Here is a 72,089-nt window from a genome sequence, read left to right on the forward strand (position 1 = left end):
GAGTGGCTCACAAGTCTTAGAGGCATTATAATAATTCTTCTATGGATCCTCCTCCTACCAATGAAATGTCTTTCTGAGCCACTGAAAGTGAATTCTCGCAAAATGGTTCTTGCAAATACCATGGGGATTGTATGAATTAAAGTCTCAATTACCGAATACAAACTTCTCCATCACCTTTCCTTCAATATCCGTGACTTTCAGGTTCTTTATCTCATACAATCCAATTTGCATAGGAAGAGTTGGCCAATGTGCTTTCTTCTTCCTGTGCAAAGCTACTGACAAACTTGTGGCAATATGATATGACGCTTCTCACACGAAGAGCTTTTCTATGACATACCTTGGCAAAAAATGTGGCAGCTTCTCTCCACTAAACACTCTAAGGAATGTGCCATCTCGTGAGTAAGACTAGTCTACAATCTCTGGTATTGCCTCCATTGCTGCAGGCGATGTGTAAGGTGGTTCTTACTAAAATATAATCCTATATAGTGGAATGATGAAGTGGTCAATTAGCTTCTGCATAAACCCTTGATGGCTTCAATGCGAGAGTAGCTTGCAATGGATATGCATGGCAAGGTCTCGAGGTGATCAAGCCCAATTCATGCCAGGGAATGCATTATGTGCATAGATTTCATCCTGTAAATATGTAGACAAATAAAATCTTGCTTGCCCACCTTTGGGAGGATTTAGGGCATTACCTACATGGATCTTTAACTATCAAGCCAACAAATCAGACCAGTTGAGTGGATTCCCATTTTTCACAACCTAGTTCAGAAAGATTTGCCACCATTTTAAAAAGGTGTATGTGCTCTACTGAGCGTGGATTTTGTAAGCTAAGATGACTAGTAGTTCATATGCCCTCCTAAGAGACCTTGTATTATACATGTTGGTGGGTGTTTTTCAAAATTTTGATGTCTCCTTCACTCAACTCTTAACAACATCCTTTGTACCCACATAGTTGTTGGTGGCATAGAAGAGTGAATCCAAGAGTGTTTCTGGCTCAAGAAAATGGTACATACGTTGGTAATCTACTGCCAGAAAATTAACAAGCCACTGTCTGCTGACACTGCTCAAAGATATGGTCTTCACATCAATATGTAAGACAATCCAGTTGATGACATATACACATGGGAAGCATGAATATCTACATGCAACCTTGTGTAGCCCAAAACTCTAGACATTAATGTATACCTTTCGGTCCTCTAGATTTACTATGAATTCCTTTGCTGAAAAAGCTTCATTTACTTTCTTCCATGTAAAATCCGAGTCCTTTTCTACATATAGTTGAGTGTCTGAGTATACTAGCAAGTTTACTAGAATTTTCTAAACTACTTCCCTGGTATTTCTTTCAGTGATATCTTTTGAAGCAATTCTCTTGGGTTCCATGGTAACAGTGACTGCAGGAGAGAAGTGCTCAACAATTGTGGTACCTTTGGTACAAAAAAGGAACTCATGGAAAAAAAACATTAGCTTTTGCAAATCTACCTTCAAAGAAATATCGGGCAACAAAATGGTGCACTAGTGAGAAATATTGCACAATTTTTATGAGAAGGTGAGGGAGACTGGCTATGGGAATTGTGCATTACATAGTTCCAAAAACTAGGGTGTAGCCTAAGGCTTGAGACTACATAATGTGTAGTCCATCTTGGGTAGTGATTGGGGGAGATTGCTCATTGCGTAGTCTCAGTGGCCAAGGTGGTAGACTGAGCTCAATAACTATGCAATGCGCAGTTGGGAAAGATTGTACTATGCATTACGCAGTATTAGAGGAAAAGTCTAAACTTGAGCTTCTAAATTATGTAATGCCCAACTGGGCAATGTGAAAACAGGAAAGTGCATATATTTTCTCGATGGAAGTTTGTAAACAAGCAGATATGAAAGATAAAAGTTAAAACCATAGATCTGACTAAGTGTGGATGGATCACTATGAATCAAGTGAAAAAACTTAACAAATGAAGGAAAAACAAATATGTGAGGAGAGAAGTCGAAACGACGATGGAAAGTGTGAAAAAACAAGAAAATAAATGCGACACTTATGAAAGGCAAATGAAAAACTGAAACAACACTTCTACAAGATAATAAAATTTAAAACAATAGAAACCATGAAGAGAAACAATTAAAACAAAACTCATAGAAATGAAATGACAAAAAGCGATAGAAAAAGTGAAAAAATATGACAAAATAAAAACTCCTTGGAAGAGTGATGACAACTCCACCGAAGGTTCCTTGATCTCCTCAAGAATGCTAGAGCTCCAAGATTGAATGTAAAAATGAGCTCTAGAGGCATCTATCAAATAGATTTGGGCAGATTGGGGTATGTGACACGCATGCCTGAAAGTGACACTTGATGGAAGTTTCTAAAAATAGGGATTGTGCCACCTTCGGGAAACTAATGATGAATCCATATCTTCTAGGGATTTCCTTTTTGTTTTTTTATTTTTTACTTTTTACTTTTCAGGAAACTTGCCATGCACGCTGTCGAGAAAGATTGTACAATTATAGGGAATTGGGAAACTTTTTGACTCATTTCATTTCGTAATTTGTGAGCTCAAGGAGTGGATTGCGCAATTTATGACCTTAATGTTAGGATGCCATCCATGACTCTGTAGTTCTCAAGCTCAAGCCTAAGCTTCCTATCAAGATTGCACAATTTCCATCATCAAGGCCAACAATTCCCACTTGGAGACTGATTGTAGCAACTCCACCGTTGCTCCATTTGCTGGACAATGGTATCAGAGCCAAAGGTCTATTTAGCTGATAAACTCGCAGGAAAGAAGGGTTCCTAGTTCGAGTGGGAGCAATGGCGGAATATGGTAAGTTTAGGGTCGAGAAATTTTATGGCCAAAACTTCTCGTTGTGGAAGATGCAGATGGAAGATTATATGTATCAGAAAGATCTATACCTACCATTGGGTGAAAATCAAAGATGCCGACGGGTATGACAGACGAATAATGGAACCTTCTCGATAGAAAGGCACTTGGAACAATACGGTTGTGCCTTGCTGCGTCAGTCACCTTCAACATTTCGAAGGAAACCATGACAGAGGGTTTGATTGAGACGTTGTCGAAACTATATGAAAAACCCTCAGCCTCAAACAAGGTATTTCTTATGAAACAATTATTTAATATGAAGATATCGGAAGGTGGATCTGTTGCAAACCATTTAAATGATTTTAATACAGTTACAAGTCAGTTATCACACACAACAATCTCCCAAGTCAGTTACCACACCTTTCTATTATCCAGCAAAATAAAGAGACACAACCTACAGCAGATCTGCTGTAATATCCTCTGTTTTCTCTCACAGTCTCACCTCTCTATTTCCCGCTCACCGAATACACATCTATCACACAGCCTCAAATACAATGCCCTCATACAAAGAGAGGGGTTGCCTTCTAGGGCAAAAAACCCTAAACTAAACATAAGTTCTACCGTCAGATCATCCGCCTAATGAACGACCTAGATTGACTAGAAATTACTATACTTTTACAAGGCAATTTTACAGCTGTTTTTAGCTTCAGGGGCGCTGCCTCTGAAACCCCCCGCCAGGGGGGGGCTCCCAAAGGTCGCAGCCACCCCCGTCGGACCCCCCCTGCAGTGAATATTTTATGGGCAGCGTTGCCACCCCCATTTCGAACTAGGGTCCAGTGTGGTGATACCTTTGAATATAGAAGATAATCAGGCTCCACACCCAACACTCTCCCACTTGGAGACTGATTGTAGCAACTCCATCGCTGCTCCATTTGTTGGACAATGACTCCTCTTTGGACCTGGCTGTTTCTCATCTTCATCGTCATCCTTGAAGACCAATTGAAACTGAGCATATTCTCAGTTTCTCCCTGGTTACAACTTTTGTTAGCATATCTGCAGGATTCTAGCTAGTGTGTATCTTTTCCAGCTTCAACTCTCCATCTTCCAACACTGATCGTATGAAATGGTACTTGAGATGTATGTGTTTAGTCCTGGAATGAAATGCTGAGTTCTTTGCAAGATGAATGGCACTTTGGCTATCACTGTATAACGTGCTCATATCATGCTCCTTATCCAATTCACCCATAAACCTTTGTAACCAAATCATTTCTTTACTAGCCTCTGTAGCAGCAACATACTCTGCTTCTGTTGTTGAAAGTGCAACAACACTTTGGATTTTTGAAACCCAACTGACAGCTGTTCCTCCAACAGTAAATACATATCCTGTAGTGCTCCTCCTGTTATCTTCGTCACCTGCCATATCTGCATCAACATATCCTTGTAGGGAGATGTTTGAACCACCAAAGCATAATGCTTGATTTGTGGTACCTTTCAAATATCTGAGAATCCATTTCATTGCCATCCAATGTTCCTTTCCTGGATTGTTCATGTACTTGCTTACAACTCCCACTGCATGTGCAATATCGGGCCTTGTGCAGACCATTTCATACATTAAGCTTCCAACTGCTGATGCATATGGAACTTTAGACATATAATCCATGTCTTCTTGGGTCTTTGGGCACATTTCCTTGCTAAGTTTGAAATGGCTAGCAAAAGGTGTACTAATTGGTTTTGCATTGTGCATGTTAAATCTTTTCAACACATTTTGTATGTACTCATTCTGAGACAATGTTAATTTACGATTTTTCCTGTCTCTAGTTATTCTCATACCAAGGATTTGTTTTGCAGCTCCCAAATCCTTCATTGCAAATGAATTTGCCAATTTTCTTTTGAGCACATTTATTTCCTGCATGTTAGATCCTGCAACAAGCATGTCATCTACATACAATAACAATATAATATAGCTGCCATCATTTTGCTTTTTCAAATAAACACAATGATCAGAGTGACATCTAGTATAACCTTGTTCAGACATAAACTTGTCAAATTTTAGATACCACTGCCTTGGAGCCTATTTTATGCCATACAAGCTCTTCTTCAACCTGCACACTAGTTTCTCCTTCCCTTTCACCTCATATCCTTGTGGCTGCTGCATATATATCTCTTCCTCCAAATCCCCATGGAGAAAGGTTGTCTTTACATCTAACTGCTCAAGATGTAAATCTTCAGCTGCTACAAGACTTAAAATAGTTCTGATTGAAGTCATTTTAACAACAGGAGAAAATATTTCATCAAAATCAATACCTTTCTTCTGTGCAAACCCCTTCACCACAAGTCTAGCTTTATACCTCTGTTTTCCTCCATCTTTTTCCTTCAGCATGTAAACCCATTTATTCTTCAATGTAGTTTTTTCCTACATGCAACCTGACTAAATCCCAAGTCTGGTTATGCATTAAGGAGTCCATATCTTCTTCCATGGATACCTCCCACTTCTTCTTGCTTTCAACCTACATTGCTTCTTCATAACATTCGGGTTCACCGGAATCAGTCAACAATAAATAATATAATGAAGGAGAGTATCGTTCAGGGGGTCTACTTAACCTGGTAGATCTTCTAACACCACTTTCAGGTGTTTGGGGTGCCTATTGTTGTTGTGGTGGTTGCTGTTGTTGTGGTTGTTGATTATTATTATTTTCAGGCACCTTTACTTTTTCAGTGATTTCATCAAGAACTGCATATTCCTTGTTTTCCTTTTCCTGTTTCTTTTCCTACAACTGATTCTTATACAAGACCTTTTCATTGAATATTACATCTCTGCTCCTAATGATTTTGTGATTTTCGTAATCATATAAGCGATAACCAAAATCATTAACACCATATCCAATAAAGGTACATTTATTTGACTTTGCCTCAAGCTTTGTTCTATTTTCTTTATCAATATGGACAAAGGCCTCACAACCAAAAGGCTTTAAAATATAGTAGTTTACCTTTTTACCTGTCCATGCTTCCTTTGGAACACCACCATCCAAGGAACTTGAAGGCCCTCTGTTTATTAGATAAACATCAGTATCTACAGCATCTGCCCAAAACTGTAAAGGCAATCCTGCATGCAATCTCATGCACCTTGCATGCTCCATGATTGTTATGTTCATCCTTTCTGACACACCATTTTCTTGTGGTGTTCTTGGAACTGTCTTCTCTCTGCGAATTCCATGCTCTGAACAGTACCTATCAAACTCTTTGCTGCAATATTCACCTCCATTGTCTGATCTAAGACACTTTAATTTCTTTCCTGTCTCAATCTCAACCAAAGCTTTCCATTTCTTGAAAGTATCAAATACATCAGATTTATTCTTAATACAATAAATCCAATTTTTTCTAGTTGCATCATCAATAAAAGTAACATAATAACGAGAGCCACCGAGAGATGATACCTAAGCAGGTCCCCATACATCTGTATGCACAAGCTCTAATTTTTCATTCTTCTTTTCTTTTCCAACTCTGAGAAATCTGACTCTCTTCTATTTTCCATAAATGCAATTCTCACAGAAGTCCAAATCAACATTCTTCAAACCTGGCAACAAATTCCTTGAGTGAAGAATCTTCATCCCCACTCATGTGTCCGAGCCTATGATGCCATAATGCTGCATCTGCTCCTTTGGAAGTTAAAGCATTAACAGAGTTAGAAATACCATTGCATAAATACAATGTACCAACCTTTTCGCCTTTTGCTATTACCAAGGCTCCTTTGGTGACCTTCCAAGCTTTATTGTGAAAGTTGTCACACAACCTTCACCGCCTAACTGCCCTGTTGAAATCAGATTTTTCTTTAGATCTGGAACATGCCTTACCTCCTTTAATAGCCATTGATTTCCATTCTGCTGTTTTACAAGAACCTTACCCATTCCAACGATTTTACAGGGTTTATCATCACCCAGATGAACTTGTCCAAAATCTCCTTGAACATAGTCATGAAAGTATTTCTTATCAGGTGTGGCATGGAATGAAGCCCCTGAATCTACCACCTAGGAATCAGTAATATTTTCGAAAGAAAGAATCAGAGCATCTTGTAACACCTCACCTGTCACATTTGCTTCATGATTGTTTTCTTGCTGTGCATCTCCTTCTTTTCCCTTCCGAGATCTACAGTCTTTCTTTAGGTGTCCTTTCTTTCCACATTTCCAACACACTATCCCTGATCTGGACTTGGATCTGCCTTTCCTTGATTTACTGCGATATCCTGAGCTCTTTCCTCTTTCCATTTTTCTTCCTCTAGACTCTGCACTCAAAGCATTTCCCGATGTCTCACCGGAGCTTTTCCGTCGCATTTCCTCGCTAAGGATAGCACTGACAACATCATCAAACTTTAAAGTACTAGATCCAGAAACAGAGTTACTAATGGCCATTACCAAACCATTCCAACTTTCTGGTAATGAGCACAAGAATAACAGAGCTCTAACTTCATCATCAAAGTTTACCCCTACAGAACTTAACTGACTTGTAACTGTATTAAAATCATTTAAATGGTCTGCAACAGATCCACCTTCCGACATCTTCATATTAAATAACCGTTTCATAAGAAATACCTTGTTTGAGGCCAAGGGTTTTTCATATAGTTTCGACAATGTCTGAATCAAACCCTCTGTCGTGGTTTCCTTCGAAATGTTGAAGGTGACTGACGCAGCAAGGCACAACCGTATTGTTCCGAGTGCCTTTCTATCGAGAAGGTTCCATTCTTCATCTGTCATACCCATCGACATCTTTGATTTTCCGCCCAATGGTAGGTATAGATCTTTCTGATACAGATAATCTTCCATCTGCATCTTCCACAGCGAGAAGTTTTGGCCGTTAAATTTCTCGACCCTAAACTTACCATCTTCCGCCATTTCTCCCACTCGAACCAGGAACCCTTCTTTCCTGCGAGTTTATCAGCCAAATAGGCCTTCGGCTCTGATACCAGTTGTTAGAAAATTATATATTATGGAGCAATGGAACACATAAAATATTGCAGAAATATAAACACAGAAAGCGCATAAAACAAGGGAGACACAGATATACGTGGTTCACCCAGTTTGGGCTATGTCCACCCGGAACAGCCAGTCCTTCCTTTCTATTATCCAGCAAAATGAAGAGACACAACCCACAACAGATCCGCTGTAATATCCTCTGTTTTTTCTCACAGTCTCACCTCTCTATTTCCCGCTCTCCGAATACACATCTATCACACAGCCTCAAATACAATGCCCTCATACAAAGAGAGGGGTTGCCTTCTAGGGAAAAAAACCCTAAACTAAACATAAGTTCTACCGTCAGATCATCCGCCTAATGAACGGCCCAGATTGACTAGAAATTACTATACTTTTACAAGGCAATTTTACAGCTGTTTTTAGCTTCGGGGGCGTAGCCGCCCCCCCCCCCATGTAGCGAATATTTTACGGGCGGCAACTTCGAACTGGGGTCCAATGTGACAATACCTTTGAATATAGAAGATAATTAGGCTCCACACCCAACATCCCTCATGGATTGCGTAGTTTCAAGAGGCAAGCCCATAACTGATTTAAGATCAAGTCAGAAGGCTAGCTTATGACTCAAAAAATCAGTTAGGTTTGAAGACAACAAAAAAAAGCATAGATAAAAAGAATAAGTCTTGATAAGATCATGAATACTTGACGAAAGTTAAAGGTAATCTCATGTCAATAGAAAAGAAGGCTCCAAAATCAAAGCATAGGAAAATTTATGGATGGTGGTTGTAGCCTCTACAATAGGTAGCTTTGTGAAGTAGAGAGATATACATGTAGATAAGTATTGAATGAAGATTTCATAATTATTTTAGATACATGTTTACATTATGAGGTTGAGTAAGATAATTGATATATGAAGTGGTTATAACATGCACGTTTTCTTGATGGTTTTTATAGGAACAACTAAGGAATGGATGCATGAATTGTGAATTTAGAAAGAAGAACACCAAGGAATGCACATGTTTATTTTTTTAGTAACCGAAAAGAGTATTTGTATCATATAGGTCCATGCCTATCTTGTAGTAAGTACATCAAGAAATTACATAGATGGTTTTTTTAAATTTTAGTTTCCTTCTCCTGATCAAGAAGATTTCATATCTTACCCAAGGAGAGTGATTCTAAGCTACAAAATTAGTGAATTTGTATGTATAGACTTTACAGAATTTCCCTCACAATATACAAATTTCTTAATGCATATGACTACTAATTTATGATGAGATCCTCGACAATAGTGTACCTACTACATTCTTAAGGGGACTTGTTCATATCCATCCTTTAACAAAAGATGAGATGTTGGTATTGGTTGTGTCAATGTAGTTGAGAGATAGGTTGCTAAGTTGGTCAGTGAGGGCATCTATTTCTCTCCTCAAGCTGTCCATATCATTCTCTTGATGGCCTGATCTAATTTTCAAGTTGTTAACATCATATATCTAAGTTGAAATTGTTTCACCAGATCATTAATTTTTATATTGAGATTCAAAAGATTAACATGGAGGGCATCCACTATCTTGGCCAACTAGGATATTATGACTTTGAATCTACATCCCTTCTTCATGTTAAGGGGTTTCACCTGTTTTTGTTTTCCCATATTCAACTCATTGTTTGTCATGATGTTGTTACTATTAGACTTTGCAAACAAGTTCTTATGTCTATGCACAGGGGGCTAAGACGTGCAACAAGGGTGCCTGGTTAACTCTCTTCCTAATTGCACTTATAATTAAAACATGAACTTAATGACCTATCATAAGTGGTGTTAGTGCTTGCTAGGAGATTTTGTGATCGTGTTGATTTCCTTTTACTCCACCAAAATGGATTGCAAAGTCCCCTACTAATGACATACTCTGATTTGGAGGACATCGCAATTCACTGTCTGGAATCGATCCTAGATAAAGAGGAGACACCCTCAATTTAAACTAGAGAACTCCGTAACTAATTACATTATTCTATTTTAGAATTTGGACTCGTTGCACAGATTGTTGTTTACAATTATGGCACAAATAACTGGGATATTTTTTTTTCTCGTTAGAGGATTATTGGGGGTCTTCTTTGATCATTGATCCTAAGAATCCCTAGTTTCAATTTGCATTTTTCATTAACATATTTATTTGCTTCATTGTTGATATCATGCAAAACATGGAAGTAATTTATGGAAGGAATATGTTAATCCTCTTAATATTTTCATTATGTTTTCTAAGGATTTCTCTTTTGGGTAGGATCCTTTAACCAAGTGATGTAATATCAAAAGGGAATCTCCCAAAATTGTAAGGGATTTCACTTGGGTTTTGTAGAAAATCCATGAAATCCTAATATGCTAATACAAAAAATTTGAAAAATATTTTCTTTTCATATTGACAAAAATTTCTTTACTAAATTTTGCAGTGGAATAACAACAAAAATAAATCACAGTCACTTAGTAAAAACAAACAATATTTTTCTAGGGAATCCAATTGGGAAAACCCTCTTCTTGACTGATAATTTTATTAATAGAAACTAAGCAATTGTTCTCTTACAAATACAACCGTTTCAATCTCAAAAACAAACTTGTCTTTCGTGCTTGATCTAAGCTTGAAACACCTACAAGACTATTGATCTATGCTGCCCTCTACCAATATGTGCACAAGCTTGTCATACACACTCTGCCTCTCAGAAGCTCCACACACAACCTTGTGAAACATTTTGAAAAACTCATGAGCTCTATTGTCTTCTCTCACCAACTCGTGCTCATAGGGCAATGATTAAACTTATGCCTTTGTTCCTCCTTTTAAAGGCAATTCGAATGGTTAAAATTAGTGAGTTTTCTAATTAAGGAATGATTTTGTGATTGGTTGAGTTAGCATGATTTAATTTCTCATGCAACTCATCCTATTTCAAGTCAACCACTTGAAACTCAATCACTTGTGTTTTTCCTCTATCAACTCACACTAGAAAATTAATAACTCAACTTTCAATTTCAACACATCAGTTAATTGCATCTTAACTCGTCCTAATTTTTAGGGACTGATTCCTGAATTATAGGAACTCATCCTAATTTGTATGGTGTCTCCTAAATTTTAGGAACTTGAGTCATGCACAAGAAGCAACTAATTCTGGATCCTATGATTAAGGCACAAATCAAGGAACCCTTTTCTTGCTAATATTTTCAACACTCTCTCTTAGGAGGAAGGTGTTCCTGGAAAAACCGCGTCCACTTGGATCTATCTTCAACTCTACCAAGTTCTTCGCTCCTACAACTGCTCCCTATGAACTAGAACACTTCCCTTATTTCTTCTACGAAACCTGATATGAAGACATGTTCTTTCCCACCCTGCTTTACGAGTCCACAATCTGCCACTATCAATGATAACAACTCCTCTTGTGTTACTTAACTTTTGATCACTGACCTACCCTCTATTGGGTCTTTAGATCCATTAAGAATTCCTCTCATTGGGTCTTTTGGATATGCCCTTTTATATGTGGTTTGGCTATCTACAATCCACTAAACCAAGTCTCCATAACTTTGCCTCCTAACAACTCATTAGTCCTTCAATGGTCACTGTACATGAGGACATCAAGGACTCCCACTTGTCAAGTTTGTGGTTGCTCCAGAATGCTACTCCTAGGGCACACAAATCTGTCCTATCACTATGACACATCAACCCTATTGTCACTCTCCTCATGGCCTCCAAAAATGCCCCCACAACCAATTCCTTGGTTGATCTAGGGCACAATATTCTTCCCACTATATGGCTCCTTAATGCTCAGAACTTAGGGTTGACATGCAAAACCATCATATTAGTGATAAGTTTGCTACTTATCCACTGAACTAGGGCTTTGGTCATTGTTGTTCAAACCTCCATGAATAGACCTACATACAAATTCAATGTTTCCTTGATTCTGCCTACTTCTCCTCACCTTATGACATCCCTACGGCCATACAAATTACATCCTACTTATCTCTCCTTTCACACACTACTTCAACGAACTTAAGGGTTGATATATGGTGACTGTACATAGATTGAGAAAATAGCTAACTAGGGCATTAAGGACTTGCTGTCCTAAACCATTTAGGAACAACTGCTCCATCTCCTAGCTTTTGTCACCTTAGAAGACAAGTCAACATCCTTCTTTAAGACACCTATAGCATCCTTGAAAATTTGTTATTATGAGCATCATCTAATTGAGTGTTTTTGGCCTTCTTTAAGGCTCTTGTGATAGCTACAGGATAACCCTAACTTTGGCCTCCAAACTACTCTCCAAAAACATTGTTAAGCTCTCTTTTAGTACTCTAACTTTTTCGCATACTTCTTGAGGAATTGCAGCCTACATTCTAGACACATTCATAACCCTCACAAACCTTATGTGCACTGGAAATCATGGTTTAAGACCTCCTTTTCTGTGCAAATTTTTTCACCCTATTCACAGAGATCAACCTTCAAAGCATATGCATAGGAATTTGCAAGGAAACTCTGCCAACATCCAGTTAAATTTAGCTAGATCAGACTTGGAGGAAGAATAATTAACTACATCCTCCCTCACTTTCCACCTTAGCTCCTTGACCTGCAACACCTCAGACTTCTCTCTTCTTTTGGACGAAAAGAACTTGGATGGATTACTCAACTTGATGCGGTATTTATTATAATTCAAACTTTGATCCATGTAGAAAATCCATGAAATTCTGATATACTAATATGAACAATTTGAAAAACATTTTCTTTTCACATTGACACATAATTTTTCTACTAAACAATGTAAAATTTGAAATGGAAACTATAAACTCAAAACGGGAACTTTAGCAAAAAAAACACCCTAAAAACATGAAAAATCAACTTGAAAAGGAAAAGTGTTAACGCTCGAATACCACTATTTTTTTTCTAGGGTAAATTTTCAACATGTTTTAAAAATGACAGTGAAAACAAATTTTTTGTGCAAAAAATGTGCAAAAAACACCCTGAAAATGAAAAGAGTTAGATGTTGAAATAACGTTTGTTATTTATTTATTTATTTTAATTAATTGGTTATTTAATTATTTGTATTTTTTAAGGATATATTTTCAACATTTTGAAATAATGGCCTAACAGATTTTATCAGGTTTTCAAAAAACATTAAAATTTCGAAAGAATGATGAAAATAAATTAAAAAAAAAACAATGAAAAAAAATAAAAACAATTATAAAAAAGTAAATAAAAATATATATTAAAAAAACATAAAATTTAAAAAATGACAAAAAAAATCAAATATTTAGAAAAGACAAAAAAAAAAAAATCAAACATAAAAATAAAAACAAAAACAAAAACAAAATTAACCTAAAAAAGACAAAAACAAAAATGGTTATTTATTTATTTATAATGTATTGTTAATAAAATTTTTTGAAGTAATTATGTTTTCTTTTAAATATGAATTTGTTTTGTTTTGTTTTTGTTTGCTTTTTGTTTTTTGTTTGTTTTTGTTTTTGTTTGTTTTTTGTTATTGTTTGTTTATTTTTTGTTTTTTTTTTTTTTTTTTTTTTTTTGTTTTGTTTTGTTTTGTTTTGTTTGTTTGTTTGTTTTTTCTTTTTTTAATTTATTTTTAATAGTTTTTTAATTTTGTTTATTTGTTTGTTTGTGATTTTGTTTTTAAATGATTTTAAATGCTCTTTAGATTTTTCGGTTTTTTTTTTTTAATTAATTAATTTTATATATAATGGTTTGTTTTTAATTTTATTTTCTTTTTATATTTTTAGGTTTTTTTAATAGTTTATAAAATCTTTGTATTCTTATTTATTTATTTTTATAGTTTTTATTTTTTTGTTTAATTTTTTTATCGTTTACAAGATAATTTTTTTTTAACATTTTTTTATTTATTAATGTTTGTGTTTGTGTTTGTGTCTCTTTTTTTTTTTTTTAAGTAATTAACATTTAAAAAAAGAGCAATAAGGCAATTAGAATTTTTTTTAAGTAATCAACATTTAAAAAACAATTGGTGATGCAAGAGCATCTAGACTTGGGCCAGCAATGTGACGGGGTGGTCACATGTTGTGGCTAATGCAAGACTTGAGGAAGACTTCGTTGTTAAATTTGTGTTAATTTCAATAAGGGTAGGTAGTTAAGAGTGGTCTAGTTTAGTTAAATGATGATAAAGACTGAGTTATAACTGAATAACTAATTCTTTCATGCGCGGGAAGTAGTTAGCTATGACTTAGGTATAACTTTTCGGGCTAAAAAAAAGGGAGAGAGAGGAGAGGTGAGGCTTGGACAGCCAAAGTTATAAGCCTCCAGGCAATTGGAAGGCCATGAAAGTTGAATATCTAGTCTGGCAAAGACAAAGTTTGTAAGTAGTTTTCATTGTTAATATGAAGACTGTGTTTTAGAACTGCATTGATTAATTCAAAAATTGTGTATTTAATTCCTGTAACTGGGGCTTGAATGGTAAATCCATGTGAACCGAATGAGAGATCAAGGAGTGATGGATATTTGTTAATTTAAACCTCTGTTTGCATTAAAAGGGTGCATATTTGTTTTAAGCTCTGTCTATTTTGAATAGGATCGATTCATGTTTCATATTACTGAGCAGAAATATAATTCTGGTTTGAAAAGCGTAAAGTAGGAACAGGGGTTTGAAATTCGATGTTAGAACAATTATTGATTTACAGGCGTAGAGAAGTTTACATTTTGAATGGAAGAACATATAACGATTGCCGAGAGTTTAATTGGCAAATGGAAATCTCCTGTTATGAATCGGAGGCATTGAGTACTGGAATGTGTTAACTTTGTTAAAAATTAAACAGCGTTTTATATCCGGTTTGATAAGTTAAGTTCTGGCTTGAGATTGAACCATTGACACGTAGAACAGGGTAATGGAGCAGCGCTGGCTTAATCGAAGGTGTCGCTGGATGTGCCATCGAATGAGGCGTTCGATCAAACAGTTGACAAGTCGTAGTGAGATAACGAAATGTTTAAATCCATGTGGGAACTGCAGTTGATGTCGATTGTATTTATTGCCAGACGTGATAATGCAGAGGTCAAATTATATAATTGCCGAAATAATGTTTTGCAGAAGTGGCAGATTCGACGGATGAAGACAGATCGATTTACATAAATCGATGCTCATTTGTGTTAGAATTCCTACACCAGGAGTCAAGGGCGCAGAGAAGGAGCTGTCAATTCGAGGATGATGGATGAATGGTAAGTCACAGTTCAGCGTTGGGGAAAACTGGTACAGAACGAGTACCATAATGAAGATTGTTGAGTTTATGACTTGAAATTGAGGAGCTTCCGCAATTGAGGTGTGTACAAATTTCCAGAAGGAGTCTTATCTGGGCAAATGTTTAGAGATGCATTTTTATATGCATGAGAAGAGTAAAGATTCTGGGTTTGCAGGGTAGACCTGCATCAAGTGGTATCAGAGCAGGAATAGCTCTGTGTGGAGATTTAAGTTTTCAGTTAGATTAATTGCATGTGTTAAGATCAGATTTTGGAACTGATGAAGATTGCAGCGCAGATATGCAAGTGCAGTTGAGGAAGTGAAGCAAGATCAACAGGATCTTGAAGGTGAGTTGTCAGATGATATTTGACTCTGGTTTGAAAGTTGTTTGCAGAATTCAGGTTGCAAGCAGATTGAAGGAAGTCTCAGCGGGAAGAAGCAGATCACAGCTGAAGTGCAGTGATGAAGGGGTCCAACAAGGGATTCTAGGTGAATGTGGCAGAACCTAAAGATTCAACAGAGGTTGAATGAAAAGGACAAGTGTGTTCTTGAAAGTTGCAGATGAGAGAAGCCTGAAGGAGCAGTGGAGAAATGCTCAAAGGTTCTAGTAGAGGACCGGGTGATTACCAAAAGACCAGATCCGGAGGAAGGGATTGGTGAGGTAAGTGGCAGCAGAAGAGTTTGTTGTTGCAGAGGCTTGGTGCAACTCATGGGTGAGAAACTCATGGTGAAGAAGATGACTATTGAAATTCATAAAGGAGAGAGCAGAGGTTCAGAAAGAGGCCACAGTAGAAAGAGGGAGAAAGAAAATTCCAAGGTAAGTGGCATAAGACAGCAGTTGACTGATGAAGAGTATGAGAAAGAGAAAGCTGAGATAGCAGTGCATCTTAAGTTATTGATGGAGTTGTTATAGGAGAATATGAAAGACCAGAGACATGGTTGGACCATGAGTAAGAGAGTGAAATGGCAGAGGCTCAACAGAAAAGAGATCAATAGATAAACATGCAGTTAAGAGAAGAGCTGAGGAAGCTCGAGCAGATGATGAGTATACAATTGAGACATGAAAAAATCAGAGAAGCTGAGCTGAAGGTGGAGTTTTCCATTGGTGAAACAGAAGAGGAGATCATTGATGATTTCTTGAACTATTGGGTAAATCCAGAATGACTGGATAATGTAAAACCTTGTATTTTTTGTAGCTGACAATTGTGATGTGACTATAGGATTTACTGAGGAGGATGCGCAATCTTGTGAAGTTGTCACAAATATGGGGAAGAATCTTTCAGGAGATAAATACTCGGAAGAAGAAAGCAGCGATGTGTTTGTACTTGAAGCTATTGCAGTAGAGAGAGGAGCTCAAAAAGAAGAGGAGGAGAGAATAAAAGAGCAGAAGGCAAAAGCTCTTGCAAAATTGGAAGAGTTGAACAAAAGGGCTGCAACATTTCAGGAGGGAGGAAATCCTAGAGGTGAAACCATATCTAGTGGTCCAGTAGCATCTGAAGCTATGCATCAAGAGCAGGTCATTGTTAGTCAAAATAAAAATTCAGAATTATTACATGTTGCTCTTGGCAAGATAGAAAATATTCTTGGCGGTAGCTTTGCCGATGGTAACTGTATTACCAACGAATATGAAAGAAGTCAACCAAATCTCAGGGAGAAAAATGGTCTTCTTAAAGAGCGGGACACCCATTCTGATAGTGATGCCATTCAAGTTTCAGATGTGGCTGCAGCTGAAAGGAACTTTGGAAAGAATGATGTTTGTGATATCCCTATCAATGTTGCGAAATATGAACAAGGAAAACAAGAAAGTTTTCTAAGGACGAACAATGTGAGCAAAGAAGACCTAAATCATCATATGAAGGTGAATGAACAAAAGGGCCATGTGAAAGGGAGAGGAATTTCTGACACTATTGCTTTGAATGAAGCTCCTGTGATTATAATGCAAGATATGAAAGTTTCACCCAGTACTTTGACTCAGAGAACCGAAACTTTGCTAACAGCTGTACCTGTACCAGAGTCAGATTTCTCTAGGAATGTGGATCAACGCCATCAGTCCAGATTTCCAAAGCAAACTCGCATTCTTCCAAAGACAAAGCAACAATATGTTGCAGATGAAAAATCTTTGAGCTTTTAGCCGTCAACATTGGAGAAGATTGGGCAGCCTGTAGCGCTAAGTAGTGGAAATTTTGTGGAATTGGTTACTGAAAATTATGGGCTCCACATGTCAGGTAGTTTTATGTTTGAAACGAGTATGCCATTAAGCATTCCAATTGCTGGCAGTGGTAATGATGGTGCTTCTGTAGTCCGCAAGAAGAAAAATAACAAAAATGTAAAAAACAAACATAAGACTAATAATCAGGGCATAAATGTCAATTTTGTAGGGTCATCAGAACATGATATCAGTATGTCTACACAGACAAATAGTATTGGTGGGGATTCAAAACATGGAGTAGAAAATGTAATTAGTAATTCCATCAAAGAAGTAAATAATGATGTTGATATGCAGAATGGAAAATCTGAATTTACTTCTGTAGGAGCTGGTGGGAATGATGTCAATATAGTCCATGATACTTCGGGAGGCCAAGGAAGCATTATTAGAATAGATGATGCAGAGGGAAAACTTGGAAACTCTTTGGAGTTAAATCAACACACTGAAGTGTTGATGAAAGAAAAAAGTCCAAAACAGCAAGTTGAAACTCTGTTGAAAGGAGACACACAGTGTAGATGTGTGAGACAAAGGAAGAAGCAGTTGGACAGTAGCAACCAGCTAGAGCAGGAAGGGAGAATTAATGAAGACGACCAGCAAGAAGATCGACTGGAAACAGAGACTGAGAACATAAAGAAATTGAGGTTGCAGCAGATCAGGAGGCAAAGGCTGGCAGCATCAGGAGAGGTGAACAATCAAATATTAAAAGATTTTCAGCAAGTTAAAAGAATTTGTCCAAATGGTCCTGATGCTACCCAAAAGTTTGAAGAGACCGAAACAACGGTCAAAAAAATTAGATTTATTGAGGCCATCTTAGTGAATGATCTGGTGAATCATTCGGTTGTTGAACCCATTGATTTTCATTCAATAAAGGTGGAGCAACAACATGGAGTAGAAGGAGAAAATGTAACATTGGAATTTATAAAGATGAATGACTTCAAGAATCAGGAAAGTATACGCAGAAGGTGTGCATTTCAAATAGTATTGCAAGTAAAGGATTTGCTAGAGGCGATTTCTCCGAATGGAAAGCAATTCACTGTTTGTGATGACATCCATGGTTAGTATTATGACCTTTTTAACATCTTTGAGGTTAGTAGGCTTCTTTCGGAGGACAATCCTTATCTTTTTAATGAAGATTTTGTTGACCGAGGCTTATTTTCAGTTGAAGTCGTACTTGTGCCATTTGTATTTAAGTATATGTGTCCAAGAGGAAATCATGGAAGCAGGAGTAAGAACCAGATTTATAGTTTTGAGGGCGAAGTCAAGTCCAAGTATAGCGGAAGTATGGTTGAGCTTTTCACTGAAGCGTTTTGTTGTTTGCTTTTGGCTCATGTCCTCAATGCCAAGATTTTTGTTGTTCGTAATAGTCTTTTTAGCGTTGATGGTATAATACTGGAAGATATCAAAGAAATTGTTCAATTCCGCGAGCCACCTGAAGAGGGTTTGATGTGTGGAATACTTTGTAGCGATCCACAGCTCCATAAAGGGTGTGGACCCAGCACACGGAATGTTGGTTTGTCTTTTGGAGAAGATGTGACCAAAAGGTTTTTCCAAGAAAACAATCTTGCGCAGGTGGTCAGGTCTCATGAAGTTAAAGAGGAAGATGAACTTGAACACAACGACAAACTTATTACGGTGTTTTCAGCTCCAAACTATTGTGACCGGAGAAGGAAGATGAAGCAGGAAGCAGCTAACAAGCAGCCTAAACAGAGGAGCAGAGCATATGGACAACTCCAGGACCAAGTCTGGGATCCAGGAGGAATTTTTATTTTTCTTCATTCCTTCTTGAAAGCACATGATCAGGAGATCATGAATGTTTTCAAGCATGAGATTCTGATGCAGGAGCATCTAGACTTGGGCCAGCAATGTGACGGGGTGGTCACATGTTGTGGCTAATGCAAGACTTGAGGAAGACTTCGTTGTTAAATTTGTGTTAATTTCAATAAGGGTAGGTAGTTAAGAGTGGTCTAGTTTAGTTAAATGATGATAAAGACTGAGTTATAACTGAATAACTAATTCTTTCATGTGCGGGAAGAAGTAGTTAGCTATGACTTAGGTATAACTTTTCAGGCTAAAAAAAAAGGGAGAGAGAGGAGAGGTGAGGCTTGGACAACCAAAGTTATAAGCCTCCAGGCAATTGGAAGGCCATGAAAGTTGAATATCTGGTCTGGCAAAGACAAAGTTTGTAAGTAGTTTTCACTGTTAATATGAAGACTGTGTTTTAGAACTGCATTGATTAATTCAGAAATTGTGTATTTAATTCCTGCAACTGGGGCTTGAATGGTAAATCCATGTGAACCGAATGAGAGATCAAGCTCTGTCTATTTTGAATAGGATCGATTCATGTTTCATATTACTGAGCATAAATATAATTATGGTTTGAAAAGCGTAAAGTAGGAACAGGGGTTTGAAATTCGATGTTAGAAAAATTATTGATTTACAGGTGTAGAGACGTTTACATTTTGAATGGAAGAACATATAACGATCGCCGAGAGTTTAATTGTCAAATGGAAATCTCCTGTTATGAATCGGAGGCATTGAGTACTAGAATGTGTTAACTTTGTTAAAAATTAAACAACGTTTTATATCCGGTTTGATAAGTTAAGTTCTAGCTTGAGATTGAACCATTGACACGTAGAACAGGGTAATGGAGTAGCATTGGCTTAATCGAAGGTGTCACTGGATGTGCCATCGAATGAGGCGTTCGATAAAATAGTTGACATGTCGTAGTGAGATAACGAAATGTTTAAATCCGTGTGGGAACTGCAGTTGATGTCGATTGTATTTATTGCCAGATGTGATAATGCAGAGGTCAAATTATATAATTGCTGAAATAATGTTTTGCAGAAGTGGCAGATTCGACGGATGAAGAGAGATCTATTTACATAAATCGATGCTCATTTGTGTTAGAATTCCTACACCAGGAGTCAAGGGCGTATAGAAGGAGCTATCAATTTGAGGATGATGGATGAATGGTAAGTCATAGTTCAGCGTTGGGGAAAACTGGTACAGAACGAGTACCATAATGAAGATTGTTGAGTTTATGACTTGAAATTGAGGAGCTTCCACAATTGATGTGTGTACAAATTGCCAGAAGGAGTCTTATTTGGGCAAATGTTTAGAGATGCATTTTTATATGCATGAGAAGAGTAAAGATTCTGGGTTTGCAGGGTAGACCTACATCAATTGGACATAAAAATTTTGTGTCAAAAAATGTAACATTTATAAAAAATCCACGCTTAATACATTAGAAAATTTAAAATGTAAAAAACAAGCCCTCTAAAAAAAGGGGTTGATGCTGCATCAACTTGTTTCAATATCAACATGAAAATCACTAACATTTAAAAACAAATATTTATATTTGATACATAAGAAAATCTAAAGTGTCAAAAATTTGCTTCGAAAAAAAAAGAAAAGAAAGTGTATTCTGAATCAACGTTTTTCAAAATCGAATGATTTTTTTGCTACCTCAAAAAAATGGGTAATCATATCAGTTCTTATTTCAAAGTTTACAATGTTATTAAAGTTTGTAGTGGAATAGGAACATAAATAAATCACAGTCACATAGTAGAAAAACACAATTTTTTTCTAGGGGACCCAACTAGGAAAACCACTACTTGATTGAGAATTTTATTGATAGAAACTGAGCAATTAATCTCTTACAAATGCAACTGTTTCAATCTAAAAAACATACTTGTCTTTCGTGTAGGATCTAATCTTGAGACACTTGCAATAATTTTGATCTCTGCTTCCCTCTACCAATCTGTGCATAATATTTTCTTGCACACCCAGGCTCTCACAAGGTCCATACACAACTCTGTGCAACCTTCTCATAAAATCATGAGCTCTATTATCTTGTCTCACCAACTTGTGCTCATAAGACAATGATTAAAATTGTGCCTTCATTCCTCCTTTTAAGGGAAATGCGAATGGTTAAAATTAGTGAGTTTTCTAATTAAGGAGTGATTTTGTGATTGATTGAGTTAGCATGAGTTAAATACTCATGCAACTTGTCGTATTTCAAGTCAACCACTTGAAATTCAATCACTTGTGTTTTTCCTCTATCAACTCACACTAAAAAAATCAAGAACTCGACTTTCAATTTTAACACATCAGTTAACTGCATCCTAACTCGTCCAAATATTTAGGGACTGATTCATAAGGTATATGAACTCATCCTAATTTATAGGGAATCTCCAAATTTTTAGGAACTTGAGTCATGCACAAGAAGGAACTCGTTCTGGATCCTATGATTAAGGCACAAATCAAGGAACCATTTTCTCGCTAATATTTTCAACAATTTTCTTTGGATATCAAGGGTCCGTGATAGAGGCCATATACTTCTACTTAATTATTTGTCATTTGGCCAAGTCCCCATGAGTAATTGAACACTTTATTTTTGTAGGGTCATAAAGAACTCTTTCCCTCCTACCACCCTGAGGTTTCTCTTAGATGCACTGTCAAAATAGAGAGTCCATCCTTTCTTCTTACATTTTTAGGATTTGAACTTTGTATCAGTCAGTCTAAGCTTCCACTTTTCTTTCCTTCTTTTGATGTTTCCCACCCATTATATTATGGGGGTATTTTCCAAGGTTGTGAATTTACCAAGCCATGCCCTTTCCATCAAATTTAAATATTTATGAGAAGAAGTGTGATCCTATTTTTGGGATCCATAATTAAAGCATAATGAAATTTATTTCGTTTTTGTGCTATGAGGAATGACTCTCTTATTATTAAAGATTTAATTGTTCTTGGCTAGCCACACTTTTCAGCAAATGAATTTAGGAAGATCTTCCCAATAATTTTTAAAGGTTGGTTCATTCTTAATATTTCCAGCATAATTTTTTGTCCATGAGGAGAAAAGCTCTTAGGGATCCGTATGCCATTTTACCCTGCTGTAAAGAGATACCATTGCCTTAATCCACACTATTTTTGTGTATTCACATTCCAAGAATATATGAGAGATTTCTTCCTCTTGTTATTTGCATAACAAACACCTTGGGGGAGCTTGTATTCCTCTCTTTCAGAGGTTTTCTGTTGTTAATATTTTCTTGTTCATGAGTAACTAACAAAATGAATTTACTTTTGGATTTTAATTTTTCCTCCAAATGTTTTTCAAAGTATTAAGCTCGGGAGACACAAGTGACTAAAAAAGTAGAGCCACATATCCTTCCTTCACCGTATAATCTGAAGAATTCCATATTGTTTACTCCTCGTTTTTTACTCTCCATGGTGCACGACTGACCAAATTTTCTTTGAGCTTGGAAATAAAATGTTGGAAGTTGTGTGTGTTAGTGTCAGTATATGCATACTTCCATCAGGGATCAAATGTGCTCTTTGCATTTTCATTTTAGGTGTCTCATACTGAAGTTTTTATCATTCCACTAGGTCATGCCAAAATGGTCCATTGATGGTTGTCTTCTTCTCAGAAAATCAAATTTTCCCTCATGAGGTACATTTGCTGAGCCATCTCCATGTTGCATTCATTTATGATTTCAATTATGTTATTTAGATTCAAAGCAGTCATGTTTCCATTAGGTCTTAGGGTTCATTTCCAAGGTCAAAAGAATAGTTTCAGTGTAAATAAAGGGTAGCAAAGGTATGAGGAAGACCAAAAAACAAAGAGTGATTGGTAGCAAGTCATGGTTATTGTACAAAGTTCTTATTTCATTGATGTAATTTTCATCTCAAAAAGATGTTTTTGAGATGAAAACAGAGTATTTTAGTTTATTCATATTTTTTGATATAATTCAAGTCATTTCATGTAATAAGTGTTCCCATAAGCTCCCCAAGCATTTCTCCTTACTGCAAGAAATGAGCCATTGAAGAAATCATCTCAATCAAAGCATCATCCTTTTGAAAAGAGACAAAGAAAGAAAAGCATCAGCCACATATTTGAAGATAAATTAAAAGTTCCAAACAAACATTATAAAGTGGGTTTTTTCTAAGGAAAAATCAAAATCATCCTCTATATAAGATTTCAAAATCATTTTTCAAACTTCATCATGCTCATTTGACAAAGAGAGAGAAGGGAGTTGAAGCGAATTGGTGGCCGAGTAAACCTTGGGTGCTGCACATTGAGCAAGGAGCATTGCGCATAGGGCAAAATTGTGGAGGCGTTGCGCATAGAGTAGGGAGCACAGTGCATACAACCAGAGCGTTGTGCATAGAACCTGTCTGCCAGTATATTTTTGCACGGTGTTGCGCATACAATAGGCCACTGTACACCTGTACAAGGCAATGTGCATAGGGCCAGCAAACACCAAGACTACCCTAACAACCATCTAAATCACTCTTTTGCTACCTAGAGCCTCTATGCAAGTAAGTAAACTTCTTAAACCATCCTCCCAGCACTCATTTCATGATTTTTGAGTTTGTTTGCTATTTAAATTTTCAAACCCTAGGTTGTCTAAAAACCCTCCCTGCTTACCATTTTCCTTCATTCCCACATCTTGTTGTCATATCCCTCATTCCCACATCCTGTTGTCATATCCCTAAATATCATCCCTATTCCCTATTTCCTACTATCAAATACACCTATCCCCTATACCCTAATTCCCCAAACAAAATCCCTAAACCCCTACTTACAAAACAGTCCCTACTAAACAATACCCCCCTTCTCACTCTCACATAATAGATATCTCATCCTACATCACTCAAAATCCTCTCCCCTTCCCCTATCACTATTCACCATAACTCACTTCCTGATTACCTTCTCTAGGGTTTCTAAAGCTCCAAACTCAAAAACATGGATAAAGAGGATAAATATTATGAGGAGGAGGAAAACAGTGGCAGTGAAAGCATGGGAGATGAACCTCAGCATCAGAGAAAACCACATAAGGGAGGCAGAATTATCAGAGAGGAACCATCAAACATCAGAGAGTTAGAGGCTTCCCCTATGACTGTCTCTTGTTTCAGGCATCTAGGATGTTATGAGTTTTGTGAGTAGGTACAAAGATTTCAACATCATCCTAAGCTGACTAGGCTTTTTGTAGCTAATCTTCGTGATAACAAGGTAACTCTTGCCGGGACAACATTTACAGTTTCTTCCTCCATCATTGCTGATGCTACGTGGATTCCAAATGTGGGGCAAAAATGGTATAAAGTACAAGATTTTGATGAGCAATATTATGATCCATACATCAAATCTAGGTACAGGAATGAAAAGAAGAGGACCTTTCCTTTTAGGTTCCTTCACAACAAGTATGCCCCTATGATGGGAATTATTATGAAGTGTTTTACATGTGAGGGTAGATTTTCCAGATTATACACCTATCATATTAGGCTTCTTATTCACTTCACAAGAGTGAAAATGATGAACATCCCATACTTCGTATTCAGGAACATTGAGAAGATGGCCTACATTGTACAGAAAAGGCCATACCCCCAGCAGATGAATAGTATTTATCACTATTCCTTGATTAAGATTATTGTGCTACATCATCTCAACGTGCTCAACATCTCCTGGGATACATTTATTTCCAATGAAATCTTCAATGGTCCTTAGATTCCTCCACTGGTACCTCAAGAAGCAGAAAGACCTTCTAGCAGTGCCAAAGTAAAGAAAAGAAGGCTAAAGAGACTAAAGTTGTTGAGAAGCTAGAAACTTGCAAAACATATCAGAGAGGAGCTAGAAAGTTGTTTGTAGCGGATAGGCAAGTGTTTACTCCACCTGATGTGGAAGGGGCCTTGCCTTCTTCATAAGCTCATATGCAAATGCTTGCTCCACAAACTGTGGAAGGGGCTTTGCCTTCTTCATCAACACAACAGGTACGACAGGAGCAGCAGGTTCATAAAGGGAAGGAAAAGATGTTGGAGGAAAGCCTCAATGATGTAGAGGAAAGGGAATTTGATTTGATGGAACATGATGAACCAGAATAGCCACAAATTCATCATGGCATTGAGATAGTTGGCTTGGAGGCTCAAGATGAGGCGACAAATGAGAATATAATTATAAAGGAAAAAGATGCACAGATCCAAGCACTGATGGACAACTTGGCGAGTGCTAAGTATGTCATTTCATACCTTGAGCTAGAGAACAAGCAACTAAGTGACAAACAGGTCCTCATGCAGCTGGAACTTCTCAAGGCAAAGAGGCATGGTGACAAAGGCAAATTAGTAATGCAAGAGGAAGAAACCCAACCACCTTGACTACAGAAAAAAGGCTTGAAAAGGAGATTGAAGAGGATAGAGAAATATGGCTTAACAGGGTCAATTTGCATTTGGAGAAGCTACTACAAAGGGCCAATAGGGACAATCAAATCATCAGGCACATGGCTCGCCATTACAGGACCTAGAACAAGATTTGTAACATAAGAGTCAAGCAAATGAAGATAAGGCTAAAACAAGCCCTCAAAGGAAAAAATGAGGGTGATAGGCTTAGGTTTCTTGCTGAAGCTTTCTTGGCGGACCCAGACACTTGATGGTGGTGTTCTCCACAATTTTTGAGTAAGTTTTGAGAATTTTTGCATTTTTGAAGTTTTTAGCAGTTTTTGACTTAGAAAAATTGGCTCCTAGGGGCATCCAATGAGGAAACTGTCAGCATTTTTGGATTCAAAATGATGATTACATGCACCCTATGCATTTTCTAAGATTTTGGAGCAAAACTGGTCAGCCAAAAGGTCAAAAAACACCCAAAACATGACCTTTCTGCCCTCTTTCTGACCATGGCGCTGCGCATAGAAGTAGTCTTGGGAGAATCAATTTTCTAGCGGTCAAATAAACTCCAAATGGGAAACTAAAGGTATATTTGGAAAGTAGACAGGGCATTCTTTGCAATGAGCTATCATGAGCTCAATTTGGACACCAGGAAGGCCTCTAAAATGGCACTGCAAAAAATGTTGCGCATAGCCTCCTAGTGCTGCGCATAGGACAATTTTATACTGAATTTTCACTTTACTGTGCTATGACTGTAATTTTTGGGTTTTCTCTCATGGATGATGTTTTTACTTATGTAAATTGTGACTAGGAAAGTAAATAGGATGGATATTAGTTACTGGAGGGTAGATCCATTGGATCAAAAGTTATCTTGAGGACAAAGGAATTAGTTTCCTTCCTTTAGAGGCAAGTCGTTAGGATTGCCTAGATTCCAGTTTCTTGTTTAGATTTTGATGGATTAACTCCTCATCTTAGGTATTCAAGCCTTGAGAATGGGAGGAAGTTGAATTGAGGTTTAGATCTTGTTTTTATTTCTCATTGTAAAGGGTTGTACTCAGTGGGATGCTTAGTATTTGATAGACATCATTTTGTGTCAGTTACAACAAGAGATTAATGAAAAATTGCAGCTATTTCTTTGGGATCCATGTGGTATGATGCTCGGTTCAGTTTTTCTTATGTTTTCATGTGTTAAAATATATTGTTAACTCCACTTCATCATTTCATACTCTTATGTGAATGCATACAAGTTTGAAAGGCAAAATCCATAATTTTTATGCTCTATTTTGGGTAAACATTTCACAGTCTGTGTTTTCTTTAGTTTAGGAAGAATCCATGAGGTTTACATTCTCTTCCTAGCTTCTAACCTATCTTTTCACCTCATCCACCAAGCCCTAATGTTCTGATCGTTGTGCCTACCTTGCCCCATCGAATGCCTTGTAGTTTTGACCTAATTTCCTTGCCCTAACTGTTTGGCTCCTCCTGATCCAGCAAAACCCTTCAAAATCAAATAAAACATTGTGCTACTATACCTAGCCTAATATCAATTTCTAGATCCAGTCAATTTGGCTGAGATACTTATGGAGAAAGCCCTCTCCTGGCCTAGTGGGGCTAGCTACTTGGCTAAACGTGGTTTGTGGTTACCCTGGCATTGCCTTCCTTCAGCCTGAGGTTCAATCCAGGTGCTAACAGTGTGAAAGGTCATTGAAGTTCCATCTAATCCAATTACCTTTCTCATCCTTGTTGAGGATATTGACAAGGATAAAATTTCTTTGTGCATAGAGGATTTCTCAAAGAGGAATTAACTCCAAAATTTTCTCCAAGGGCCACTGATGCATGATTTGTCAATTGACATATTATGCTCTTCCTGTTGCTCGAATTTCCATATAGTCCTAAGTGGATGAGGTAAGAGGTTGAGACAAATAGTTTCTAAATCGAGGAGAAACATTTCAAAATATGAATAGATTCTAGACTTCTTAATCGTTATCCTTGAATATATTTTCCCCTAAGGATATTTTTTCACTAGTCTTCTCTTTATGTTATAAATCTCTAGGCTAGTTTGGTACCTATAGCCTTATTCATTAATAGAGGGTCTCTAATGCCTAGTCCACCATGGATTTTTTGGGGCCTTCACTGATGCCCACTTTAGCAAATGGATTTCTTTTACACTTGCTTTACTCCCTCCCCATAAGAATTTATAAATATATTTTGTTAATGCTAATTAAAAACTCTAAGGATCCAGGAAGGCTAAGAATTGATATAGGGGAAATTCATTGAGGACCAATTTGATGAGGATCACCCTTCTAGAAATATTGAGCAAACGAGCTCCCCAAAGTGTGGTTTTTGTTTTGATTCTTACTGAGACTCCTAACTAAGCTTGAGGATAATGTTATTTTAGGCATATTGGGATTCCTAAATGTTTGAATTCTTTTCATGTCTCTGCGAGATTGAATCCCATTATGATTTCAATTTGTCTTTGCTTCCTCAATGAGACATTCCATGCATATATTTGGGATTTTCTTGAGTTTTTTTGGCCTCCCAAGACTTCTAGAAAGGAGTCCAACACTCTTTTAAATCTTCTTGATATTATTGTAGAGACACCCCCAAGCAAGAGGGAGTCATTAGAAAATTATGAATGATTAATGATTTTGATAACTCTTACAAACTTGACTCTCGGGATAATTTCATAACTTATTTCATATTCCAATTTATGGATGAAAGATTCTACCATTGTAATGTATAAATAGGGGGAAAGGGGAAACCTTGTCACAGACCCTAAGAGACTCAAAAGAAACCAACAAATCTTCCATTGGCCAATGGGGCATTCCAAGGCGCTTTTATGTACAAAGAGAAATAATGGATGAATCTAGCAGTAAAAACAAACTTCTCCATAACCTTGAAAGAGAAGTCATGGCTGACCCTATGAAAGGCATTTTCCATATCAAGTTTAATGATCATGCCTTTGTCTCCCTGATTTTTGCTGGAGTTGATAGATTCTTGTACCAAAATGATATTATCCATAATTTGCCTTTGTTGGACAAAATATCCTTGCTTATTTTAAAAATTTTAGGCAAAAGGGGCTTGAGTATGTTTGCCAAAATATTTGAGATTACTTTTTACGATACATTTCAAAGCGAGATGGGCCTATATATTAATAAAGAAGTAGGATTTGATTCTTTTGGGATTAGAGACAAAAATAAAGAATTGACTCATCCACCCATGCAATTATTCTTAAAAATATAACCCACCATTCTACGTAAATCAAATTTTATTAATGTAACGTCCCACTTTATAAACCATCAGTATTATAGAGAAATATTGAACACTAAGACTCAAAATACAATATTTTGTTTTTTGTTTTGTTTTGTTTTGTTTTTTTTGTTTCCAAATCCCAAAACAAGCCCAAAGGCAACGTCTCACTCAAACCCCAAAGCCAAACTACCAAACGGAAACCATCACTTGATCCTCAAGCTCAAAAATCAGATTTAAAAGAAACAGTCTTTAGTGGGATGAATATATATCAAACTTTACGAGCCACAATTTTGAACAAGATAATTGTTACTTTTGTTGCAATTAAATGTGTTTAAGAGTGAACTGATTTGATTTTATTTTAAATAACATGATTATGAATTCTTTAATTAAAAGGAGAATTCAACTTCTATAGGAGTGGTATCCAATAATTATGAATTCATATGTAATATGACATTACAACAATTCACTTAATCAAATTTGACTTTATCAGCATGAATTTTAACTCAATGGGATTATCACGCATATTCATTAAGACATTCCAAAAACATCTTGGTTATGAATCCTAATTTCACTTAGGAATTTTGTTATAGACAACTCATAAATGCAAATAGCTACAACCATTGAAGCATTATGAAAAAAAATTGCAAGCATACAATATACAACCATTGAGGCATTTTGACAACAATTAGAAACATGAATATAAGATTCTTACTCAACCTATTTAACTCATAAACTTCATAAATTAAAACTTCAAATATTGGCATATTAAAACAAAAACTAAATCATCTTAATCCTTCACCAAAAACTTGAGAACATACACACACAATTGGCAATAGTAATCTGCAAAATCGCCCAGATTTATGATATGGGTTCTTAAAAGTGAGTTTTTGGAATCAAATGGGGGGTTATAGGTCCATATGACATGGATACCCCCTGATGTTGAGCTAAATCATATCCAAAATGCCAAGGGATGTAATTATTTAAAACAATATAAATTTAGATCCTTAATGTCTGATTTACCACTTTTGTCAAACACATGGAATACAAACTTTCATCTACAACTCTACATGAGGAAATACAACCCAAAGTTATGCTACTAAGACATCTTAATAGAATTCACACATTTTTAAATCCACCATATGAGTTCTTGAAACATTTTAAAATTGCAAGCTAATTCCTTTGACATAATTTAACAAGCTTATTGCAACCATTGCTACAATTTGACAAGCACATGGCAACCCTGAATGCTACAACGATTAAGGCTTTATTTTGAAATTCTAATATTACTATACCAGAAAATTGAAACAAAAAAAATTGAATTATTGATAAGAATATCAAACATAAGCCATAACTAAAATTTACCTCAAACTTACCTCAAGCCAAGTTTGATATTTCAAACCATATTTTAGCTACCATTATTTTTGCATTTTCTTGTAATGGTTGATTCTGTAATTCCTCTAGGTATATTTTGGGTACATGTCCATTTTCTTACTTCTCTTACAAGCTGCAAGTTAACACTTATTCATGCATAAATAAATTGATAACATTACCCATTCAGGGATTTTGTCAAACACTTTGCAAACATACCTTGAAATCCTTTCTAAAATGCATCTAATTACCTATTTCAATTAAAACAACACAAAACCACAAGTCATGAAACTCTCATCCAACCTCTTTCACAATTCTTCATTATGATTACATTTACAATATTTGGCTTTCCTTTCTCAAATGCGACAATACCAATGTTAGTACCATAAAATACACCAATAATAATTCCAATATTGAGATATAAACATGCATACATATAGACTACTCTTAGTCTTCATTTTCAACTAGCCAATAAGATTTTAGATAACATAACCTTAAACCAAAATTAGATGCTTACAGCAATTTAAATTTTTACTTTTTCTTTTATGCTAAAGCTATACTACAACTTTAAACAATTGAAATTATACCTAATAAGATATTCAACTCCAATTGCTGAGAATATGATCCATCTCTAATTTTTTAACCAACTCATTTGAGCCATCTGGTTTTCCTCCCAACCATATCTAGAAAGAACTTCTCCCCTTGGAACCCCCAAGTTGTATAAGCTCACAAGTACTACCAAAATATATTAGTAAAGAGATATACAAGGCAAGTCGAGCAAGAGAAGTTTCGCTTCCTCCAAATACCACTCATGGTCAAATCCACTAGGTAGAGCTACTTAGTAATTTAGTTTAGGAATTTCAAATTTATTTCAAAAGAAATTTGCTATTGTCCAAATCTCTCCCTCTCATAATATTTTTTTTCTTTTTCATATCTCTCCAACTCTTGGTATCACAATGCACCTCCTTCTCAAGTGAGAATACATGAGACACATATATAGGAGGAAAAAAAAATTCTTGTCATAAAGTAGGAGTAATATGCACACTTTGTATTCCATTTAGAGGAGTGTAAGTCATGCCATTAAGGAGAGATATGCATGCCTTAGTTAAGGAGAGTGTAACATATGCACTAAAGAGAGGGTAAGGGGAATATTTTATGACATGTCTTTAATGAGTGTAAGACGAATATTCCATTCTTTGATGAGTGCATAAACGAGAGTGTAATGTATTATTGAAAGAGAGAGATGGTTACATAGATCCATGATAATCATCAAGGAGAGAAGTGTGAAGTGATTGAGGAGATGAAGGTGACTTATAATTCCCTTTTTAATAATAATATCATATTCTCATAAAAGATAATAATAATAATAATATTAATATTAATAATATTGAGGTTTAAGTCGAGATTGAACTATCTGATTAATGATAAGTTAAGTGATTTTCCTTCAACTACATTTGATTACCAATTTATACAAGGTGATTTACTATTTTTGGAAATTAATACTTGAGATGCTAGACATGACTTTCTATTTTTATAAAGTAACTCCATAATTGTCAGAATTGATATTTTATTAAGGAAATTCATCCCTGAGCTACCATGAGTGGTATTTTTCTTCTAAATAATAGGGATTCCACATCCCTATCGCATGAATCTTCGTTCCTTAGTAGATTGAGGACTCTACACCTTGATCTACTCCAAGGATCCAAGATTCCACATCTCGATCATTTAAATATTCAGGATTCCCTGCCCTAATCCTTTTATTATAGATCCAAGACTCCACCACGTCTTTATCTTTCATGGATTTAGGACTCAGTGCCCTAATCCTTTCATTATAGATCTAAGAATCCACATCTTTATCTTTCATGGATTTAGGACTTGACGCCCTAATTTCCATGGCTTCTCATCTACTCTACTTTGAAAATCCATGCTTCACCTTAAGGTACTGATTCTGAGCTCATACCCATCTGATGGTTTGTTGGTAAGGTCTTGTTCCAAGACCAAGAATTGTGCATGACTTCTGCAATCATTTTTGTTTTGAAGCCTATGACTTCCACAATCATTTATAATTTAAACATCCTTGTTTTCAAATAATCACGTCCCCCGCCACATCCTTCTCAGTACAATATTGAGCATATATAATCATACAATTCATGTATCATCCATAAAGCATAATTAACCATATGTTCCACATAACCATGATCATCCATGGATCTATGTGTCTCAATCCTGGATCACCATCCATGTCATATATCTATGTCCAAACTAGGATACCAAAAGAGAAAACATCGATAATATGCACTTAACCAAATTTAGTCTTACCAAAATCAGTCTTTATCATAAGCATGTAGAAACTGTGTGACCTAAGCCATATCTATAGTATACACACATATACATAAGTCTCACATGCATAATATTTATATCACTACATCAAAATCACCCTCTCCAAGTGTCATCAAAATTATCTCACCAAGAAGGGACACTACAATTACCTCCCAAAATTGATGATAAGAGTGGGTAGAGAATCCATCTGATCCTAGCGCTTTGTTTGGGTGGAAGGAGAAAACATCTTGTTGGATATCTTATTCCATGGGTTCCTTTGTTAGAGCAAGGATTTATTCTTGAGACATTGTATCTAGGATATGTTCCAGGATTACGCATTTCACTTCGAGGCTGCCTGGATATGTAGCTACACAGAGACCACTAAAATAGTGAACCACCTCCTCCTTGAGTTGTGAAAAATCCAAAATTTTAGTTCCCCTAGTTGTGATCTCCTTGATGTTATTTTTCCATACTCGGCTTTTGGCTTGTTTGTGGAAAAAAAATGAATTCATATCCCTTACTTATAACTAGATGCTTCTGGACTTTAGTCACCAGATCTCCTCTTCCTCCTTCAATGCTTTATGGTAGGTTGTGAATTCTTCCTTTTTTTCCTAGATAAGGTCATTTTTCACCTACCCATTTTCCATATGAGATGGAATTATTTCCAATCTTCTTTCATGTGTCTGTATCACTGATTTTTTTGTTGTGTGTTAACATTTTCCCCATTTTTTAATCTCTCTCTTCGGTCATTTAATTTGTTCTTCCTAGATCTTAATCAGGTTGCTCATGATCCCTTCAGTCAAGATTGTTTTCACCAAGTTACTGAAGCCTTCCAATCTTTCCTAGATTGGAAATATCGAAAGGGGAGAGGCCTGAAGTCAATATTTTCTAAAAACTCAACAAAGTTTGGTGTGTGGTATGAGTAGTTCCACGAAAGGGTTTTGGAACATGCCAATATATTTTGAGTTAAGGAGTATGAAACTAAAAACTGTTCTAGACAAGCAACATTATGGCTTGGACCCGATCTTTTGTTACTCCAAGTAAATTTGTTAGAAGTTGTTTTTATATCTAACAATTTTAGTTTTAAATGAGATATTCCAATTTTCTTGAAATTGACCACTCACCTGTAAATCTCCTCTTTTTTCCCACCGATGTAGGATGGTATTAAAATCGTCCCACAATATATAGTTTAATCCATAATTGGAATATTCAATAGCTAACAAGGAGTCCAACTACTCTTGTTTTTCTCTAAACTGAACATGCATATATAAATTAATTATAGGGCATGCATGGTTTGTGGGGAGATGAAGGAACCTAACGACCAACCAATGAGTTTTCAAGTAATAGTCCAACAATCTAAGCGACGTCCTAAATATTAATAAAGAATTAGGATTTGATTCTTTTGGGATCAGAGCCAAAAAGTAACAATTGATTCATCCACCCATGTAATTATTATTAAAAGTATAACCCACCATTCTACATAAATCATTTTTTATTACCTCCCAAAATTGATGATAAGAGTGGGTAGAGAATCCATTTGGTCCTGGCGCTTTGTTTGGGTGGAAGGATAAAACATCTTGTTGGATCTCTTCTTTTGTCGATTCCTTTGGTAGAGAAAGTCTTTATTCATGAGATATTGTATCTATGATATGTTCTGACATTATGCATTTCGATTCAAGGCTGCCTGGAGATTTAGCTACGTAGAGACCACTAAAATGGTGAATCATATCCTCCTTGGTTTGTGTGAAATCCAAAATTTTAGTTCCCTTAGATGTGATCTCCTCGATGTTATTTTTCCATACTCAACTTTTGACTTGTTTTTGGAAAAAAATTGAATTCATATCCATTACCTGTAACTAGATGCTTCTGAAATTTAGTTACCAGATATCCTCTTCCTCCTTTAGTACTTTATGATAGGCTCTGAATTATTCCTTTTTTGCTTAGATAAGATCATTTGTCAGCTACCCATTTTCCATATGAAATTGAATTATTTCTAACCTTCTGTCATGTGTCTGTATAACTAATTTGTTTATTGTGTGTTAAAATTTTTCCCATTTTTGAATATTTCCCTTCATTCATTTAATTTTTTGTTCCTAGATTGTAACTGGGCTGCCGATGACCCATTCACTTGAGACTCATTTCACCAAGTTGCTAAAGCCTACTGATATTGCCTAGATTGGGAATATCGAAAGGGAAGAGGCCCACAGTCAATATTTTCTAAAAAATCAAGAGATATTGGTATGTGGTATGAGTTGTTCCACAGAAGGATTTTGGAGCATGTCAATATTTTTTTGAGTTAAGGAGTATGATACTAAAAATTATTCTATACAAGCAACAATATGGCCCGGACCCAATCTTTTGTTACTCCAAGTAAATTTGTTAGAAGCTGGTTTTATATCTAACAAATTTAGTTTTTAAATGAGATCTTTCAATTTTCTTGAAATTGATCACTCACCTGTAAATCTCTTTTTTCCCATTGATGTAGGATGGTATTAATAGCCCCCCAATATATAGTCTAATCTAGAGTTGGAATCTCAAATAACTAACAAGGAGTCCAGCCACTTTTGTTTTTCTCTAAACTGAACATGCATATAGATATTAATGATAGAGCATACCTAGTTTGTGGGGAGATGAAGGAACTTGGTGGCCAACCAATGAGTTTTCAAGTAATAGTCTAACAATCTAAGCAAAGTTTGGTTCCCCAGAGTGGATACACACCCTGACGCTCCTCTTACGTTCACTGATAGTATCCCACTAGCATTTCATATTTTACACTGATTGTGGAGGATATCTTGATCCCCCTTTTTGTATCATGGAGCAGGAGGAACTAGAGGTGTTTCTTTTTTAATTAGAGACTTTACTTCTTCCATCCTTTTAAACGACCCTAGTCCCCAATAGTTCTAGGATAGGATATTCATTATTTACTTGTTGTGTGATTAGCCCCTTGGTGAGAGGCTTGATTTCCTCCTTTTCTCATGTTCATGATTCCTCAGCGAAAATCACATGGAATCTCATTTGTCGACGCGTTTCGAACCAACTAGTGTGGTTCATCATCAGGACAAGTTGAAGAAACAGATCTAGCTCATCATGCTAAATAGTCTGAGCGGAGCCTCCAACAGCTATCATCTCTAACGGCTAGTTTGACTCAAGGACAGGGGTCAAAATTATTATAATATTTTAATTAGTAAAAATAAATAAATTATTATTAAGGTAAATGTTACAAGACCTAATAATTAAAAATTATAAGTTAATTAATAATTAGTCAAATAAATGACCTTGAAATGCCTAAAAAATATAAATAATTTTATTTAAAAGTATTAAAAATAAAAGGTAATAAAGAAAATCAAAGTTAATAATTAAAAATTATAATTTAATTAATAATTTAAAAGGAAAATTAGTTAATTAAATGACCTAATGGATGAATAAAATATTATTATTGAGGGTATTTGGCATGAGACTTAATAAATAAAAAAAAATTATAAGTTAATTAATAATTTAAAAAGGAAAATTGGTTAAATGAAGAATAAAAAATATAATCTTATTTAAAAGTATTATTAAAATTGTATGTTAATTAAAATAATAAAGGTGATAAAGAGAATCAAAGTTAATAAAAATTATAAGTTAGTTAATGATTTAAAAGGAAAATTAGTAAATTAAATGACCTTGTAATAAAGGATAGAGTAATATATAAATTAATTTTATATAAAAGTATTATTAAAAATGTATGTTAAATAATAAAATGTAATTAAGCTATGGAAAATTAGTTAATTAAATGACCTTATAATAAAGCATAAGTTAAATGCCTAGATGTATAGAGTAATGTATAAATTAATTTTATTTAAAAATATTATAAAAATTGTATGTTAATTAATAAATGGTAATAAAGAAAATCAAAGGATGATATGATAGATCGGAAATTAGTTAAAAATATAAGCTGTAAAGAATTAGAAATGAAAATTAGTTATATGGAGGCCCTTAAATAAAAATAATCAATATATAAAAATAATAGGCATAAAGGACCTTGAAATATCAGAAGAAATAGGTTGCTATACACACGAATAAAAACTAATAAATAAATAACCAAAAATTAAAAATAAAAATCGAAAAAGAAAAAATAATAATAATAATAATAATAATAATAATAATAATAATAATAATAATAATAAAATAAGTAAAAATAAAGATAGAAGACACAAAAAACCAAAGAGGATGGAAAAATGACTAGGAAGAGAGGGCTGGGACCCAACACCTACTGACTTTCCAACCATCCTCTCTATTGAGATTGCTTGGTCTCTTTTCGATCTCAAGCGCTTCCCTGAATTTTCGATGATGGAAATGCGAAACCTTAGCAATAACACTGGCTTCTTCGATACAAACATGATGATTGGTTTTCTCAACATGTTCAGCCAAAGCGGAAGATTTAGATCTCCTATGCTTCAGATCCGCTGCGTGCTCACTAATCCTCTGATTAATGGAACGACCAGTCTCCCCAATATAGGGGGTCCCACAGGAACAAGGGATCATATAAACACCCTTCATATCTTTTGTTATGCTCTTAACCTGCAAAATGATACCCAAATACAGAATATGCGAAGAAAAGATACCCAGAACACAAAATAGCAATGATTTTATTATCCAGAGAGTAATGTTCACTTGCCTCTTCGAGGGGGCAACCTCCAATAGAGCAGAGCTCAACTACAAAATAAGACACAATGCTCCTCGCAGGGAGTCTCTATCCTTTATATATGACTCATACATGTAATACCACGGGCCAATACCGTGGGTTTTATTAATACCATCTATCTAATACTACGGCCCATTTGCAACTAACTGTGGTCCCGTCATTCATTGCGGGTTAACCACTTACAAATATTAATATGGGCTTTATTGACTTTTGACTATGACGTGATCCCATGACATAAATAAGGGGGTTAGGGTGGGACCCTAACATGCCCTCCCCCTTAAGACTAGCCTTGTCCTCAAGGCTGAAGCTGCGGAAACTGCTGAAGAATAGTGGCTGGTTCCCAAGTTGCATCTTCTGGAGAGGTGTCTTTCCATTTGATGAGGACTTCCTTAATCATGCGGCTGCGCAGGTGCTTGTCTCGTGTGTCTAGAACCTGTTCGGGTTGAAGCCAGATTGACCCTTCTTCGTCCAATTCAGGTAGACTGGTTTGAACTCGGAAATTGTTCCCAATCACTTTCTTGAGGCACGATACATGGAAAACTGGATGGATTTTTGCCGTAGGTGGCAAAGCCAACTTGTAAGCCACTTCTCCAATGCGTTGAAGTACTTGGTATGGTCCGTAGAATTTTGGAGAGAGCTTTTGACAACCCTTGTCTTTGAGTGATGTTTGCTTATATGGTTGCAGCCTCAAAAAGACATGATCCCCTTCTTGAAATTGGCGCTCTGAGCGATGCTGGTCTACCTGTTGCTTCATGCGGTTCTGAGCTTGATGAAGATTCTCTCTAAGATGGGCAAGCGGGGTTGCGCGGTGTTGTAGGAGTTGATCCATTGCTTGTACTTTGGAGCACCCCTTGAGATAAGAAGTAGGGGAAGGCGGAAGTTGACCGTATACTGCTTCATAGGGAGTCATTTTGGTGGTGGCATGATAGTTGGTGTTATACCACCATTCAGCCAGAGGTAACCACTGTACCCAAAGGTGTTGCTTTTCTGAAGTGAAACACCTAAGGTAGGTTTCTAGACATTTGTTGACTACTTCGGTTTGACCATCTGTTTGCGGATGATATGAAGTACTGAGTTTGAGTTGAGTGCCTTGTATTATGAAGAGTTCCTGCCAAAAATTACTGGTGAAGATCGGGTCGCGGTCGGACACAATAGAAGTGGGCATGCCATGCAATTTGAAGATCTGATCCATGAAAGATTGAGCAACCAAAGTTGGTGTAAACAGGTGGGGTAGGGTGCAGAAATGAGCATACTTCGACAGTCGGTCCACCACCACCATGATGACTGACTTTTTCCCTGACTTTGGAAGACCTGTAATGAAATCCATAGAAACCTCCGTCCAAATTGATGTCGGAATGGGCAATGGTTGTAATGTGCCTGGTGTGTTGACGGTTTCCCCTTTGTGGCGTTGACAGACATCACATTCTGCTACGAAGGTGAGGATGTCCTTTTTCATGCCTGTCCAAAAAAATGATCTTCTGGTGCGAGCATACGTCTTCTAAAAGCCCGAATGTCCTGCAATGGGAGATGAGTGCAATTCTGCCAAAATGCGACTTTTGAGGGTGGATGTTGGTGAGATTACGACTCTGTCCTTGTAGCGAAGAATATCATTCTGCCACGAGTAGCCCTTGGTGGAATTAGGATCTACCTGCAATTGAGAAATGAGTTGGGAGAGCCCGGGGTGTGAAAACCATTCCCTGCGAGCCTCTTCAATCCAGTCTGGAATGGGGAGGGAAATTGCGAGCAGAGTACTTTCCTCCTCAAATTGGCGAGATAATGCATCTGCTACACTATTGTCTTTCCCTTTCTTGTAAATGATCTCATAATCATATACCAGCATTTTGGCTAACCATTTATTTTGTTGTGGGGAGGATAGGCATTGCTCCAAAAAATATTTAAGACTGTGATGATCTGTGCGGATTTGGAAACGTCGCCCCAATAAGTAAGGTCGCCAGGTCTCGACTGCATGTAAGATGGCCATCATTTCCTTCTCGTAGGTAGATTGGCCCAGATTCCTCCCACTGAGTTGTTGGCTTGTGAAGGCCAACGGTCGCCCTTCCTGCATTAAGACCGCCCCAATACCTGTACCCGAAGCATCACATTCAATGACAAAGGATTTGGTGAAGTCAGGTAGTGCTAAGACTGGAGTGGAACACATGGCGTTTTTGAGAGCGGTAAATGCCTGTTGTGCTTCCTCGTTCCAAAAGAAGGAATTTTTCTTTAGGAGTTGAGTGAGGGGTTTCGCGATGCGGCCATAGTTGCGGACAAATTTACGATAATAGCCTGTGAGACCCAAAAATCCTCTCAAGCTCTTCAAGGACTTAGGTTGAGGCCATTCTTGCATTGCCTGGATCTTTTTGGGGTCCACCTTGACACCTTCACGCCCCACAATGTGGCCTAGATACTCAACTTCTTCCATGCCAAACGCACACTTGGACATCTTGACAAATAATTGATGCTTGCGGAGCAGTTGCAAGAGTAGATCTACATGTTGAAGATGTGCAACCCAAGTGCCACTATAGATGAGGATGTCATCGAAGAAGACAAGGACAAATTTTCTGAGATATGGTTTGAGAATGTGATTCATAAGGCTCTGAAAAGTAGAGGGGGCATTACAAAGACCAAATGGCATGACCAGGAACTCATAATGGCCTTCATGAGTTATGAAAGCCGTCTTGGGAATGTCGACTTCCTTCATGCGAATTTGGTGGTAGCCTGAGCGAAGATCCAACTTAGTGAAGAATTGAGCCCCATTGAGTTCGTCTAGCAAATTGTCAACCACCGGGATGGGAAATTTATCTTTGACTGTCAACTTATTGAGGGCCCTAAAGTAGGGACACATCCGCCACTCCCCATCTTTTTTGAGCACCATGACCACTGGGGATGAATAAGGACTAATGCTGGGACGAATGACACCTGCTTCCAACAGTTCCTTGATGATTTTTTCTATTTCATTCTTTTGGGTGAACGGATATCTGTATGGCCGCACATTTGGGGGTTGGGCCCCTGGAACCACGGTGATGCTATGATCATGTTCCCCTCGCGAGGGTGGAAGCTTATTAGGCTTGTCAAAGACCATCCGATGGTTATTTAAAATCTGTTGCATCTCATGATGAATTGGCAGAGACATGGTTTCTACTACCTGGATGGCATTAAATTGAGCTACTACTCCATGATGGCCGTTTTTTAACAAATTTTCCATCCTATGCGAGCTGATGATAGAGGGGGATCCCGCCTGGAGTCCACGGAGGGTATGTGTGGAGTTGTTCTGCTTAAAACTCATATATAACTCTTGGAAATCCATTGTGATTGGCCCAAGAGTGCGGAGCCATTCAGCGCCGAGGACAATGTCGCAACCCCCCATGTGTATGGCAAACATGTGGGTTTTCAACTGATAATCCCCCATTTGAATTTTGACATTTTCACAGCGGCCTTCACATTTCATTGTGCCCCCATCCGCAATTTGGACTTGGAAGTTAGAAACTGCTCGTACAAAACAATGCGCTGCTTCTGCGATTTTTTGATGGATGAAATTATGGGTACTTCCACTATCAATCAAGACTACGACTGGGCGATGTTTAAGAAAACCCCGGATTTTGAGAGTTTGAGGGGAAGAAATCCCTGCCAACGCATGCAACGAAATAACTGGTTCGTCAGAGACATTCTCGTTGGGTTGTCTTCTTCTAGTGCCTCATGTTCCTCAAGTGATGGATCTTCCTCTGTTGAGCTGTAGTCAGTGGCATCTATTTGAAAAAATTTGGGCTCCTTGCATTTATGACCGGGGGAGTATTTTTCATCACAGTAGTAACATAGTCCTTGCTTCCTTCTTTCAACCATTTCCGCAGGGGACACCTTTTGGACCTTAAGTGTTTGAGTCGTGTGGTGAGCTTGTGGGGGACGACCTTTAGCGGGGAAATTTGGGCGACTGTATTGGGCTGCTAATGCACGTTCCACCTTACGAGCTACCTGGCAAGCCTCCGTCCACGTGGGAGGTTGGTGAAGTAGAACTTGAGCTTTGATGGCTTCTTTAAGACCGCTGATAGAACATTCCGTGTAGAACTCATCTGTGAGACCCCTAGTGCGGAAAGCTAAGGCTTCAAAAGCGTTAATATATTCATCCACTGTACCAGTCTGTCGGAGCTTAGTGAGACGACCCAGAAAAGAGTCTTCCTGTTCAAAGCGATCTCGAAGAGCTTTGGTAAATTGGGTCTAGGTCCTAAAAGGTCCATTGCAACGCTGATGCCATTCCCACCATTGCCACCTTTCATTGTCTAAGTACATGCTCCCCAACATAAGCTTATTCGCATCATCTGGGATATGATTCAATTTGAAATACTGCTCCATTTGTGCTAGCCATGTGGACGTGTGAGAACCGTCAAATTTATGCACATCCAACTTGGGAGGTCGCTGACTGGGTGGTGAATGGGTGTGCCAGACATGAGGAGAGTGGATAGACTCACCCTCATTGTATTCATGGCCAATATACCCCTCCTCGTGGGCTGGTTCCTTGCCCTTCGGGAGGAATTGCTGTATCTGGAGACTTAGTCCGCGAATCTCATTTTGGATGGAGTTCATCGCAGTTTGGATGGAGGTCACATTGTATTCAAGTTTTTACATCCTTTCATTGGCCATCGCTTGAGCTCTAGTTTCTACCATACACCAACCTGATGAAAAATTGGGACCGCCTAAAATTTTTTTACTAATAAATTGAATGGTACCACCTTGCTCAGCTCGTCGTCCTGATTCTGATGGGCTAGATCACCAATAAGCACCCCAGAAGATCTCAGACTCTTTTTTTTTTGGAAAACTCCTAACAGAGTTTTAATCCTTGATCAATACTGCAGTCGCCAAATCCTCAAAATGTCAATGCTACCAAAAGTCCTGCGAAAAGTATACCCCGGTATAGGAACCCTTCCAACAACTCCGATCTGGTGGGTCTGAGAGATCTGAATGGCGGAACAACTGCTGCGCGGATCGGATCTGCGGGACAGATGTCTGTTGCTGCTGTACCTTTTTGCACACGCAGATCGGGAATAGATGATGTGTGATACCCCGATAGAAAAGGAAACTATGGTCGTGAGGAGTGTCAGGTGCTATAGGTCGCAATATACATAAGGGTCTGGCAGTAGTACTCGACCCAATGTTTCAGGGCTCTAACTAAGGAGGATCGACCGTACCCTTAGCCGTACCACCCGACTTCCCTATCGTACGGGCAAGTAATCTCTCCGAGTGCTGTTCTCGGTGTACTGTAGCCACAAGACGGCCGACTGTTTATCTATGGCGAGGTTTCAAGGGAGCCTAGGGGGCTTCCAATATACCCAGAGGGTACGTGGAAGACAGTCAGTGCGCGGTTCTGTCTAATGCGCTACTACTCGAAGGGGTACCCACAGGGGTTACAAGGGAGTCCAACAGACGTGACCACCTCTTGTATTTCCTGCATGCATGCCTCCCCAAATCCGCAGGTTTATGCGCTTAATGACAGATCCCGTGGTTTAAAGACGCCGGAACACGTCTCTAGCCGAATTTTTTTTTTGCTAAGAATTGGAGATCCCACCGGCCCTGGAAAGCACTCTGATACCACTTTTTATGCTCTTAACCTGCAAAATGATACCCAAATACAGAATATGCGAAGAAAAGATACCCAGAACACAGAATAGCAATGATTTTATTATCCAGAGAGTAATGTTCACTTGCCTCTTCGAGGGGGCAACCTCCAATAGAGCAGAGCTCGACTACAAAATAAGACACAATGCTCCTCGCAGGGAGTCTCTATCCTTTATATATGACTCATACATGTAATACCACGGGCCAATACCGTGGGTTTTATTAATACCATCTATCTAATACTACGACCCATTTGCAACTAACTGTGGTCCCGTCATTCATTGCGGGTTAACCACTTACAAATATTAATATGGGCTTTATTGGCTTTTGACTATGACGTGATCCCATGACATAAATAAGGGGGTTAGGGTGGGACCCTAACATCTTTAGGGTCGATGGGATCCTTCACCGATCTTAGGGACGAACGAATGGTGTTCAGGGGCCTAAAGGACACATGGATACTATGTCTCCTGAGAATCCTACCAATTCTATCAGTGGTCCCTTGAACATACGGAAGATGGACACCAGGAACACAATCTTTTGGTTCTCTTTTCGCCAGAAAATTCTTGGAAGCTTTAAGGAAAGCCCTATGACCCATGTATCTATTGTAACCATTCTCCACAAAGACATCCAACAGATGGGATTTTTCCTTCTCAAAGCTCTTCTTGTCCGAGATCCTCAGGGCCCGAGTAGCAAGGGTACTAAGAACACCCATCTTTTGAGCCGGGAAATGGTGGGAACTGGCATGAAGATACTACTCCGTATGAGTTTTCTTTCGAAAAACTTGATGGGCGAGGGAACCATCATCATTCCTAGAAATAAGAATATCAAGGAAAGGAAGGCATCCCTCAACTTCCTGCTCCTTAGTGAACTTAATGGCTGAGGATTGCCTGTTAAGATGATCAAAGAAGAGATCAAGCTCATCCTGGCCATGAAACCAGATGAAATTGGTGTCATCCACATACCTCTTCCATAGTTTAGGAAGGAGTCGGGAAGAGTTCAGAGCCTTAGACTCAAAATCTTCCATAAACAGATTAGCAACAACAGGGGAAAGAGGGGATCCCATTGCAACCCCACATGTTTGCTTGAAGAACTCCTGGGAGTTCTTCGAGCAAACATGTGGGGTTGCAATGGGATCCACCCTTTCCCCTGTTGTTGCTAATCTGTTTATGGAATATTTTGAGTCTAAGGCTCTGAACTCTTCCCGACTCCTTCCTAAACTATGGAAGAGGTATGTGGATGACACCAATTTCATCTGGTCTCATGGCCAGGATGAGCTTGATCTCTTCTTTGATCATCTTAACAGGCAATCCTCAGCCATTAAGTTCACTAAGGAGAAGGAAGTTGAGGGATGCCTTCCTTTCCTTGATATTCTTATTTCTAGGAATGATGATGGTTCCCTCGCCCATCAAGTTTTTTGAAAGAAAACTCATACGGAGCAGTATCTTCATGCCAGTTCCCACCATTTCACGGCTCAAAAGATGGGTGTTCTTAGTACCCTTGCTACTCGGGCCCTGAGGATCTTGGACAAGAAGAGCTTTGAGAAGGAAAAATCCCATCTGCTGGATGTCTTTGTGGAGAATGGTTACAATAGATACATGGGTCATAGGGCTTTCCTTAAAGCTTCCAAGAATTTTCTGGCGAAAAGAGAACCAAAAGATCGTGTTCCTGGTGTCCATATTCCGTATGTTCAAGGGACCACTGATAGAATTGGTAGGATTCTCAGGAGACATAGTATCCCTGTGTCCTTTAGGCCCCTAAACACCATTCGTTCGTCCCTCAGATCGGTGAAGGATCCCATCGACCCTAAAGATATGAAGGGTGTTTATATGATCCCTTGTTCCTGTGGGACACCCTATATTGGGGAGACTGGTCATTCCATTAATCAGAGGATTAGTGAGCACGCAGCGGATCTGAAGCATAGGAGATCTAAGTCTTCCGCTTTGGCTGAACATGTTGAGAAAACCAATCATCATGTTTGTATTGAAGAAGCCAGTGTTATTGCTAAGGTTTCGCATTTCCATCATCGAAAGTTCAGGGAAGCGCTTGAGATCGAAAAGAGACCAAGCAATCTCAATAGAGAGGATGGTTGCAAAGTCAGTAGGTGTTGGGTCCCAGCCCTCTCTTCCTAGTCGTTTTTCCGTCCTCTTTGGTTTTTTGTGTCTTCTATCTTTATTTTTACTTATTTATTTATTTTATTTTTATTATTATTATTATTATTATTATTTTTTAAATTTATTTATTTATTATTATTATTATTATTATTATTATTATTATTTTTATTTATTTTTTTTTTCTTTTTCGATTTTTATTTTTAATTTTTGGTTATTTATTTATTAGTTTTTATTCGTGTGTATAGCAACCTATTTCTTCTGATATTTCAAGGTCCTTTATGCCTATTATTTTTATATATTGATTATTTTTATTTAAGGGCCTCCATATAACTAATTTTCCTTTCTAATTCTTTACAGCTTATATTTTTAACTAATTTCCGATCTATCATATCATCCTTTGATTTTCTTTATTACCTTTTATTAATTAACATACAATTTTTATAATATTTTTAAATAAAATTAATTTATACATTACTCTATACATCTAGGCATTTAACTTATCCTTTATTATAAGGTCATTTAATTAACTAATTTTCCATAGCTTAATTACATTTTATTATTTAACATACATTTTTAATAATACTTTTATATAAAATTAATTTATATATTACTCTATCCTTTATTACAAGGTCATTTAATTTACTAATTTTCCTTTTAAATCGTTAACTAACTTATAATTTTTATTAACTTTGATTCTCTTTATTACCTTTATTATTTTAATTAACATACAATTTTAATAATACTTTTAAATAAGATTATATTTTTTATTCTTTATTTAACCAATTTTCCTTTTTAAATTATTAATTAACTTATAATTTTTATTTATTTATTAGGTCTCATGCCAAATACCCTCAATAATAATATTTTATTCATCCATTAGGTCATTTAATTAACTAATTTTCCTTTTAAATTATTAATTAAATTATAATTTTTAATTATTAACTTTGATTTTCTTTATTACCTTTTATTTTTAATACTTTTAAATAAAATTATTTATATTTTTTAGGCCTTTCAAGGTCATTTATTTGACTAATTATTAATTAACTTATAATTTTTAATTATTAGGTCTCGTACCATTTACCTTAATAATAATTTATTTATTTTTACTAATTAAACTATTATAATAATTTTGACCCCTGTCCTTGAGTCAAACTAGCCGTTAGAGATGATAGCTGTTGGAGGCTCCGCTCAGACTATTTAGCATGATGAGCTAGATCTGTTTCTTCAACTTGTCGTGACGATGAACCACACTAGTTGGTTCGAAACACGTCAAAAAATGAGATTCCATGTGATTTTCGCCGAGGAACCATGAACATGAGAAAAGGAGGAAATCAAGCCTCTCACCAAGGGGCTAATCACACAACAAGTAAATAATGAATATCCTATCCTAGAACTATAGGGGACTAGGGTCGATTAAAAGGATGGAAGAAGTAAAGTCTCTAATTAAAAAAGAATGACCTCTAGTTCTCCTACTCCATGATACAAAAATGGGGGATCAAGATATCCTCCAAAATCAGTGTAAAATATGAAATACTAGTGGGATACTATCAGTGAACGTAAGAGGAGCGTCAGGGTGTGTATCCACTCTGTGGAACCAAACTTCACTTAGAGTGTTGGACTATTTCTTGAAAACTCATTGGTTGGCCACCATGTTCCTTCATCTCCCCACAACCTAGGTATGTTCTATCATTAATATCTATATGCATGTTCAGTTTAGAGAAAAACAAAAGTCGCTGGACTCCTTGTTAGTTATTTGAGATTCCAACTCTAGATTAGACTATATATTGGGGGGCTATTAATACCATCCTACATCAATGGGAAAAAAGGGATTTACAGGTGAGTGATCAATTTCAAGAAAATTGAAAGATCTCATTTAAAAACTAAATTTGTTAGATATAAAACCAGCTTCTAACAAATTTACTTGGAGTAACAAAAGATTGGGTCCGGGCCATATTGTTGCTTCTATAGAATAATTTTTAGTATCATACTCCTTAACTCAAAAAAATATTGACATGCTCCAAAATCCTTCTGTGGAACAACTCATACCACATACCAATATCTCTTGATTTTTTAGAAAATATTGACTGTGGGCCTCTCCCCTTTCGATATTCCCAATCTAGGCAATATCAGTAGGCTTTAGCAACTTGGTGAAATCAGTCTCAAGTGAATGGGTCATCGGCAACCCAGTTACAATCTAGGAACAACAAATTAAATGAATGAAGGGAAATATTCAAAAATGGGAAAAATTTTAACACACAATAAACAAATTAGTTATACAGACACATGACAGAAGGTTAGAAATAATTCAATTTCATATGGAAAATGGGTAGCTGACAAATGATCTTATCTAAGCAAAAAAGGAATAATTCAGAGCCTATCATAAAGTACTAAAGGAGGAAGAGGATATCTGGTAACTAAATTTCAGAAGCATCTAGTTATAGGTAATGGATATGAATTCAATTTTTTTCCAAAAACAAGTCAAAAGTTGAGTATGGAAAAATAACATCGAGGAGATCACATCTAAGGGAACTAAAATTTTGGATTTCACACAAACCAAGGAGGATATGATTCACCATTTTAGTGGTCTCTACGTAGCTAAATCTCCAGGCAGCCTTGAATCGAAATGCATAATGTCAGAACATATCATAGATACAATATCTCATTATTAATTAACTTATAATTTTTAATTATTAGGTCTCGTACCATTTACCCTAATAATAATTTATTTATTTTTACGAATTAAACTATTATAATAATTTTGACCCCTGTCCTTGTGTCAAACTAGCCATTAGAGATGATAGATGTTGGAGGCTCCGCTCAGACTATTTAGCATGATGAGCTAGATCTGTTTCTTCAACTTGTCCTGACGGTGAACCACACTAGTTGGTTCGAAACGCGTCGACAAATGAGATTCCATGTGATTTTCGCAGAAGAATCTTTCTCTAACTTGATATGGATCACAGAAGCCTAAACTCTATTCATGATTCCTTTTAGCTTCAGATCTAGGATGGCATATGTGCCCATTTCCTTATCTTCTTCAGTGTTTTGCACTCTTACCTCTCGATTGGTCTTTCGCCTAGCCTTCCTTTGGATCCTTTCTAATTATTTTTCCTTCTCGACCTCTGATTTCTTAGTGGCTAAGCTTGGAACAAAAGGTCCCATTTTTGATTTTGGGGATAGGAATTGCTTCTAATCTGAGGACGAGTCCATATTTTGTTGTGTTGGGAGTAGATCTTCTTTACCTCTGGATTTTGTTTTGGATCCATTTCTTGGATATTTTCTTGTTTTGTTAGAGTTACTTGTGTGATTTCCCCCTCTTCATTCACCAAATTCAGTGCTTCATAGCTTTTGGTATTTGTTTTTTCCTTTACTAGTTTATTCTCCATTTACTTTTTGGGGTCGCTTGGGGGAAGATAACCCCTTCCATTTGTTCCCATTTTGATATGATTACTTGGAAGTATTGGTCTATTGTTTGGCTAGGCATTGTCTCCTTTTTTGTTGTTTCTTTTGATCTTCTTGACTTCCATGCCTTGGTTGTTCCTCTTGTTTATTTTTACAGCTTTGAGCAAAATGGGCATATTTGTGGCAAACTTTGCATTTGAAGGGGAGTTGAGCGTAATCCACCTGTTGGATATGGGACCAACTATCTAGATTAAGGGTTATTTTTATTGGAATCCCTTTATACGGACCTACCTTAATGCATATCCCAACATAAGAAAAAATATCCTCTTGTGGCCTAACATGATTGACACATTTTCCTAGGGCATTGCCAATGTTTCTAAAAGTGGTATCATTCCAACAATGCAAATGGAGAAAAGGAAGCTTCACCAAAATTGGAATAGTAGAGGGGAATTCACTTTTTGGATTGAAGTCTAGAGATATAACCCTTGATCCCCCATTAATTAAGGCCACTACGAAAGGTCAAATCTTGATATTTATTATTCCTAAAGAAGAAGTTGAAGAATCCTTTACCGTAAAATGCCGAGGAGACAAAACCCTTAACTAAAGGTTTCCAAATTTTCTCGACCCATAACCTTACAATTCACGAGGAGGGCCAAATCCCCATAAATTGGCCTACAACCATGCTTAACAAGTTGCAAGGCATGGGTTCGAGATTGAGGTGCGAAAACCTCAATCTTGGGGATTTCCTCTAGTTTCTTGATGAAACAAGAAGGATTTGTCTTTTAAACTTTTGGCCCATTCACTACCACTGAATTAAATGTGATAATATCTAGGTTGGGAGGGGGATGTGAGGTGAGCACCTCCCCTGGCTAGCCTCGAGTTGCTGCAGATGCATTGGTGTAATTAAAACCCTTAGGTCTGTTAGAGTTTCACAAAACTTGACACCAAGGAATGTGTTAGAAGAATGAAGACCTGCATTACCTATAAAGAACAAAACTAATGATGATGTTATTCCAAATGGAAATATAATGAAATGGTAGCTACAACCAATATGTATATTGGGCATGAAGGACATGGTGCTCAAAAACAAAAACATAGGCCAAGTAAAGTCTAACGAATCTACTAAAATTTTAAATAAGCAACATGCGAGCTAAAGATGTAATGTGGAAGTAATATCCACATTGGAAATAGAATTTCGATGTAAAAATTGGTATATATATATATAAATAAATAATATATAATTAAAAAATAAAAATAACCCAATTTTGATCCCGATAATGACAAATGTATTTATATATATAGGAAATAAAAATTAAATTATGTAACATGTAAATGTAAATGTATATTAAATATAATAAAATACAACCTCAACTATCAAAAGTAAAGATTATGTAACATGTAAATGTTTATTAAATAATAATAAAATACAACACCAACTATTAGCCAAATAAAGAATATTTAGAACTTAAATATGAGATAAAAAATAATAATATATTATTTTCTTAATCCTAACTCGTATACCTTGTATTACCTTAAGTCATATACTCTTTGAAACCTTTGGAATGAAAAGAAAGTTAAAGTTCGATATATAAACGTAAGCCATTGCTTTGTATATTCTTAAGTCGTCTTTGGAACAGCGCAATACATAACGTCATAAACTCCACAATCCAAGATTCATCAAATATAGGCATGAATGTTCTCACTCACGCACATTAACCAATCGAACTTAATGAATTTCTCATTACATGTATCATTATGGCAAGCACTCGACTTTTGCAGGTTCTCATTGATTTCAACATGTGGAACCACATATATATATATATATATTTGTTAAATCCCAAAGCATATTGCGTATATTTAATTTTGTAATTCACCATGCTTGGTCTTGCATTGCATTCATGATATGTCTCGACAATTAAGTTGACAAGTGTCAATTGACCCTTATTATAACGATAACGATTTAATGGGGTAAGGGTTATCGATTCTCATAAAGTGTAATGCTCACTCTTTATTTGAAAATTTTGGGCCAGAATAATCACATACAAATATAGTTTTTGGGTAGTTTGATGGGTTATAATTATAATATGAATTTTTTTTTATTTTTTTTTTTTTTTTTTTTTTAAATATGTGGTTTGAGGATTAAATTTTTTTGATTAGTAGTGTGGGTTGTGTGTTGGGACATATATGGGTTCATCTAAAAGTATAATGGTAGTGATCAGAATTGACCCCGTGTCATGCGAGTGCGATGCTGATTTAATTGCTAATTCTTCTATATACAAAATAAAATAAAATAAAATACACAAATATAATTACATTCAAATAATTTAAGATATTTCATAATGATACCATAAGAAGGTTTTGGTGATATTTTATCACAAAGGAAAAGAAAAATTTTACTGTGAAAACATATTTCCAAAATAGGTCTTTATAGTTCTTGATTATCTTAACATATTAAGAAAAAGTAGGTTGACATTATTTGGAACACTTCAAAATCCCATCATCTAATTAGTCCCTGCCTCGTCAGGGACTACAACATTCGCTTCACGGTCAAATTACATTGATCGTGCATTATTTTGCAATTTTAACCAAAGTTTCGGGAAAATGTTGATATTTCCATTTTCCATAAATTGAAAAATAATTTTCTAATTTTCTAGAAATCTTATTTCTAATTTTCAATTGGCCTTACTTCAAATGAGACATAATTGGTATCTGTCAATGCCTAACAATTGATTTAAAAATAAAAAAATAATTTTCTGAGTGCGGGCGGGGGGGGGGGGGGGTTGAGAATATAAATCTCCACTTAATGTTCCGTTGTGCGGAGATATGTTTACAATTTTCCAAATCGTATATCGTATGAATGTTTATAGAAGATGGGTATGTGCGGGAGAATGGAGAATATTATTATATTTAGTTCTGCGAAGATTTTACGGGCTGTGTGCGGGAGAATGATGGTGCATAGGTAACTTTTTTTTTATCAATCAAGATGCTTTCATCAGATTATCAAAAAGGTGTCAAGTATAAAATTCAGCTCAATAGGCCCCTTTCCTTCATTCAGAGCAGACTTGTTGATATTGGGACTTGGAGGAAAACATAGACAAACGATGACATTCTTTATTTTCGATAGGCCTATTAGCCTTGGCATACATAGAAAAAACATAAGAGAACCCTGAATAGGAGGCAACATATTAAGGAGGTGGGTTGGGAGCAGTGATAGGAGGATCAACAAAGTAGCCACATGTTCATGCATGTGAAAATCAATATGCTCCACCCTCGCTTCTAGGCTGCAGAGGTGGTCATTGGTGCGTCAATGTTGGCGTCGAAGACTATCCAATTGTTCAAGAATTTTGTTTTGACTATACTAGATGTCGTTGATGTAGGCTACCAACCCGTTATGATCCTCATGTCTATGCTCCCTTAAAATGTCCATGTTCACCTAGACGTTGCACTGCTGGGTTGCAATGGACTTGAGGGTGGCTAGACCAATCACATGGCCTGGGGAACGGGCTTGAGAGATAACAACTGCCTCCTCTGTTTCCCGACTGCTAGATGTGTCCATGGGCAGCTGATTTCCTGGGTTCAACAACTCATAATGGAGTTGATCGCCTCCCCTCGGCGAGGGCGTTCCCTTTGACGCAACATGATGTCAAGCCGAGGCTCCTAGAGGAAGGGAGAGGATGGAAAATAGGAACCACAAGAACCGTGTATGACCCAATAATCAAACAAGTAGAAAATACACCACCGAGATATATAACACCATGCAATACAACCAAACACAAGAATCCTGGTGGATGACACGAGATTGTAGTCCAAAGGCGTGCCTAAGCGTGGAGCTTTCCCCCACACCCAAAACTGGCCAATTAAAACACCCCAACCCCTGGACACAAATAATTCCCACCACTGGTCTAACATCGTGCTCTTAGAACCGCCTTTGTGATTTCTGAGGGTCGCAAAGCGACTATGGACCAACCCTTTTCTTTGAGTGCCGAAAGGAGTAGCACCCCAACAATCCTGTAGCTGAGACGAGCTCAATTGCATAGCTGGGCACTCTAACACTTGAAACACAAATTGCAAGGGGTAAAAACTAGCTTACCTCGAGGACCAGGTGCCTCGTCCGTCACCGACACTAACTCTTCATCCCTCAAGCAGAGGTTCCAAGCGGGAATACAAAGAGACTCAACATTATCTCTCATTCCAGGATCCCATGGATAGTCCCTAGCCTCAGTACGGTGCCACCTTGGGCCATCCCATACAACTGTCGCTCTGCACACCCACTACCTTGACCTCAACAAGGCATTCAAATACTGAGTACCACTACCCTCTGTACCCTCCCAATTCATCGCCCAAAACATAAAACTAGAGAATTTCCCTTTGTGCCCTAGGTGTTTATCAACAACGCGTGCGAGCAGGGTGTCTGCCTGCAGGAAATTAGAGTATTCTTGATTCTTCATGGAAGATTAATGGGCACATGGAGGACAAACAGACACCGTACTCGACCCACTTTCCAAGTGGTTATCTGGATGTATACCCCCATCGGGGACAAAGGAGTTTGCAGCTAAGAGGTCTTGGATTGCCTATAATTCTCCTGGGTTCAATTCTGCCTTACTCTTCACTTCTTTCCATATGGTGGTGAATTCTTTGTGGGGATTCATCGAGCCATAATTGGCAAGAAAATCTGCAAATTTATTACCCGCGCGAAGCACATGCCCAGTAGATGCATAATCAAAATGTGTCAGGAGGTGATTTATTCTCTCAAGTTGGACTTCCTAGCACTAACTTTGGGATATTTTGGGAATGGTAGAACCGTTGATAATCTTCTGAGTCATTTGGATAATCAGTTTGGAATCCCCCGCTATGTGGATCCTTCGCCACTGCTGCTGATGAGCTAATACCAACCCATTTTCTAGTGTTGTCAATTCCGCAACATTATTTGTAGTATATACACAGTAGCGAGTGTAGACTCTAGTTGGGTGACCCTGAGAATCCTGCATCACCCCACCATATCATATTGGGCCTAGATTTCCTTTTTAGGTGCCGTCGAAATTGATTTGAATGCAACCGTCCGGGGGTCTAAGGAAGACCGATGGAGATGCTGTGGGAGGATCCCTTGCAATAGAGGACAAAGGATGGATCATTGCCTGGGAAAAGTTAAGAGAGAGGAGGATCCTTGATTCCTGAGGATCTTCTTGCCAATAATTTGGGTCCCATTTTTTGGAGAGGATGGTTTCCCTCATGTTCTCTTTCACCTGTGACCAAATTAGTGAGCTCAAAGGAGACTAATATTGAAATATTTCTTGATTACAACCTTTCCACACATTCTAGAGGGTAAAACCCAGCGTAAACCACCATGCTCAATTAACAATGGGGTTCTTAAATCAGTGGGTCTACCATCCTTCTATAGTTTCCAAGATATCCTCTGGATGGCAACCAATGTGGCTGAAAAGAGTGGCGATCATGTCCCATACTTCTCCAGTAGTCGAGTAGGCATTCAATAGGTGTTGCATTGTCTCCTCATTCTTCTCATAGAGGGGGCATTTGAATGGGCCCGAGTATCCTTGTTTCAACAATCTATCCCATGTAAGGAACTTATTATGCCTCACTAACTAGAGGAAGCGCTACTTTTTGCCTGTTGGAGCATTTAGTGCAGCTAAATTAAAAACAAACCACAGCAGATAAAACACATCACAAAAGAGACACAGGAGTTTTACGTGGTTCACCCAACCAATCTGGGCTACGTCCACCAAACATAGGCATCGACAATCTTATTATCAAAATAGGAGATTACAAAAGAATTAATTTCCTCTCAAACGCTCACACTATACACCCAATCCATCTGGACACCTGTTTTATAGCTAAGAGGATCTAACTGCCTCATAAATCCTCCTACAGAAAATATAGGATGCATTAACTCACTCCCAACAAAATAGAGCTAATATAGCAACCAAATCAGATTGTTGTCACCTACTGAGATTTTTGCCTAGTTTATTAAAACAGAAAATCTCAACAATCTCCACCTTGACAACAATTAGCCTGATGCCTTGTTTCTTTATTATTTATTTTTTCTGCAAGCCAAGAGAAGCCAAACACCAACACAGCTTCTCCAACAAAACTGGTTTCGTGAACATGTCTGCACAATTTTCCTTTGTATGCACCTTTTCAAGAGAGACTCCCCTTTCAGTGATAACCTGTCTTACAAAATGGTACTTAATTGGTATATGCTTTGATTTACTATGATAGGCCGGATTCTTAGCCAAATGTATTGCACTTTGACTATCACAAAGTAACTTGATGTTGTCCTGTAACCTACCAAACTCACCAAGCAAACCTTTCAGCCAAACCGCCTCTTTGCAAGCATGCGAAGCAACAATGTATTCTGCTTCCGTAGTGGATAAAGCAACAATGTTTTGTAGCTTCGACATCCAGCTAATAGCTCCACCTGCAAGAGTAAAGACATACCCTGAAGTTGACCTTCTCTTATCCAAATCACCTGCAAAATTAGAATCAACATACCCGCAAACAGATTCACTACTCTTATTGTAAGTAATACAATAACTACTTGTGCCTCTCAAATACCGAAGCACCCATTTCACTGCTGACCAGTGTTCTTTACCCGGATTTTCCATATACCTGCTGACAACCCCAACTGCATGTGAAATATCTGGTCGAGTACAAACCATCACATACATCAAACATCCTACTACATTGGCATATGGAATTCGAGACATATAATCCTTTTCTTCATCTTTATTAGGACATAAAATGGAAGAAAGCTTAAAATGGGAAGCTAAAGGGACTGACACAGGCTTCACATTGTTCATACCAAACCTCAAAAGTATTTTCTCAACATACTTCTGTTGTGATAGCCACAGCTTACCATTGCCCCTGTCTCTGAAAATCTCCATGCCCAAAATTTGTCTTGCTGCTCCTAGATCTTTCATATCAAACGTCCTTGCCATCTGAGTCTTCAACCTGTTGATTTCTTCAATGCTTTTGCTTGCTAAAAGCATATCGTCAACATACAACACTAAGATAATGAACATGCCATTACTTAACTGCTTAAAGTAAACACAATGATCATATTCACTTCTTATATATTTTTGACTCAACATGAAAGAATCAAATTTCTTGTACCACTGTCGAGGCGACTGCTTCAGACCATACAATGACTTCTTGAGCCTGCAGACAAATTTCTTATTGCGATGCTGAACAAACCCTTCCGGTTGTTCCATATAAATTTCCTCATCTAAATCACCATGTAGAAACGTAGTCTTAACATCTAGTTGTTGTAATTCTAAATCAAGCAAAGCAACTAACGCTGACACAATTCTAATTGAAACAATTTTAACAACTGGTGAAAATATCTCATGAAGGTCTATGCCAGCTTTCTGAGAAAACCCTTTTGCAACCAGCCGTGCTTTATATATGTCCTCTGAATCATTCACACCCCGTTTCACCTTGAAAACCCATTTACATCCCATAGTTTTCCTACCTGTGGGAAGTTCAACCAGATCCCATGTGCCATTCTTACCTAAGGCCATCATTTCTTCCTTCATAGCTGCTTTCCATTTGTCAGTCTTTGAACCTTCTACAGCTTCCTGATAACACAAAGGTTCATCATCGTTAGCGGTCAAAGCAACTGAAGTAACATAATCATCATACCTTCTCGGAGGGCGTTTGATTCGTGTAGACCTCCTTAAGGATGTTTCTGGTGCTTCCGCAATTGGCTGACTACCATTTGTAGGAACTTTTTCATGACCACCATCTGAGACCTGTTCATGACCTACATCTGAACCCTGTTCATAATCTGACTCTGAAACCTGTTCATGACTAGAATCTGAACTATGGTCATCATAACTATCATCAGAAGTGCTGTCAAACTGAATGTGCTGAAAATCAGATACATCATCCTGTTTCAATTTATTATCTACATCTAACTGTACAAGAGAGGATTCATCAAACTTTACATCTCTGTTGATGATAATTTTGTGGGTAGTAGGATCCCACAATCTAAATCCCTTTGTTCCATCACCATACCCAACAAAGATATGCCTTTTTGATTTTGGATCTAATTTAGTTCGCTGATGTTTAGGCACTAGAGCATATGCATCACAACCAAACACTCTGAGTTTAGAATAATCACAAGGGTGTCCTTTCCATACCTCTTGAGGAATCTTGCAACCTATCGCTGTCGATGGTGATTGATTTATCACATAGCAAGCTGTAGCCACCGCTTCTGTCCACAACTCCTTCTACAAACCAACGTTACTCAGCATACTCCTTGCTCTCTCCAAAAGAGTTCTGTTCATGCATTCAGCAACTCCATTTTGTTGAGGAGTATAAACAGTAGTCTTATGTCTCTCGATCCCTGCATCCTTGCAATAGTTTTCAAACTCCTTGGAGGTAAACTCACCACCATTGTCAGTTCTTAAACATTTTATAGTTCTACCAGTGTTGTTTTCTACCAATGCTCTAAACTGCTTGAAAATTGTAAAAACATCAGACTTCCTTTTCAACATGTAGACCCACACTTTCTTAGAAAATTCATCAATAAACGACACAAAATATGACGAGCCACCATACGAGGTTGTAGGTGCTGGACCCCAAACATCTGAATGGATATAATCAAGTATTTCTTTACTAGTATGTTTGCCTGTTTTAAACTTTTGTTTACTTTGTTTGCCAAATAGACAATGTTTATAGAAAACTAACTTTCCAGACCTTAGATTAGGAAGTAACTTGCGATCAGCCAAAATCTTTAATCCTCTTTCGCTCATATGGCCCAACCTTTGATGCCATAGGTAAATGGAACTACTGTCATGTTCAGACACCGTAGACACATGAACTGACCCTGTTCTTCCTTCTAACTAAAACAGATTTCCTACTTTCTTAGCTTTCATTACTAGTAAAATACCTTTGTAAATTTTCATTACTCCACCTTGAATGACAGTTTTATATCCATTTGTGTCAAGTGCCCCTAGTGAAATTAGATTTTTTCTTAAATCTCGTACATGTCTTACATCAGTTAACATTTTTGTTGTCCCATCAAACATTTGTCGTTGTATACTCCCTATTCCCACAATATTAGATGTGACATCATTACCCATGTACACGACTCCATCATTCACTGATCTATATGTCTTAAACCAGTCTCTATGAATACACATGTGGTTTGATGCACTGGAATCTAGCAACCAATGTTGATCATGATTTGACAAATTAACTGATAAGACTTCGTTGCTCATACCTGAACCAGATGCTGAAACTATATCAGTCGTGTTCGCTTCCTTCTTTTCTGTCGATGAATCTTCTTTAGAAGTTTTTTGTCACTTCCAGCAATCCTTCTTCAAATGCCCTGATTTGCCACAAAACCAGCACTTTACTTTACTTTTCTTTCCTTTTGACTTTGAATGCGAATCGCTGCGCTTACCAGAGCGTCTTTCTCTAGAACGACCTCGAGCCATCATTGCCTCTGATGTAGAGGTGTCAGCATTCGACCGCTTCCTGGTCTCCTCGGACAACAAAGCTCTGACGACATCATCAAATTCAATGGTTTCGGATGAACTAAGACTTATAGAAGTAACAAAATGATCCCACGACTCAAGCAATGAGCACAATAAAGTTATGGCTTTATCCTCGGCTTCAAATTTTACTTCTATGCTTTCTAATTGCACCATTAAAGTATTAAAAACATTCAAATGATCAGTATTGAGGTACCTTCCTTCATTCGCAAGCTGTATAGCTGCCGCTTCATGAGAATCCGATTTGTCAAGGATTTTGTCATATACAGCTTCTCCAACTTCGTCCACAAACCAGAAACAGTCTTCTTTGACACGATGTTAAATAAAACATCATCAGCCAAACACAGGCAAATATCGCTCAAGGCTCTTCCATCCAATTCATTCCACTCATCATCAGTAACGGGTTAAGGCAGTTTGGATCTGCCCAACAACGCCTTTGCCACACCTTGTTGTACCAGCAGATCATGCATCTTTACCTTCCAGATCTCGAAATTATTTTTGCCATTAAATTTCTCGATTTCAAATCGGGCACTCTGAGTTTTCGCCATCTCGTTTAAAAAATCAAAGAATCTCCAATTCCAACTTTAAAATAAATAAATTAATCTCAATAAATGCCTATGCCTTATTGTATAATGCTTTTATTCTATAATAAAAACAAACAAACCCCTTTGCTGTATTTTAACCAAAAAAAAAAACCCGCGCTGGAAGCAAATACACACACACCAGCAAGGGACTTGGCGCTTGCCGACGAACACAAGAAGCGCGCAAGCTGAAAAACGCTGTAAGTGTCGACAATTTGGCACGTGTATACCTCTAAATTACACGCTAATCTGAAAATTGGCGCACTGGCGCCCTTAATTGAATCGGGTCCGTGCCATTTCAGTATTTTGGCGCGACTGTTTTACTCTAGCCCGCGCCAATCCCAAATAAAAAATTCAAAACAGAAATACACTACTCATTAATTCATATGCGTGTTCTGGCAATCAACACGTACCCTCTGCAGCCGTTGTGTGTCACGTGGAGTTTCATAGGTTATTGAACCAGTTTTCAGAACAGATGGCGTGTATAAAGATGCGTTCCGATTCTCTTATACACATTCGTTGTTTTCTTATTGATTTTTGGGAGCGCAGCATACACAAACACAGATAGCCACGCTAACAGCTCATTTGCGCTGGCCTACTCAAACACACGCACAGTATTTCGCTGCTGATCACCGCTGAATGCATTCACTGCTCATATCCTCCACGTATGCATCCGCTCCACGACATACACACTTAGTTGAATAGTAGTTTTGCAACGCAGTTCAATCAGCGCAAACGCAGTGTTATAACCCACCATTCAATGCTGTTCCGTTATGGGATAACTCCACGCTTTTTTCAACACTATTCTCCACGCATATAAATCAGATCTTATACATATATCCACAACGTTGTTTTAAAAAAACCTCCCACGCAGCAATGTCTAACACGCAGGTCAGGTCCATGGCAAAGGTGTCACATTCGATTTCTCTATTATATGCTGGTATTCAGCATCAGTTCACCGCCACGACTTGCGCTGTTTCGAAAAACAATGGTAACGCTACGCTGTTTCCAGTCTTGCGCTGTCATACGCAGGTCCATGCAACACCATGCCTCCAACATGCTCTGATACCAATTGTTGGAGCATTCAATGCAGCTAAATTAAAAACAAACCACAGCAGATAAAACACATCACAAAAGAGACATAGGAGTTTTACGTGGTTCACCCAACCAATCTGGGCTACGTCCACCAAACGTAGGCATCGACAATCTTATTATCAAAATAGGAGATTACAAGAGAATTAATTTCCTCTCAAATGCTCACACTATACACCCAATCCGTCTGGACACCTGTTTTATAGCTAAGAGGATCTAACTGCCTCATAAATCCTCCTACAGCAAATATAGGATGCATTAACTCACTCCCAACAAAATAGAGCTAATATAGCAACCAAATCAGATTGTTGTCACCTACTGAGATTTTTGCCTATTTTATTAAAACAGAAAATCTCAACATGGCCAAAGTTTTTCTGCCCAGATTTTGTTCCATATTGTCCTTCTGGGGTTTTCAGGAGCATTATTTTTGATGAGGTATGCTTCTTGAAGAGAGAAATTTCTAGCAGTTGAATATCCCCATTTTGATTTCTCAAAGAACTGCGAGTAAGGAATCCTACGCTAGTGAAGTTGCTGAGAGAGGTGTTCCCTATCTTCTCTGGAGGTTTCCACTTTCCAGTCCATATTAGTTTTCTAATGCCTCCAACTTTGGTCAGTTTGATTTACAACCCAATTTTCAGCTACTCGACCTACACTTTGGTCTTGGAGGAGGGCCCTGAGGTCTTGCAATGCGACTCCTGATCAAGATGGGGGAGTTGTTGCCAAGAGTCTTCACAGAATAAAGGAGATTGACCTTTTTTTATTTCCTAGAAGAAGTGTTCCCAAATAAGGTCATTGTTGTGGTTGGCCATGTTCCATATTGTCGATCCTGATAGGAAGGAGGGGTCTCTTAAGAGTACCTCTTGATATTTTCCCTATCCATACTTTTGAGTCTGGATATGTTTCCATTTCTCAACTCCCCCTTGGATCCATTGCCACCAAATCTTTGCCCCAAGGGTCACATTTAGATCTTCTGGATCTCACATCCCTAGACCTCTGAGCGCTTTGGGGAGAGACAATTTTTTCCAGGATACGAGAAGCCATTTTCTTTCCAGAGATGCACCAATCCATAAGAACTTCCTAAATATATTTGTCATATCTTTGTATATTATTTTCAAGGTAGGGAGAGTCAATAACTAATAGAGAGGGATCTCCTGCAAGACTACTTTTAGTAGAGTAGCCCGTCCTGCCAATTTTAGGACTCTGAAAGTCTATTTTGATAATTTCTTTAACATTTTTGAGCATAATTTCTTACAAGGAGAGATGCGAAGTGAATTGGGTAGGAGGGGAACCCCGAGGTATTGTGACGACAAAGATACGATAGTGAAGCCTAGGACCCTAGCAAGAAAGGTTTGAACATGGTGAGGGGTATGAGAAAAATAAATACTAGACTTGTCTTTGTTAAGGAGCATACCTGAGGCCGCTTGGAATTCGACAAGGATACCATCAATCTGGAGAGCTTCCCGTATAGTGGCTTCACCATACAAGAGATTATTGTCTACAAATTATTGATGATTCATAGTGATATTGGTTCCTATCAGGTGAAGGCCTCATAGAGCATTGGTACTTTTGGCTGTTGTGATCAACCTGCTGAGGCCCTTTGCTGTGATGATAAAGAGGAAAGGTGAGATCAGATCACCCTGGAGGAGGCCCCTGGAAAATATGAAGGTGGAAGATGGGGAACCATTCACTAGAATGGAAAATAAAGGGGTAGAGATCAATGATTTGATCCAGCATAACCAATCTTCAGAGAATCCAAAAGAGCACATAATTTCCAAGAGGTAAGACCAACTTAATCTGTCATAAGCTTTCGACAAGTCCAGCTTAAGAAACATCCCCTGCTTATTATGGCTATTGAGGGAGTGGATGGCTTCATGGGATGTAACTATTCCATCCAAAATATGTCATCCTTCTACAAAACCCGATTGCTCCTAGCTAATGATGTGGTGGAGGATGGGCTTCAGTTGCCGAACCAGAATGGAAGAGAGAATCTTGTAAATAACGTTGCAGAGGGATATGGGTCTAAATCCACTAGAGGAATTGGCCTCTTTGGATTTAGGAATCAATGTGAGGAAAGTAACATTGAGACTTGACCAAAAATATTTGAGATGGTGGTATTCCTCCACCATCACCACAATTTCTAGCCCTAGAAATGGCTAGCAAGCCTTGAAAAATTCAGAGGTGAAACCATCAGGCCTGGGCACTTTGTTGGAGGGCATATCCTTGACCACCGCTTCCACTTCCTCAAAAGAGATTGGGATGAGTAAGGCCTCATTTTGATCTGGCTTTACTAGAGAAGGAATATGCCATGTTACATTTGCAATGTCTTATGACCTATCATTCCATTCTTCATCTAGCAACGAGTATAAAGAGGTCAACTCTCATTCCATATCTTCATGGCACTATAGGCATGTACACTTGGTCAAGATTAACAAGGTGATTCGGTTATGGTGACGGTGACTTATCATAGATCAATGAAAAAATTTCGAATTTTGCTTGCCCTCCCTGAGTTATTGAATCCATGATTTCTGCCTCCACAAAGCTTCTTCCTGGATTCTCCATTCCTCCAAATCCAAGACCAAGCTTCCTTCTTCAATGACCAGTTCCCCAGAGCATATTTCACAAACTATTTGCATCTGGAGTATCTCCATATGGTCCTCAAGTTTGCATTTCTCTACAAATATGTCCCCAAACTCCTCATGATTCCAGAATTTAATTTTTTACTTCATGGCCTTTAGTTTCCTTTGAAAGATCTATATGCGCGAGCTTGTGGGCACATCTAAAGTTTGCCACCATTCTTGAATATTTCCCACAAAACCTGGATGCTACAACCAAAATATTTGAAAGTGGAAAGGCTTATTTTTTGGAGGGGTATAAGAAGTCACATTAAGACAGATAGGTCAATGATCTGGCCCCATAGAAGGAAGAATGGAAGCTTCAATAGCCTAGTCTTTCAAAATAAAATCTTCTGACAAAAGGAAGCGATCCAAATGACAGGCCACTTGCTGTTTTCCTCCGCACCGATTGTTCCATGTGTGGACTCCCATTTTAGTGTTTACATCCTCAAGGTGAAGATCCTTGACCAGCTCATTGAAAGCCATGGAGATTGGGTCAAGTCTTCAGATTTCGCCTCTTTTTTCGTCCAAATTTCAGATTATGTTTAAGTCCCCTCCAATGATCCAGTCTAGATTAGTCTGATGAAGGTTGAGGGCTTGAATATTCTTTAGAAATAGTTGCTTATCCTGGGGGACAGAAGGTCCATAGACCACTGTTAGACTGAACCAAGCTTTTGAGCCCATAAACCGGAAGGTGACTGAAAGGGAGAAGTGGGAGTTGATCCAGTCTTTGAAGATGAATTTACTCAGATTCCATAGGATTGCAATTCCACTTGCCAAACCTATGACATATATCATCATTACATCCATAGGCTTCCAGTAACATTGGCTTGCCTCCATTATTTTTCCTGCCACCATCTTGGTTTCTTGTAGTAACACTATATCCAGATTATGCTTTGTTATCTTTTCTTTGAGAGAGAAGAGCTTACCTTTACTATTTAAGCCCTGAATGTTCAAGGATACTAAGTTCATTGAGAAGGAGGGATGAATCTGGGAAAATGATCTGTCAATTGTCCCATTTGGCCCAAGTTCAACAAAATTTCACCCGCTTCTCTAAGTACTTTATTTGTAGTCTTCCTTCTGTAGAAAATCCTGTAGATTCACGAGCTAATGAAATTTTCTAAAGCAAGAGACAAGAATATACTTCTACTATTTACAGTGGAATCCCATAAACATCGAGAAAATAATAATCAATAGAGGAAGAGAATCAAAGGCACATAACACAATAAATATCCAGGGAAAGCCACAACTCAAAACCCCACTATATGTTTTGTATTAATCCGGAACATTAAGATGAAATTACAATGCTTTTTCTCTCTAGAACAATCCTAGCACTCAACAAATTCAATCTCAAACTCATAATCAAGCTCAAGGCCAAAGCTTAGCCAATTCACAAGCTCTCCAAGTCTCCATTCCAATGTGTAATTCCTATGAATGATAGCTTGTATTTAAATGGAAATAAAGCCTCTAAAAATAAAGCAATCCCTCAAGGATCAGTTCCTGAATGCATGCACTATTAGTGCAACTCAGAAAAATCTAAAACAAATAGTACACTATCCCTGCACCCTAGTCTCAACTAAGTCTTTCTCAGAATCAACACTCATGAGTTTCAGATGGTGGAATCTTTAGTTAACTAGAGTAGCGCTAATTACGTCACTAGTGTCCCAACAAATTTTTTACTCACTATTAGTTCCTGAAACTGATTGGAACTAATTTGACTAGACTTAACTCAATAAACCGAGTTAACTAATTACAACTCATTCATAACTCATCCTTAACTCCTATAAGTTAGGGAGAACACATACATGTCTTCTAAAATACTTCCAATTCAAATTTCCTAGATTAATTAAGTTAATTAAACTTAATTAATTATTTTCAAATTTATATGAGAAAAGAATCATAGTTTAATTCAAGGACAAATTAAAATTGAATTTCTTGTTGCCATTTCTCAACACTCCCTCTCAATAAGAAAGGGATTATCCACTACCCCAATCTTGTCTCTGTGAAACTCGAATATACATCTTGGCAATGCCTTTGTCAAGATGTCAACATTCTTCTCCTCCGTGGGAATGTAATCTAACAACATGATCCACCTCAATACACAATCTCTGAGATGATGATATCGAATATCTATATGCTTGGAATGGTCATGAAAAACTGGATTTTCAGAGAGTTTGATACAACTATGATTATCATAATAAATCACTCTCAGATCCATCTGCTAACCAAACAAACCAACCAGGATCTTCCTTATTCAGATAGCCTCACATGCTGCTTAACTTGCTGCCATGTACTCTGCCTCTGCCGAACTGAGTGCAACCGATCTCTATTTCTTGTTGTACCAAGAAATTGCAGCTGACCCAATACTAAAGATCCCTCTTGATGTTCTCTTCCTATTAGATGGACTCTCACCCAATTTTCATCGATGAAGCCTTGAAGCTTCACTCCCTCTATCCGTTTGTAGCACAACCCAAAATGAGTAGTGCCTTTGAGGTATCTCAATACATGCTTTGCCTCCTTCCAATACAGCTTGGTAGGCCTAAACATCACTTGACTAAGCTGGGTAATTGCATAACACATATCTGGTCATGTGTTCACCAAATAAATGAGTGAACCCACAAGCTACTTGTAAATAGTAGCTTCCACTACTTCTCTTGAAGTAGCATACTCCTTCCTCCAGTTATCAACTAGAGGAGTCTCCATGGGTTTACTGCTCTCCATGTGGAATCTCCTGAATATCTCATTAGCATACTTGCCTTGAGAAACAAACAACTCCCCATCTCCCTGCCATACCTCCATGCCAAGAAATTAATGCATGAGCCCCATGTCCTTCATCTCAAACTCTCTTTCAAGGAACTCCTTGCAAGGTTTGGTGATATTCTCATCACCTGTCAGTATAAGATCATCTACATAAAGTATAATGATCAAAATCTTACCTTCCACCACTATGTGATATAGGTTCGCATTTGCTTTACTCTTCGTGAAACCCAAGTGAGTGAAGTAGCTATCTATATTTGTGTACTAAGCACGAGGTGCTTGCTTTAGCCCATACAACGTTGTCTTGAGTCGACACACATGTGACTCATGGTCCAAGGTTTCAAAACCTTCAGGCTACTCAATGTACACCTCTTCCTCAATCATGCCATTAAGGTAGTCTTCACATCCATATGATGGATTTTCCAACCCATCTGTGTTTATGGTGCCAAAATAGATTTGATTGATGAGTACCTTGCAAAAGGAGCAAAGATCTCATCATAGTTAATCCCCTCTACCTATAAAAAGCCACGCGCCACAAATCTGGCCTTATGCTTCTCAACACTACCATTTGTAGCTTGCTTTACCTTATAAACCCAACAAGAGCTCACAAATTACTTGTCCTCCAGTCTCGGGACCACATCCCAAACATGTTTCGAACTATGGAGTCATACTTCTCCACCATCGCATCAACCCAAACTAGCTACTGCACTGCTTCCTGAAAGGAAGATGGCTCTGTCACAACACATGCACCCATAAGTGCCATGTATCCAGTTTACCTCTCTAGTGTCCTCTATCTACGCTAAGAAGATCATGCTCCCACATTCTCGCATGCATCATCCAAGAATCTGTCAGCCTCTCTAGTGTTCTTTCTTCCATCTCTGCAAGAGTCTACCTAAGTGGATGTCTCCACTCATTGAACCTTTACATGTGGCTGCTCCACATCAATCTGAGGTATCTCAACCTTAGGAGCTAAAATATCCTCATCCACATGTAGCTCAATCTCCCTCTTAAGGGATACTTGCATGGCCTTCTCCTGATCAAACTTGACATCCCTGCGAATCACTCTCATCCGACTGGTTTGCATGTACACATGATAGTTGTGGGGTGTATCAGTGTACCCCACAAATATCCTCAACTCTATTGTTGTCTCAAGCTTCTTCTGTGCATCTTTGGTCACATGGCAATAAAATGATGACCCAAAAATCCTAAAGTGACCAACATCTGGCCTTTTACCAGAATAAGCCTCCTCTGGTGTCTTCATCTAAAGTATCTGATGTGGGCTATGGTTCTGAACATAAACTGCTATGTTGCATGCCTCAGCCCATAAGTGTAGTGTTAGGCCTTGATCATGCAACATTTCCCTCATTGCCCCTACTATGCTCCTATTCTTCCTCTCATAAACCCCATTCTGTTGAGGGTTATGGGGTGCTTCCAACTCTCGTTTAATCCCTTCCACTGCACAAAAGTTCTTAAACTAATTGGAGACATACTCACCACCGTTATCACTCCATACAGATTTAACCTTCTTTCCAAACTCTTTCTCTACCAATGCTTTGAACTCACAAAACTTTGTGAAAGTTTGATCCTTTTTCTGCATAAAAAATACCTAGCATTTACGAGAATAGTCATCAACAAATATAACATAATACCTGTGTTTGGCGGCGGATACTGTTGAGAATGGTCCACACACATCTGAATGGACTCTCTCCAGAATAGAATTTGCTCGACTGTCTCTATGTCTAAAGGAAGACTTGTTGTATTTTCCCAAAGTACAACCTTGCATGTATCAACTTGCTAAAGCGTACCTTTCCGAAGACTGGTAGATATTTGCTGCCATATCTTAAAAGCCCCATGATGCAAGTGGCCCAATCACTTGTGCCACAACTTGCCGACATCTCGGCTCAACATCTTTTCCGCTTTTGAACTCAAAGAAAAAAAATCCTCTACCTCTATATTATAGATATTCTAAACTCGAATCCCTATCTTCTTTACTTGATCCGTGGCTATGTTTCGAAGGAATGCCTTTCCTTTCAAAAATATCACATCATAGCCTCTATCCTCAAGAATGGAAATAGATACCAAGTTCTTCGTCAGTTCGAGTACATGCATAACATTATTCAAGGTGAGTGGAGCTGCATGCTCCCTCTGAAAACTAATAGTTCCCACACCAATAACACTATACTTACCGTCATCACCCATGTCAATATGCATCTTGAGATCTTTCTCCTCTAGTTCACTCAATAACTCTTTGTCGCCAGTCATGTGGAAAGAAGATCCACTGTCTAAGTACCAGACACTTCCCATCATTGAAGATACCATGCATGCAATGAGGGAAAATTCCAGTTCAAATTGGGAGGCCAAAGCCTCACCCGCCGCTCCTCCTGAGTACTTCTCCTTGGACTTCTTTAATGGACAATTTGTAGCAAAGTGACCCATCTTGTGACAATGAAAGCATTTAACTTTTGTCTTGTCCTTCTTCTTACCTCCATGATAAGAATATGATTTGGAATGAGAAATTTTACCTTTCCCCTTCCTCACCTTAATCACTAAGGCACATTTCTCTTCATCATCAGTCTTTGATGAAGAGCCATCCCTGATGTTCCTCCTGATCTCATCCTGCATCAAATCCGACCATAGTAGTTTCCAATCTAGCAAATTCTCCCAACCACTGACAGAGTCATGATAGCTATTCCAACCCTTTAGGAGTCCAAGAAGAGAAAGGCTCACCATATCCTCTTCGAAAAATGTGATTCCAACACTTCCAGGTTCATCCCAACATTGAGTGAACTTGGTCAATTACTTTGGAATCATCTCACCTTTCTCCATCTTGATTTTACGAAGTTTATCCTTTAGTGCCAACTTCCTTTGATCACTGCTATTCTGATACAACTCCATCGATGTTTTCCACATAGCATGTGGACTTTTGTTTCCATGGAGACATGAGACAATATTGTCTCAAACTTCCTCAAGGATTATCTGCCTTTCCTTCGCCACAGACTTCTTCCACTCGGCTAAGTTCTGTGCATCAATAGCTGTTGGCTTAGGAATTGCTTGTTCAATAAATTCCTTCAAGCCATTGTACTATAACACAACCTCCATCCTGTCCCTCCAGACTATGAAATTCGCGCTGTCTTCCAAGGCATACTCAAGCCTCAACCCATGGAATGCCATCTACTAATAATAAAGTATGTATTGCAAATTTGACTTTCACATGTAACCCATAAACTCAAAACTTCGAAATCTCCTTTAGAGAGCTGATTTTAAATCAATGATATCTCCCTCATCTGAACTCCAATTCGACCAATTTTTTTTTTGAATTTGGGTATATTTTCCCAAGAAATACAAATATGCAATTTTTTTATGAAAATTTTGCATGGAAATTCTCATAATTTCTCTGCAAACTCTCGGCCCAAAAAATACTCTTGCTCTGATACCATGTAGAAAATCTTGTAGATTCACAAGCTAATGCAATTTGCTAAAGTAAGACACAAGAATCTACTTCTACTCTTTACATCAGAATCCCATAAAGAAAGAGAAAACAATAATCAATAGAGTAAGAGAATAAAATTCACATAACACAATAAATATTCGGGGAAAGCCACAACTCAAAACCCCACTATATTTTTTTGTATTAATCCAGAACATTAAGATGAAATTACAATGCTTGTTCCCTCTAGAAGAATCCCAACACTCAACAAATTCAATATCCAACTCATACGAAAGCTCAAGGCCAAACCTTAGCCAATTCACAAGCTCTCTAAGTCTCTATTCCAATGTGTAATTCCTATGAAGGATAGCTTGTATTCAAAGGGAAATAAAGCCTCTAAAAATAACACAATCCCTCAAGGATCAGTTACTGAATGCATGCACTATCAATGAAACTCAGAAAAATATAAAACAAATAGTACACTATCCTTGCACTCTAGTATCAACTGAGTCTTTCTCAGAATCAACATTCATGAGTTTCTGATGGTGGAATCTTCAGTTAATTAGAGTAGCACCAATTAGGTCACTAGTGTCCCAACTGACTGTTTACTCACTATTAGTTCCTGAAACTGATTGGACTGGACTTAACTCAATAAACCGATTTAACTAATTACAACTCATTCTTAACTCATCCTTAACTCCTATAAGTTAGGGAGAACATATACATGTCTTCTAAAAGACTTCCAATTCAAATTTACTAAATTAAATAAGTTAATTAAACTTAATTAATTATTTTCAAATTGCTATGAGAAAATAATTCTATTTAAATTAACAGTTTAATTCAAGGACACATTAAACTAGAATTTCTTGTTTCCATTTCTCAGCACCTTCCCTTCTTTCCTTTCTTGAGGGCACCCGGATCTGGGAGAGTCATGGCTAAAAGGTCACCTTATTTTCCTAGCGGTTTTGGATCAGCATCTTGCTTCCTAGATATAACACTCCATTGATTGATAATATGGCCAAAGTGATTTAAATAGTTTGTAGGAATATCTTTGATATCCACTTTAATCCATATTCTAAAGATGTCCAACATTTTTCACTCTTCTGGTCCAAGTCTATTGTGTTTCTCCTCTATCTCTAGAACTCCACTAGTTTGATTTAGGATTTCCTTCAGTCTGCGATCATTCTATATGGTTTCCGACATTTTCCTCTTGGATGCCAATTTATACCCTTGGTGGGGGATGAGCTTGTCAACCTCCATGGCTTGGAGTGACTGCTGTGGTTGACTTGGGATTTCGATTTGCAGTTCCTCCTCTTTTTCATTAGTTTCGAATATTGAAAAAGGGTTTGCATCCCCGGGGTCAGGGTTTTTTGCGTGGGTTGAGGCACAGTTGCATATCACAGTTGTGGATGCGTTGATGGGGATGGGGGGGTCATGGGGGAAGGCATTTGGGGGTCTCGTTTGAGTTTGAACTGGTCGATTCCTCCTTCCTCTGACTTGCTGGAACCCTTCCTCGTCTCTTTGCTAGGAAACCTGGTGAGTTTCTTCGACAATGGTTATGGGCAATCTCAAAAAAGATGGCCATATTCATGGCATCGTCGTCATTTAAATGAAACATGCTCATATTTGAGGGGTTGGGTCCATATGGAGTCATAGTAGACTAGATCTATAGATTCTGGGAGTGGTTGAGAGATGTTCATGTGCACACATATGCAAACATATGCTGCATACCTTCATGTCTTGGTTATTTTCACTACTTTCACAAATTCTCCAATAGCATTTCTAATCCATTCTAAGATGTCTAGTTCCTAGAAATCGTCCAGGAGAAAGTATAGTCTAACCCAGATTGGTGCCACCTGAAATTATTCCTTTTTAGGATTATAGCATTCCACCCAATAACGTAGGAACAAACCCGCACTACTCAGGAAGTATGGCCCATTCTCAAAGATGTGTTTTCTATCCTGCAAGTCCTCAAAGATCACTATGAAGAACCCTTTCTCTCTGAGACAGAGTTCGATCTACCCCCAAGGGGCCCATTTGTTCTAGATCCACTACAAGAAGTCCTGTTCCCAGGGCCAAATGCCTAGAAACTTACAAATTATGGCATGATCCTTCATGTATTGTCGCGACTAGTCCATGCAGTTTTTGGGGATAGCAAAATTAGGGTTTGTTGTTGCTTTTGGAAGGCAACAATTTTCCCCCTCTGGCCTATCATTTCGTCCCCATAACTGGGGTTTTTGCGTCCATCTAAGTTGAAGCAACTACTCCTGCTAATGGCTTAGTGCCATGGATGAACAAAGTACGATTGACAACATCCTTGAAGGAGGGAGGCCCCTCTCATCTGAGCGAGGGGCTGCTCATGTGGAAGACACCTCACTACACTAGATAGGGGAGGGATGTTGCTGCTATATGGTGTTAGCGAAGCGATCTAGTTGGCCACAGCCAGCCATAAAGGTTCTGTAGAAAAACAACCAGACTCTAACAAAACCCTAGCTCAAACTCTTAGATCCTTCTCGGTGAATAGGGAAATTTATTCGACAAGGACATAATTAATGCTACAAGTTTTGCTTGTGCAAAGAGACATGGTATGTGTGGGAGAGCAGTTGCGCAAAGGTTTCACGGTCCTTTTCTTAGGTGAGGGGTGGGGGGGTGGGATACACAATCTCCACTTAACGTTCCGTTGTGTGAAGTTATTTTTACAATTTTCCATATCGTATATCATATGAATGTTTATAGAAGACAGGGTATGTGCTGGAGAACAGAGAATATTTTTTTGTTTCATTGCGTGCAGCTTTCACTGTGCACAGGACGGGGTATGTGTGAGCAAATGATGGTGCATAGGGAACTTTATTCGACAAGGATGAAATTAATGTTACAAGTTTTGCTTGTGCAGAGAGATGAGGTATGTGTTGAAGAATGAGGTGTATAGGGAATGTAATGTTAAAAGATTTCATTGTGTAGAGCTTTTACTATGTGGAGGACAAAGTATGTGCTGGAGATAAGTTGCATTTCCTAAAGTGAGATAATAACATAGTAGTGGGGACCAACATTGCTTATAGGTGTCGACATGAAAAAAAGTATTTTGTAATTTTTTTGAGAAATTTCTGAGCATCGACTATTCTAGCTAACAAAGCACTGAGATATTGCTTTGTAGCTCCATAATCTTGACCCATAAACTTCAATTTGTATTACACTCACTAATAAACTTGGCTAATTATGGTTCATATTCTCTATTTTGCGCAGATCCGCAGATATTTGCAATTGTTTTTCTGGATATGTGCTGTAAGGTTGCTCTGCTGCTAAATAGAGTAACGATGGCTCAAGAAAGCAAAAATGAGAGCGATTTGAAGGGGGGGAGCTCATTCTAGTTATTGTGTGGGGGCTTGATGGAAAGGGGAGAGAGTAATCATTGAAGAGTTGGTTGTATTTCATATGCATGATGTGTTGAAAAATACACATCAGTGATGTTTTCAATGACGTCTAACTCTATGTATCTCCTTTCTGGGTATAATTACAACATGTAACTATTTTGCGTGTGATAGGTAACTTAGACAAGAAAGATCATGTACACATTTCCACAGTGAATCACATGAACGTAGGAAGTTAAATAAATATGAAATCACATGATACATTATACAAAGTGACTGATATTAAGTGGCTTCTCTTGTTTAAAAATCAGTATTCTACAGAAGGAAACTGTGGCCAAGAACTGTACAATGGGAAATGAATGCATAAGTACAAAAATTTTCCATAGACAGATTGTGTTTGTTATTGCGAATACTTGTTCTTTGGTGTAAATCATAAATCAAAGGGTCTAAGATTTATGAAGTTTTTGTGACATAATTTTAATAATAATAATAACAAGTAACGTGTCACTACATTTTTCTCATTAGCCTAAGAATCATAAATCAAATTTTCCAAGTTTTATAAAGCTCTTGTGGCATAATTTTAACACATAATGTGTCGATGGTTGAATTGACTAGGTGTTGATCATGCATTTTTTTTTTGGTATGCTTATT

Source organism: Pinus tabuliformis, chromosome Q, assembly GCF_031772625.1.
Source record: "Pinus tabuliformis cultivar Carrire ecotype Pingquan chromosome Q, CPIR1, whole genome shotgun sequence".
NCBI lineage: Eukaryota > Viridiplantae > Streptophyta > Pinopsida > Pinales > Pinaceae > Pinus > Pinus tabuliformis.